Genomic DNA, 72089 nt, shown 5'->3' on the forward strand with positions numbered 1-72089 from the left:
CACCCCTACTGTCTTCGAGGGTGTGGGGAGGAAGGCACTTTCATCCACACTATCTGGGAATGCCCGATTATCGTTGACTACTGGAGGCAGGTGATGCGCACAGAAGTGGGGGGCGGCGGATTCGCCTAATCTACCGCAATGTTGTAGGAACATGGATGCACTAATGGTGACGGAAAGAGCGGTGTACAGGATGGGGGCTAACCCGAGAAAGTGGAATAAAGTATGGCAGCCTTGGAATAGTTACCGAGGAGATTTATGTGAACCATTACTGGAAGATGATAATGAAAGCTCAGGCGATGAGGGGGAGGATGACTGAGTTGCTCTAGCTGATTGACAAGGGAGGTGCTGGCATAGTTTGAGTCGAGACAGGTACACTGCCAGCCTGAGGTGCCCAGAGGTAATCAGGGGGTCTGGGATGGACTACTTTGTGTGTCCACACTACTGATACCAGTGTGGGAACCTTGTCGCCACTGCCGTAATTGATGTGTAAAAACTGACGAAACAATTGAGTCAATAAGTTTAGTTCTGTTTGCTGTAAAATATAAAAGTAAGACGTCATCTGAGTATAAAGGAGCGATGAAAGCACACTTGATCCATATATTTCTTGTTACGCTGCCGGACCTGACGTTGTCGGCTTAAGAGCTGTGTAAACTATCTATCTTTGGTTATTTGAAGTGTCGCAGCCGGCCTCAGGGTTGTAGGCTCATTGCTGTGTACTGATTACAAATGCTAATAAAAGTCTTACAAAAAAAAATGTTAGGTTAGTTTATGTTTTTCTTTCAGAGCAGGTGGCAGCTGTCTTGTCTATTTCCTGTCCGCCACGGATCCTTTCGGATCATAATCCACTGATTGCTGAATGTCCGTGGCCGCAAATTAGGAGATCTCCAAGGGAGTGGACATTCGAGAGGAAATTATTATTAGACGAGGCGTACCATGCACATATTAAAAAATGGGTAGTCGAATTCTTAAATATTAATAGGGGTTCGGAATCAGATCAGATAGTATGGGATACTCTGAAAGCGGGACTGCGGTGTGAGACCAAAAGCTTCTCCTCTTATAGGTGTAATTCAGAGCAAGAGTGGACTAAGACTCGACTGAAAGAGTTAAGGGATGCAGAAATTGAACTTGCCTTAAAAATTAAGCACGGGCACGATATAGAGTCCAGTCAACAGGAAGTAGCAATTTTGAAAGCTCGATTGGTGGAGTCTCTTGGTCAGGATTTGGCCTTGAAGTATATGCAATATCGCACAGAGATGTTCGAGTTCGGGGAGAACTCGGGTAGGGTTCTTGCCAAGAGACTCCATCAGCGAAGTGTACAGAGTCGGGTTACAAAAATTCAAGACCAATTGGGAATAGTACATGACACCCAGGCGGCGGTTAACGAAGTGTTTTTGGACTATTATTCTACTTTATATAGAGAGGATACATCCAGATTGGATATAGAGATGGCTGCGGAGGACTTTTTAGCCGACATTGATACTTCCAATCTCTCTGAGGAGCAGGCCGAATTTCTGGCAGCTCCTATTCAATGGGACGAGGTGGAGCTCGCGGTAAAATCTCTGGCCGATGGTAAGGCTTGTGGCCCAGATGCAATTCCACTTGAGTTTATAAGGTATCTCTAGCGGAGATTTGACAGGTCTTTCTCGAGGTACTTAGAGCAGCCCAGAGGGGCATAGTACCCGAATCATGGCAAGACACAATTATTGTGCTGTTTAAAAAAAAGGGTAAACCCGAGCTGCTTCCGTCTTCTTTTCTGCCGATCTCACTAATAAATAGTGACTCTAAAATGTATTAAAAAATTATGGCGGCCCGGCTAGCCTAAGTGATTACCCCTTTGGTTTCTGTGTACCAGCACGGATTTATTCTGGGTCGCGACACTGCGGACCATGTTAGGCGTTCTATCGAATTATTGGACTGGGCTCATGTCACGAACTCTCCCCTCGGGTTGATCCTGTTGGATGCCGAGAAGGCGTTCGACAGGGTCTCCTGGGGGTTTCTGTGAGCCGTACTCAAGTGGAAGGGATTTCCAGTAGAATTTAGGCAGGCGATATATGCGATGTATTCCTCACCAAGAGCCGTACTTCGTATTTCCGGTCAACAGACTAGCTTCTTCTCCATCACTAGGGGTATGCGGCAAGGTTGTCCCTGCTCACCCCTGCTGTTTGCCCTTTATATCGACCCATTTTTGTCTAAAATAGAGGCTAATCAGAGCATAGCACCGATAAGAGCTGGTAATACCCTGTATAATTTGCTAGCTTATGCAGATGACATAGTTGTCATAACATCGGATGTTCCATCTGCGTTTAGGGCACTTAAGGATTTAGCTGGGCAATTCGGGGCAGTTTCGGGTTACAAGCTAAATGTCTCAAAGACACAGGTGGTTCAGACGCCCGGTATGCCATTGTCAGATGCCCCAGTGGTTACAGAAGCCACGTATTTAGGGGTGCGTATAAGCTCTGTAGTGGATAGTATTCCGGATTTAAAAATTCTGCCGGTGATAGATGCAGTGAATACTAAATTAGAGCGTCTTGACAACTTTCATCTCTCTTTATATGGACGGTGTAGCGTACTTAAGATGTTAGTGCTTCTCAAGTTCTTATATCTATTTAGGACTATCCCTTTATTATTTTCCCAAAGTAGTTTGAACAAGGCAGATAGGGTTTGCCATAGGTTTTTGTGGTGCTACAGGAGTTTGCGTAGGTCAGCTAATTGTATGTGCCTTCCCCGAGACCGAGGGGGCTGGTCTGTCCCCAATTTAGTTATTTATTATTTGGCAGCAATGTTACAATCAATAGGAGTGTTAATACTTGGAGACAAAGCTACTGTACCAATATGCAATCGTCCAACTATCTTCGAGATAGGTTTGGGTGCTGCGGCTAAGGGTATTTTGGTGGAGGTGCTGGAGCCCAGTTATTATAAAAGAACGCGATTTAAAGTTATTATTGCCGCATTTACAATTTGGCAGAAAATAAGGTGGAAATTAGTTATACCAAGTCTTAAGTTGTATACGCCTTTCAAAGCTGCTCGATTATTTTCAGGCATTTTTCAAGATTATACTATGCATAGATGGCAAAGGCAGGGGGTACATGTGTTAGGTGATCTGGTGGGTGACGGACAAGTTTTATCCTACAGTGACATTAAGGATAAACTTCAGTTACCACAACAGGACTTTTTAAAGTATTTACAGATCCAAAGCTTTATTTATAAATATTTGAAAGATACACCATGTATGTTGGATAAAGTACCAATTTTTGAATTGATTAAAAAAAGAAGTAGAATAGGAATGCTGTATCAATATATATTGTCGGTTTTTCCTGATGATTTGACAGCCCAAAGCACTCAGTGGGAAAGGAAACTGGGAAAGACAGGTATTGATTTAACACCAGTGTTAGAACTCGGGAGCCAGGTCATTGTCTCAGGATCACTTAGAACTCAAAGCTATATGGCAATTCTGGACTTATATTATACACCCGCTAAAATCGCAAAATAGGGTAGTAGAAAGGGTGCTTCTTGTGCAGGGTGCGGGCTGCTGGCATCCGATATAATTCATATGTTTTATTCCTGTCCATCCCTTAGTGGGTTTTTAGAAGACATTGAGCGTTTCATTAATACTTTACTTAAGATTAGTTGCACTTTGACTCCAGCATTAATCATATTCCGGTTTGATGTCTGTAACAATGTAGTAGGTAGGAACTCGTGATATGAATCAGCCCTTATATTTATAGCTATGTCACAAGTCCGCCTGTGCATAACGTCTCAATGGCTGTCTCCGGAAGCTCCTACCTTCCTGAACTGGCGAGCTAGACTGTTAGCTATTCACAGGCTCGAATTTTCAGCTTTTTCTTGTAAAGGGGGGAGGAGGCGATAATTGGCATCAAAGATTTGGGCGCCGGTTCTAGAATGGATTAGTTCAAAACTGGTGTATGTATTGTTTTTTCCAATTGTTTTCTCCTTTTTTTCTTCGCTTATTTCTAATATCAGCATTTGTTCAATTTAATGTATGGGGTAATGTATGTATATTGAAATATCTGTTTTGTTTCAAAAACCAATTCTGCAATGTAAGATTTAATTTTCATCGGTAATTATATTCTCAAAAAAAAAAAAATGAAGAGCGTAGTCTACGACGCCACCTCCTGAACATCACACTGCCCTCCCAGCAACCTGGCTAATCCACTTAACTCTTGTAGTGTAGCTCCTATCTTCCCAATAGGCTCTGCGCATTGGAATAATACCTACAGCAGTAAAGGCCTAGGCCAGACGTTAACTAGGTCTACTACTGTCGATACTAGACTTAATTTTTGGGTTTGCCAGCTAAGCTCAGAGTTCGCTAGAAACTTTCTCGAATGTTCAAGGAAGGAATTAACTCCCCTGATTAGACAAGAAGGGATTTGATTTCTGACAACCATAGAACATGACAACTTTGCTCTCCCCTAATCAAGAGTCAATCTCAAGAGTCGTGTGAGCACAAGGCAATTATTTTACTCAGTCAGTACGTGCATTCTTAGTCTCATCAGAATGTAGAGAAAAGGAAGAGACGGGCGTGTTCAATAAAAAGGTGTTATTTATTGATCAGTCTCTTTTCTCATACATGAGAAATGGATCGATATTATTGCAATACTTATAGTTAAGTAAAGTGCATACATTAAAAGCAATAGTATAAAATAATACTGTAAAAACATTGATATGGTTTCTGAGCCATATGATGTTTAAAATGATTAAAATATATTTACATACACATATACATTTGACTAAACGTACTCAACTGGTGTTTCTAAATACGCCTACCCCGTGTACCTGACCTAAGTCTAATGCGTGGGCGGGAATAGAAAGTTACAGTTTAAGTTAAGTTTGTTTTTGCCAAGTGAATAACTAAAGAATTCTCTGTGAGGGGTTATTCAGTTCTGTACCTGGAAGTTAGGATGTATGAGGAATGGTATCTCTTTCTCTGCTCTCGATATTCCAGGCTGCCTGCGAGGGCTGCCCAGAAGCGCCGGTGCTGGGTCTCTTGGCTTGAGATAGCAGCGCGTCTCTCAGCGCGTCAGGAAGGCGGGGCTGCTGCCAGCGGGGTCTGCTTCTGCTCTCGGCTTCGGCAAGTATGGCTGCTCCGTCTTGTCACCACGCGTGTGTTTGCATAGGGCAAGGTCGGCAATATTTATACCTTAAAGGTGCCGAGATTGACGTAAGGATGGACATAGATACGTCAATAAAGATGTCATACGACTTGCTCGTTAGCACATTCTTTACTAAAGTTCTCTGTGAAATCAAAACAATGGCCGCACGGATTTTCCAGGTTGTCATAGGTTTGATTTGTTATGAGAACGTCGTATGCCTTATCAGGGGCTGGAGGAATGTCGCTTGTCTAATTAGATCTCAAGCGTTATGACCTAATCAGATAACACGTTCCTGTGCCGGAGTGTGACTGCGTCAGATAACGGTATCTGCATCATGGGGGTTTTCTTGCCTCATGGGCTGACTGTTAGTTAACTTGATAGTTAGTTTAACCAGAATAGGGTCAGGAATAGGGGGACTGATTCAGAACCTATAGAAATACACGACACCCACTCCACGCTAACTATGGTCATATCTACTAATCTATGCATAGTATAACATAGTACAACATACTATAGAGTATAGTGTATACCTTACCACCCCAAAATACATAAATGCATTTCGAAATTTTCAAATATACTGAAAAATTGCAGTCATATATATTGTATGCACTTAAGCTATGAATTAAATGCAAAAGTAAACACGCATTTTTATGCATTATTGCTTATCGGTATATGAGAAATACACATGAAATGGCTCTTAATATGGCTATACAGAAAGGAAGTCCGAGACCATTTCATCACATAATAAAATATTTGTGAACATACCAGCGGGCAGCTAAAGTCTATAAAGTATCTAAAAATAGAAATTTTAGTTCTCTAGGAATAGTTTCTTACTTTAAGCAGAAGATCAGTGTCCCGGGAAAAAATATGTAGAAAAATATTTTAAGGGGCATGCTGAAAAAATTGCTGTCCGTGAACTGGAGTGAAATTGTTCATGTGACTTTATTTTCAAAGTTGAAGGCCGAATTCAGGGAACGCCGTGTGCGAGTTTACTCAAAAGTCTCTATTTCTGTTCTGGAGAGAACATCATATCATTCAGGCTTTCGAAAAAACTGTCAACAGCTTCATGGGAAAGTTCCACTAAGTCGGAAATAGGTGTAACCATGCATTCATGCGCATGATTGTCTCCATTGACATTCTGATTTGCATCACTGACAGAAGGTCGTACCTGTTCGATGCTGCTTTCATCTTGAACTTCACTACTCTTCAATCGTAGTGGTGAAGATTCCAGGAATGCCGTCATCAGGATTGGCAGCCTTTGAGGGCAGCACAAAGCGTGAACCTTGGTAGGAACCAACAGTGTATCTGCATCCACTGGCGCATCCGATTGTAGCGTCAGACAGGTGTCTAACACGCATTCTTCTCCGCATAGCAGACACCTTAGTACAGGTAAAACACACCTTTGCCACATTGGTCGAAAGGATAGAAACCAAGTCATGTTCAGGTCTCTAAGCCGGGAGAGTCCCAGGATTTTTGATATCCGGTCCCGGTATCCAATGGCTAGGATCGTATCTTCCATTGTCGCGAGAGTTTGATCTGTGACATGGGTTGCCATAACGAAAAATAAGGACTAGGAATAGGATTCCTGCAATTAGTCCCAGGATCAGGGGAAGTCCGCCAAAAATCGAATGGACGAAGTCTGGAAAAATACCCAGTATGGCTTTGAATGGTGTTAATGCCATCGAAAATACTGTCTTAAATACCTTTGAGACCCCAGTGGTATCAGAAATATTTAAGATTTCGCTAAGGATTTCCGCGAAATGTACGGGGGAATTAGTTGATAATAATGTATGTATCTCTGCAGTCGTCCTTGCGACTTGTAGATCATACGTTTCTTTTGATGACGTGAGCCTTGTAGGCGTCTGAAGAAGCACTGTTTTCATTCTGCTTAAAGTGTCTATTCGAATAGAAGTAATTTTCAAACTGGGCCATGCCCTTGCCTCCCTGTCTGGAAAGGAGCTGGGGAATAAAGAGCGTCCACAGCACTTGACCTTCGCCGTCGTAGTGACTAGATAAGGAGTCCCGGGCATAAGACTACAACATCTGCGGTCTACAATAAGAATGTAACTCCCATTATAGAGTCTTTGAAAGAATGGTTCTATTTCAGTTGCAGGTGCGCCTTGCTGGTGACATGAAAGGTTGTATGAATTCCCTTCACAGGCTCCATGCAAACTAATTCCGTTACACAGAAGCGTGCCGCTTAGTGACATAGCACAATTGTTGCCACTAAGAAACACTTTCTGTCCTTTATTACTGACACATGCATGTGAATAGGGCAGGTTCCAAGTTGTTTTAAGGTACCCCTTTCCCAATTTCTCGTACATGCCAGCCTGTATATATTTTTGGCAGTATTGAAACCTGAAGGTTGAGATTGGAATATTTATGATTCCGTGGATTATCCATTCACTGACAGGTCGTTCTGACATTGTCAACGGTAATCTTTCTAGTTTTTCAATGCTCAAGATTGTATAATCAGCACCCTTTTGCGCCATACCGATTTGTCTATCAGTAAGGTTAAAGATTTGGAATAGTGACGTTGTGTTGATTAAACGCCAAGGCACATAGCCTGAACGCAGATTTTGTAACGTCCAGCCAAGCTGTACAATGGAACGCAGTTGTGACTGACCATGTTGTAATAACAGTAAGTCTTGCGATAATATATCGATTGCTGAAGACACAATGCTGTCCAATGAAACAATTCTGGAGGACAGAGTCATTAACCCATTGTCCACTACAGAAAGTGATTTTTCCAAATTAATACGGTCAATTTCCCGTATTCTTTCTGCTGTCTCAATTTGAGTAACCTTCCAGGCCTCATTGTATGCTGCATATACAGAGGCTGCTATGAAACGCTTTTGACGCTGTTTGCGTGGTCCCAGTATGAAATCACGCAAGTCAGCACCATCAGTAAGTAAAGTTAGGTGTTGCTTAATTTCAGGCAGTGTGGAAGTCTGTAGCCATTGAAGGCATAATTTGCCCACACTGTAGGTTGTTATTATCCCTGGGTGATGTCTTTGGGGATATCTAGGGTCTGGCCTGGTCATTTTAAAACCCTGTGTTTTATTCAGGAATCTATCTTGACAGTTATTTGTATCTGTGGGCCAGATCAACCATTGTTTCCAATCAGGATGTGTTCTGTTTTGGTTTAATATATGGTTTACGTCTATCTCTTCATCTGTATCAGAGTTATTGCTAAACATTGTTGGCTTTGGAATAGACGGATTATTTAAATCTTTGATTTTGGCTAAGCCAAGACAGGTGGTTTGTTGAACAGTGTCATTTAAAAATATCATTTGTTCTGGGATCATGCAGGCTCTAAACAAAGCTTCTAAACCCTGTACTTGCCATTCTTTTGTACCCCAAACACTTTTTAAATCAACATTTTTGTCCCAATAATCAAATCCAAAAGTATTCATTTTTTCAAAGAATGAGTCTGAATATATCAATTTTGTGTTGGTTATCATGGTTTTCATCCCTGTCTTGTTTGACAATTTAAAATAAAATGTTTCAGCATTACTTATGTTAAAACCTGAAAAATATGAATATTTGTCATACACGGTTCTAGAGCTCCCTTTTGGAGGTGTAGCACAATGTTCCCATTGATTATAATTTAAAACATTTCTAGGTTGTGCAGATTTATGCAAAAAATGGTTACCATAATGGTTATAGCAATACATACTATCATAATTTGTAGAACCTTGCAAATAATCATGTTTTGTAAATTTAGCAGACATTACTAAGTCAGACATCATGTTGTTAATACTCTCGAAGTCCCAATCATCAGCAAATGAGTTTGGTTTTGCAAAGTCACTCAAAGAGATCTTGATTTGGTGTGGATATTTCAGGATCTCGACCGGACCATAAATTTCATAGTCAGTGTTGTCCCAGGCTACCCCACCAGGTATAGGATTGGCTGTGAAGTTGGCTGAAGAAAGTTCTGAAGAAAGTTCTCTTTTCTCGACGTGTGAAGATGTGTGTGGTTTGAGGACCAAGTTGATGTTCTGACTTGCTGTGTCCATTTTAGCATATTTTCCCTCAATGAAGCGTCCCAAAGTAAATACCATGATGAGCCGAAGTATGAGGATAAATGCACCAAAACCCACCCAAAATTCAATCCATGGAGAAACCAGATATGTTTCTTTCAGATGTTTCAAAAGTCCCTTCGCTTTGTCTTTAAAGGATTTTGATGATGGCTGTGTCTTTGATTCACTGAAGCCGTCAGAGGAATCATCGAAGTTGATGAAGTAACCGGATGCAGTTCTGTCAATTGTTCCAATTGCTTCAGGATTTTTGTTTTTTGCATTGTCACTCGGCACTTCATTGTAGATTGGTGTGTCTCTGCTAAATGTTTTTATTTGGGTTTTCAGAGGTCTGAGTTCTATTGCATTGTTGCATAGTCCTTGTTGTTCTTCTGTAGGCGTTTCGAATGTGATGAGCCTCTTTGTTAGGACCTCTGTACTGGTAGCAAACCTTGGTGTTCTGCTACTTATTGGGAGTCCACTTGGCCTACTGTTTGTTATCGGCCACATGTTGTGGTTTTACCAGGTCGATGGATACAACTCGGTTCTCCTTTTTTCCAGCAAGTGGCGGTAGTACAACTGATCTTGTCCCGTTGACAGACAAGACAGGAACTGCTTTTCTGTAAGAAGGCCCAAATTCCTTCTTTACCGCGATCTTCTCCCTGACTAGATCCCCGACTTTTGGAATCCAGACAGGTCTTGCTGGGACAGGTGGTGATTCTTCAGTGGTTGTTGGCTGTTGTTTCAACTGTATGTTGCTCAGGTCTTTTCTTGTTTTGTTTAAGTCCTGCAAAATAGCCAAACGGTCTTTGACATCAAAGGTTTTTTCTATTACCACTGAAGTCTGACTATCAAGGTCAGAGATCAACATCCTAGTTCCGAATAATAATTCGTACGGACTGAATCCCTTCAGAGAATTTCTTGGCAAGTTATTTAGACTACGTTGGACACTTATTAGATGTTTGACCCACCCAGCTCCCGAACCTAATATCCTTTCCATTATAGATTGCTTTCTGCCTTGGTTTTTTCTTTACACCATCCAGTACCCTCAGGAAGGAAGTGAGAAGATTCCCGCTGGGCTGTGCTCATTTGGCCATGTTTCCCCCCCAGGCTGGATTGCCTGAGTGAAAACAATGGTCGAACGTAACATGCTCTTAGCGTATATGCCATTTAGACTCGCAAATCTTGTATAATAGTCCGGACGTCAGCCGAGTGCTGGTGATCTACATTATAAGTGGAAACTAGCCTGTATATGTTAATCGCAAGCCATTCTTTTTAGTGGTGATGTTATCTGCAGTCAGATTCCACCGTATTTTATTTTTTTCTCTCCCCACTGCGATTTCTGTTGCAGTTTGGGCAGTTTTTTACAAACATGGTATGATGTAGGCTCATGCCTGGCCACCAGTACCGTGATTGTAAATCTTCCAGAGAATCTTTTAGTTTGAGGTGTCCAAGACCCTCACCCATATGTGCGTCTGCGACTAACAAATGTCTCCTGTCCATGTTTTGAATCACTCTATCCCCCACTCCAGGGATTCGAGCAAAAGGGACGGAGTTTGCATCGATTATGTATGTGTAATTGAGTGGATAGTTGATCGGTAACGCTGAGCAGTCGCCTTTTGATGACGTTTTCACCGCCAGCCATGTTTCACCGTCAATGTATTTTAATGTACGCTTTTTTCGATCTACGGGAGCCGATTTAGTGGCTGCCGCTGCGGCTGTTTCAGCCAATGAATTCCCTACAACGTGAACGCCATCACGTTGATGACTCAGTGAGTGAGTCACGTGAGTCTTTGGTAGTTCTTTTTACAAAAGAGCTACTTGTTCCCAGAGCAGTCTCTGCTTTATTGGTGCATCTGTGTCATCTTTGTAACCGTTCTGAATCCATGTCTGCAAATCGCTGTTATATGATTTGACGCAGTAATATGAATCTGACACTATAAGTGTCGGGAATTCGCGATCCGCATTATCTAGCGCCATTTTCAATGCGATTATTTCAGTTTGTTTTTCTGAATTAGTTTCTACTGAGTGTGATTTTGTTAATAGAGGTTTTAATTTACCTCCGCGCCACACTTCTTTTGTAATCTCACATGTGGGATTGTACGCATGTTCTCCCCAAACGGAGGGTTGAGCATGTCCGTCTGTATAGATTACACAGGCGTAATGTCGTAGAGGCAGAATGTCGATTGGCAGAGGATACGTCTTTTCATATTTTAGATTTTTTAATTCTTCTAGTTCTTAAAAAATTGTCAACCAAGCTATACTTGATAATTCATATCCTTCGTATAGAATTTTTAGATGGGCAATTCTGGATTTTTTGAAGTTGAATTTGTAACCCTCTGCAGCGAACCCAAGTATTATGGTGTTCACTCTTTTCAAGTGAGTCTCCAAGTCATCATCTGTTAAGTAAATGTCATCAACATAAGATAATGCTTCATCATCATATAGTTGTAGTAATTCTGTTACTCTCGCTGAGAATACCCCCGGGCTGTTCTTGTACCCCTGGGCTAACCGACAGAATTGTTTTTGAGTGCCATTTACTGAGAATGCAGTTAAATATCTGCTCTCCGGTGCTATGTTTTGACAAAAGAATCCATTGGAAATGTCCAAGGTAGTTTTGTATTTTTTGCGCACTATGTTATTCATTAGTGCAGCACTGTGTGAGTTTTGCACTGCAAAAGTTTTGCAACATGTGTTAAGGTGTCGGTAATCCAAAACTAGACGGTACGAATTGTCTGGTTTGGAGACCGGAAACAAAGGATTGTTCATTTGTGAGGTGCAAGTTTCAATCACCCCCTGGTATTCTAGCTGATCTAGTATTTCATTTACTTGTTTTTTAGCTTCTTGCTTAATTGGGTACTGCCTTTGTGCAGTAGGTTGTGATTTTAACTGGATTTTGTGAGGAGGAGAATCCTCATCCCATCCTACATGATTTTTATATAAAGCAGGTGCTAAGGCCACTGCCCACTTTCTAGCAAGTGTGTATTTTTTATGAATCTGGATTTGATTCGAGAAGGCAGGCATAATTACTTCTTCGCCATGAGGGCACTCCCTGACAAACTCTGGTGGCCAGTCTTTTTCAGCTAGAAGGATGTCATAGCCTTTGGACAGGTTATCCCAAAATAGTCCCCTAATTTTCCTAGTCTTATCTCCCTCTATACGTAATGTTATCTCGTATATCTTGTGGGGCTTGCTAACTCTGGTGTCCGCAGTTTCCACTTGAAGGTATTCATTCGTGTCCACTGTCTCCAGATGATTCATAAGGACTTTGCGAGCTATGCTCACCTCTGCTGCGCTGTCTAGCATTGTCTGAGCCCACTCTCCGTTTTTCAGTTGTGTCCTCAGTATTCTCGGCATTGTTAACTACCTTGATACTGGCTACCTTCTTCTTTGGAAATTGTAATTTCTTTTTTATCTGAGCAGGTTCCTTGTCTTTGGACTTGGCGTGCTCTTCTGATCGTCCTCTTCTTTCCGATTTCTGCGAGGAATTCTGAAAAGATTGAGAGGGACGTGTATCAATGTCTTGATATCTATCAGGTTTTTTAATATTATCCCTATTTCTAAGGTTATATCTATTCCCAGAGGGGTCACTCTGCGGTGACCTCTGTCTTTGGTTTGGAGATTTCTCTCTTCGCCTCGGAGACCTTCCTCTGGACTGGAATTTCTTTTCTTTAGGATTGGATTGTTTATTTCCATCCCAGTTCTTTTTTGGTGAATTATTATTATTAAAAAATTTTTTTTCTGGACTTGTAGTCAGTTGCAGTTTTACTGGTATTCCACCTAGACTATCTCTGCCTAGTTCTTCATAGGATTTTTCTATGATTCTGGCAATTTCAGCTGGTTGGTCTGCTATATCTGTCTCTTTTAACCTCTGGCGGATCGCCACGTTTGCTGCTTCACCTTTTATGTTGGCTAATAATATAGCCGAGACCTGCTTGAAGTCTTTTAGTAATTTCATACCAAGAGTTAAAGCAGGTTCTGGACCGTATTCATCTTGAATTTGTTTTAGCACATCTGGTATTACCGAAATGGATGGAACACCGTGCGTTTTTGTGTAGATGGAAGCAAAGACTGTACCCCAAGTGTCACAGTCCTCAATGTGTGGTGCGATTCCCATTGGGAGACATATAGTCAGAATCCTGTGTTTTTCCAGCGGGGTGGTGTCAGGAAACACCGCCTCTATTTGGGTGATTTTCTGTGCCAACCAGAATGGTATTTGTTCCCGTTTAGCTGGAACTTTACCCAGGCAGGATTGGATGTTCTGTGGTGTAATTTTATTTGTGTTCCCCTGGTGAGGGGTCAGCTGTGGAAGTTTAATCGCTGGCTGAATTGTTGAAGTCCGCATTACATACTGAACTAATTGTCTATGAATTTTTAGTAGTTGTTTTAGCTGTATTAATAGCTCTGCTGCAGGCATTCTTTCGATGTCTGGATGTGGTGTGTATCCGGCTAAGACCGGCCACGTTGCTCCTGGTCTTCCTAAAGGACCGAGCCTTGTAATGTGATTATTATGTTTTAGGGCGCCATCAAATAAGAGCAAATGCTCTTGGAATTTGAGTGGTACTTCCACCTCCTCGAAAGGAGTGTACGTTTCAGGAGGTTCCTCTACTTTGTAATAGTGGAAGTACTTTGTTACAGCATTTGCTGCTGGAAAATGTATCCATGAATAGTATACCTCTGTCTGCCGATATTCGTGTGCCTCCATTACGAATATGACTGTGCCACCTCTAGGTGTCAGTCCATTTTCTATAAGTTTTAGAGTTATAGATCTTCTTTTGATGACCGGAATGAGTATTATATCCGCGTCTGCTGCTTGCATGGTAGCATCAGCATCTGCGAGTTCAGTTGCTAATCTAACTGCCTCTCTTTCATCATCACTCTCTGCCATTTTACAGACAGGATGGTATTATGTCTATTTGCAGATCAGGTTTCTTTATGGAAACAGAGATTAGATGCACAATATTTTGGAACTGTTTATCCTTCAACGTTGACTATACCAAGAACCATACATAGGAGTTCCCTCCTGCGAGGTTTTGGAGGATATAACCTTTCACCCACTCCAGACGTCTTTGGAGTATAATGGGAAAAGGGGTCTGAGTGAGAAAGCACGACTGAGTTACTCTAAATGTCTTACGTTAGTTTTATCGCCCTTTCCAAACGCGTTGGGCGCCATGTAGTGTAGCTCCTATCTTCCCAATAGGCTCTGCGCATTGGAATAATACCTACAGCAGTAAAGGCCTAGGCCAGACGTTAACTAGGTCTACTACTGTCGATACTAGACTTAATTTTTGGGTTTGCCAGCTAAGCTCAGAGTTCGCTAGAAACTTTCTCGAATGTTCAAGGAAGGAATTAACTCCCCTGATTAGACAAGAAGGGATTTAGTTTCTGACAACCATAGAACATGACAACTTTGCTCTCCCCTAATCAAGAGTCAATCTCAAGAGTCGTGTGAGCACAAGGCAATTATTTTACTCAGTCAGTACGTGCATTCTTAGTCTCATCAGAATGTAGAGAAAAGGAAGAGACGGGCGTGTTCAATAAAAAGGTGTTATTTATTGATCAGTCTCTTTTCTCATACATGAGAAATGGATCGATATTATTGCAATACTTATAGTTAAGTAAAGTGCATACATTAAAAGCAATAGTATAAAATAATACTGTAAAAACATTGATATGGTTTCTGAGCCATATGATGTTTAAAATGATTAAAATATATTTACATACACATATACATTTGACTAAACGTACTCAACTGGTGTTTCTAAATACGCCTACCCCGTGTACCTGACCTAAGTCTAATGCGTGGGCGGGAATAGAAAGTTACAGTTTAAGTTAAGTTTGTTTTTGCCAAGTGAATAACTAAAGAATTCTCTGTGAGGGGTTATTCAGTTCTGTACCTGGAAGTTAGGATGTATGAGGAATGGTATCTCTTTCTCTGCTCTCGATATTCCAGGCTGCCTGCGAGGGCTGCCCAGAAGCGCCGGTGCTGGGTCTCTCGGCTTGAGATAGCAGCGCGTCTCTCAGCGCGTCAGGAAGGCGGGGCTGCTGCCAGCGGGGTCTGCTTCTGCTCTCGGCTTCGGCAAGTATGGCTGCTCCGTCTTGTCACCACGAGTGTGTTTGCATAGGGCAAGGTCGGCAATATTTATACCTTAAAGGTGCCGAGATTGACGTAAGGATGGACATAGATACGTCAATAAAGATGTCATACGACTTGCTCGTTAGCACATTCTTTACTAAAGTTCTCTGTGAAATCAAAACAATGGCCGCACGGATTTTCCAGGTTGTCATAGGTTTGATTTGTTATGAGAACGTCGTATGCCTTATCAGGGGCTGGAGGAATGTCGCTTGTCTAATTAGATCTCAAGCGTTATGACCTAATCAGATAACACGTTCCTGTGCCGGAGTGTGACTGCGTCAGATAACGGTATCTGCATCATGGGGGTTTTCTTGCCTCATGGGCTGACTGTTAGTTAACTTGATAGTTAGTTTAACCAGAATAGGGTCAGGAATAGGGGGACTGATTCAGAACCTATAGAAATACACGACACTCTGACCAATCAGGGCAGACCACTGAAAGGCTGAATTTGGACTTATAAACAAGAAAGTCTCATAACTTATTGTATGTACACTTTAGGAGAAATTTAACAATATAATATTGTTGGATTTACTACTACCATTCTGGGAAGTCTTTGAATGGTCCTGCTAGTCCTCTCCTATCAATATTTATTAATCAATCACTTCCTACCATGTTAACCTATGGGCCATGGGGTTTGCAATAGGGAAAATGACCTGGGCCACTTTTCAAGAACCACGGCTTATGAAACCATATTTAATAAGTATTTCCCTAATTTCTACAGAATCCCCAACCCCTGTGCAACTAGGGGAGACTTCAGGGGTTTTGAATCTGAAGAAATATAGCAGATCATCCATACCCAATTCTTCTAGCATCAAAGTCGAATTTGAGCAGCTCTTTATTACAATGTGGGGAGTGAAATATAAAATTTTACTTTACCCAGGCATATAAAACTTCCTTTTATAAGGGCGCTCCTTATAGATAACTAACCCCCCACCCCTGAGATACCTAGGGGTGACCCTTGGGGTCCCTAATATGCAGAAACATGGTAGGTTTATTATTTTTAAGTGCCCCTACCCAGCTCGAGTTTGGGCACAATTTGAGGTTTGAAAGCTGTCCTGGCCACCAGTTCTGCTTTTAAACTGACCTCAGGCTTCAGCAGTGCACACATGTAAGTGCAGAAAATCTGCTGGCCTCTACACTGCCATGCCCCAGGATACAGGAGACTTTTAGGTAGTTTCAATCCCCTGCCCTATTACAAACTAGGGGCTTATGGGGTAGGTCATGCCAATTACAGGGGTACCCCGCCTTACCATAGTGTACCCTAGTGTATGTTGGGTGTCTTAACTGTATTCTAATGTGTTCCTTCTGGCTTGGCACTGGCCCTGGACATGGTTAAACAGAGCCCAGGGTCAGTCAGAGTCAGTTATCACCAGTTCCAGTCAGCAAAAGGTTGGGGGGCAGGGCACAGGATGACATTGCAACAATAGGTAAACATTATGTTTTATTTCCAGAAAAGGTTTATCTTCTGTGAAATTGAGTTTGCTTGCCCAAAATGGAAAGTAGTAGACACATATGTGCATTTTCAGAAACTGATATGCTAATGAAGACAAAAGGTTGCATTTCAAAAATACCTTTAAAATTAAGAGTTGAATGATAATTCGAACTGAGTCAGAGAGACATATTTCTGTGGTTATGTCATTTATGCCAGAGGGCATGTATTGATCGGAATGTTACTTCACTACTCAGGTGGAGACAGTCAATACTGATAAGCTTTTTCCTGGCATTTATTCAGGAAAACCTTGCCTGGAATGCTTGTACGGTCACTACCCACAATCCTGCATATAGGGGTCACCATGTAATGCTAAAACACGTGGTGATATTGCACAACGTTAACATCTGTTAGTCGTTCAGGAGGTCCTTCCTTGAACAGAAGTAGCTCTCACTCTGGAAGAGGTTGGATACCTCTGATATAAGTGATCAGTGACCCTACATAGCCAACTTTTCACTGTGCTAAACACAGTAATGGTCTAGAACTCATTAGTAGGGCGGTCAAGAGGGTAGCCCTAAAGAGTTTTCGGATGTCTATGACTACAAAGATATGTTGAGGGGAATGAATTAGGATAAACAGGGTTAAAAGTCAACACAGAACTACTGCAGTCTTCTAAGAGAGTATCAAAAATACCATTCTATCTCAGTTTGGCTGGGGCATATTATTGGGATTTGTCCACTTCCGCCCTACTTGGTACATTGTCAGGATATGATTTATGTCTGCCTATTATGCCATCTTGCTCCATCTTGACATTCAATCTGTCTCTGTCAGGGTTGGTCGGAAGCAGGCTTGTTAGAAGATAGTACGAAGCCTGGAGGCATCATTTGATGTGGGGCCCTCTGAATGCTTCTTCCGTTTTACCCAGGAGCAATAAGCAGTACCTTTTTCCAAGTATTGAAAAAATATACTTCAGAGAAAGAGAAAATGGTTTCTGGTGCAATCTATGGTCTGGTCACAGAAGCTGGCTCGTTATTAATGAACGGGCAGGCTTGCTTGTAACTAAAAATCTATAAAAGATATTTTGCTGAAGGAGAGAGGAGCCCTGAAAATTGCAAGGACTGATGCATAATGTCCTCATACTGCCCTCCTCGGCCCTGGTTAGAAGCTATTTGGGAACTGAGGCTGTAACATCTACCTTCTACTAGACTTATCTAAGTGTAACTTTGTAACTGCTTACTTAACAAACTACCATTAAAAGAACAGCCTTCTTTCAGTCATCCTTCCACACATTTAGACGGGTGCTCATAACAAAGAGATTGTTTAACCATTGCTCTATTTAGCTCCCATATAGGTGGTAGCTTACCCTCTGCTGATGTCATATGTATCAAATGGTAAAGTGAAGATATTATTTTTACTAAAGATATGAGCAATGGGCCACGCCCACCAATGTTTGTGCAAAAACAAGGATGTCGCTATGACCAAATGCACCATTCCCTTTTATCATATCACATTAGAAGAGTTCCAGCTCTGCGATACTAAGTTTTCAAACGTACCCATCACCTCAAATACTTGGATGCCCTTTTTAGTGGGAATCTGCCATAAAAACGGTGGCGTGCTAGTACCAACATCTATAGTAGTCTTGCTGGTGGCATGTGCCTTATAAAATATGTTTTTATAATTTGAAATGTGTAAAAATAAATGTTGGCATCTTAACATGCTCTCGACATCAGTGCTCCTCAATGGATGTGAGTGACAGATTGGAATCACACGGTAAACTCTGCCCTCTATGTACTTTTTACATCTCGGATTCAGAAAACCAACAGGGAAGTGCACAAATATGCTGTACCCCTGAACTACTACTACATTTTATTTTTATTTTTTTATTTTGAAGATTTTATATAGCGCTAGTTTCACCCAAGGGTATCAGAGCGCTTTACATCATCAATGGTTGGACATAATATAAACAGTCATTGGCAGTTGAACAAAAAAAAACGGGCTGTAGGCGGAGAAACAGAAATAGATATAAATGGAGTAATTAAGGAAACAAAAGTAAGTACATATAGGAAAGCAAGTTGCAGAAGCCAGAAGGATTATAGTAAAATAGTATATTTAACAGTATGCCTGGGGGAACTCAAAGGACATAATAGGAAGCAGGTGGTAGAGTGATGGGGAGGAGGAGAGGGAGGCGACAGGAGAAAGAGGGGGGATGGGGAGTCGGGAGGGTGAGTGAGTGAGTGGGGTGGGGGGAGGCATAAGGATGGTAGAGGGGAAATAGACAGAAAGGAGATCCGGGTATTAGTTTCCCCAAAATTTGGTGAGAAGGTGAGTTTTAAGGTCTTTTTTGAAATTGGAATAGGAGGGGTTGCACTGAAGTTCTTTGGGGAGGGCGTTCCAAATGGTTGGGGCTTTGCCAGAGAAGTAGCGAGACTTTGAGGCTGTTTTTTTAAGTAGGGGGTATGAGAAGAAGAGTGTTGGGGCTTCTCAGTGTTCGAGTACAGCCAGCTTTTTTTGAGTTTAGCTGTGAGGTAGGATGGGGTCTTCTGGTAAAGGGCTTTGTGTGTAATACAGGCAATTTTATAGGAGGATCTGCCTTCAATGGGGAGCCACTTAAGGGACTTGAGGGCGGGGGAGATGTGGTCAAAACGTTTACAGTTTGTTATTAGTCTGGCGGCGAGGTTGAGAACGGATTTGATGGGGGCCCGGTGGATACTGGGGGTGCCAGAGAGAAGGGCGTTTCCATAGTCGAGTTTGGTTAGAACAAGAGACTGAATAATTAATTTGACGTCTTCAGCTGGGATAAAAGGTTTGATTTTTTTGAGGCGCTGGAGAGTGAAGAGTGCACTTTTTGCTGATTTTTTAACATGGGAATTTAGTGTGAGATTATTGTTGATGGTGATGCCGAGTGATTTAACCGAATTGGCTAGGGAGAGAGAGCAGTTTAGTGCATTAAGGTCAGCGATCCAAGATTGAATGGGGAGAGGGTTATTTTTGGGGGAGAAGAGGATGATCTCTGTTTTGCTGGGGTTGAGTTTCAGATGGAACCAGGTTTGAATTTTTGTTAAGGCCGAGTTCAGGTGCATTATATCAGTCTGGGATTTAATTTTGTAGTACAGTTGGGTGTCGTCAGCGTAAAGTTGGTAATTGATTTTTTTTAATTTTTTTTTATAAAAACTTTATTTTCAAGAAGGCAAAGAAGTTATTAACATTATCATTATCGATCAGTAGGTGCACAGTATTACAAACATTTGTCAAAGAGACGGATACATCCCATTACATTCTGACGTCGGAGTCTATCCTCTTATTATGGATATGAAAGAAATAATCGCAATCGTGTCGTATATAGTCTCACGTATCAACATACCATACCCTGATCCAGGTCCTAAGTTGCCCATTTATGATATAGCAATCGGTTCTCAGCATTTTCAACCAATAAAAAGAAACTTACTTCTACAAAAACCCAACTAATGTCATCATTACAATAGAAAGTTGTACCCTTTCACAGGCAGTTTGTCATTTACTGCACATAATCCGGACGTAGTCCAAAGGTAATATCGTGTTCTCGCTCCATCCCACCACAAATCAGAGTTACATTCACTAGTCCGCCCCCATTAATCATCCTCTTCCTCTGACTCTAAGTCTTCGTCCTCCGGTAAGGGTGTACACGGTTCTCCCCTGTATTTATTCCACGGTAACCATACCTTGTTCCATTTACGGGGACAGGCCCGCAATACGTACACCGCCCTCTCTTTCACCATGATGAGGTCCATATTTCTAATCCAGCCAGTCACTGTAGGCAATTCTGGAGCACCCCATTTTTGTGCAATGTCTCTTTTGGCCACTGTCACAGCCAACGTGACCCACAATTGTCCATATCTGTTTAGGTCAGTAGGGTCCCAAATGTTCAATAGGCACCTACGGGGTTCAGGCAGGAGCGACACCTCAAGGGCTTGGGAGATTGTGCGCATAATTTGCCTCCAGACTTCTTGGATCAATGGGCAATCCCATAGCGTGTGGAGCAGAGTTCCCTCCTCCCCGCAGCCTCTCAGACAGAAGGGGTGTGGTGCCCTCTGTATCTTGTGTAGAAGTGTTCTGGTGTAGTAGGTGCGGTGTAGGATCTTGAGCTGGACCAACCTGAATCTAGCCGAGATGCCCACTTCTCTTGGTGACGCAAGCGCCTCATTCCATTCTTCGTCATCCATGTCGCCTAGTTCCCCAACCCACCTCTCTCTAAGTTTCTGCGTGGGGTCTGTCAGGTTGTTAACCAGTTTTTTGTACGTAAGAGAGGTTGCCTTCTGCTCCATAAACTCCGTCAGTAACCTGTCCTCTAGTGGTGACGAGTCCGGGAGTATGGTGTCAGGCGGAATTGCGTGTAGTAGGGCGTGTCGGATTTGCACATACCGGAATGTTTCATTGGGGCCCATACCATATTGCCGCTGTAGCTGTGAGAATGTCACCACCGAGCCCTTATCCCAAAGGTCTCCTACCACCGAAATCCCAATTTGATCCCAGCGTGTGAAGCCCCCACTGGACCTTAAGTTTCCTAACGATTTCGCGTCCCATAACGGCGTCATTCTAGTGATTTTCCCCTTCCACCCCAGTCGAGATTGTGCTGTATGCCATAGGGTTGCCGTATGTAACGTCGGGCCAATTAAGTTCCGAACCTGGGAGTGATTGTACAATACTGAGAGCATGCCATCCGTCCCCAGCTGCGACCAGTCCGCCCTGTATGCGGGGTCATCCCGCGGGACGTGGATCCAGTGATTAATTACCTTGAGTTGGGATGCCCAATAGTATAATTGAAGATTAGGTAGTGCAATCACGCCTTCATACCATCTTTTAACTAATTTGTCATGTGCTATACGGGCTGGACCATTGCCCCACAACAGAGCAGACACCAGTGCAGCGACTTGTTGAAAGTAGCGCGGAGCCACCACATGAGGGGTATTTTCTAACACATAGAGAAATCTAGGGAGAGCCATCATTTTATATAACGCTGCCCGCCCAAGGAGGGTTAGCGGCAGGGTAGCCCAGTATTTAACGTCTGCACGGAGACGTGTCAGAGGCGGCACCAAGTTCGCGGTGTAGAAGTCCGCTGCATTAGTGGTGACGAAAATGCCCAGATATTTAAATGAGCAGGTCGCTAACTGCAGGGGGCAGTCATCCCGCAATAACGGCTCCTGGCCCCTAAGTACGAATAGGATAGATTTGGACCAATTCAGGGTGTAGCCTGATGCTTTCCCGTGCTCATCGCACAGAGCCAACAGGGCAGGAACACCCTCATTGGGATTGGTCATGTAAATCAGCATATCGTCGGCATACAGGGATACTTTATCTGCCCACCCGCCCTCCCATGCGATGCCCCGAAACAGTGGTGTCGCTCTGAGCAGAATAGCTAGTGGCTCCAATACCAGCGCAAAGAGTAGGGGGGATAGGGGGCACCCCTGTCTGGTTCCGCGTCCTAGGGGGAAGGTCTGTGAGACGTGACCATTCGCCACCACTTGTGCCATAGGCGACTTGTACAGTAGCCGTATCCACGCTATATACTTCGGGCCGAAGCCCATACGGGCAAGGACCGCAAATAGATACTCCCATTCCACCAGATCAAAAGCCATTTTGGCGTCCAGGGATAAGATGACTGCCTGTTCCGAGAGGAGATGTGCTCGCGCCAAGACTCCATGCACCCTCCGCAGATTCAGTGCCGTGCTTCTGTGCGGCATGAAACCTGATTGGTCGGGGTGGATTAGGGTGTGAAGATGCGTGATCAGGCGACTAGCCAGGAGTTTCGCTAGGATTTTTGCTTCTACGTTGAGCAAGGAGATAGGACGGTACGAGGTGCATAGCGTCTGTGGCTTGTCAGGCTTAGGAATGGCGACTATCGTGGCTGTGCGCTGGTCTAGAGGGAGTTCAGCCTTGTCTACACTCTCTTCATACATATGTAGCAGGGGTTTGCTCAACAGGGGAGCCGACGCTTTGTACCATTCCACGGGTATCCCGTTAGGTCCTAGCGCCTTGCCGGATCGCAACGACTGTATTGCCAATTGAATTTCACTTTCCGTCAAGTCAGTGTCTAATTCCTGTTGCGCTTCTTGTGAAAGTGTGGGGATAGTAATGTGGTCGAGTGACGCTAACGCCTCCCGTTCTGTGACAGCCCGAACCGGTGTGTATATATCCTGATAATGGCGTGCTAGGGTGTGGACTATTCTTTCAGGGTGTGTCAGCAGCTGGCCATCCTGTGTGTATAGTCTCTGAATACCTCTGTTGCACCCACCCCTCTTGTCTAACCAGGCCAACATCTTCCCGGCTTTATCGCCCACGTCGTATACTCTGTGTGCGGTGTTCGCCAAGTGTCCCTTGGTAACCGTTGTAAGATGGGCCAAGTGTTGTTGTTGGCTGAGGTGTAGCGCATGTGCAGTAGCAGGGGTGGGGTCGGACATGTGGGCGGCGTTCGCAGCGTGCAGTGCCAATTCTAATTGAGCGAGTTCACTCCTGGAGTCTCGTTTGTGCCCTGTGATAGCCGCTATTGCTGCGCCGCGCAGGACTGTTTTGTATGCCTCCCAGAGTACCGAGGGCGAGGAAACTGTGCCTACATTTTCTGTAAAGTAGTGTGATGTGGCCAATTTAAGTTTCTTTCTAATACCAGGGATTTGTAAGTAACTGGGGTATATTGGATAGAGCCTGGCGCGTTTCCTTTCTTTAGTCGTAATGTGGAGGGACACTGGGGAGTGATCAGATACTCCTCTGGGTAGGATCTCCAATTTGTCCACCGATCCCAGTCCCACCCCCATAAAGAAAAGGTAGTCAATACGTGAGAGACTATTGTGTGTAGCGGAGTAGTGCGTGTATTGAGTCGCTGTGGGGTTCAATTGACGCCAAACATCAGTGAGGCCTAGCGCGGTCAGAAAACCAGGAAGCGTGGCAGTTCCCCTCTGGCGTTCCCTTACGGGAAAGGTGTCCAACTGCGGGTCTGTTATGGCATTGAAGTCTCCCCCAATGATCATGTCACCCTCTGGGAGGTCAATTAGAAATTGACCCAATGCCGGCAGTGCCGTAGAGTGCAACGCCGGGGGGATGTACACGGACACCACGTTGAGGGGCCGCCCTTCCCACTGTCCATACAGCGCCGCAAACCGACCCTGATCGTCTATCTTGCGGCTTTCAACCATAAATGGGGAGTTCTTCTTAAGGAGTATCCCAGTGCCCCTGGACCCCGTAGTGAACTCTGCATGTACCGCCATGGCATACCCACGTCTATCAAGTGCTTTGCAGGTAGACCCAGCCAGGTGTGTTTCCTGCAACATCACCAAGTCAGGCCCGTGACGTTTAACGGTTTGGATGACCAAACCCCGTTTAATCTTGTCCCCTAGGCCTCTAACATTCCATGTGAGTAATTTTAAGGGGGATACCACTGTCATCGGTGGGCCGCCGTCAGCGGGCGTGTCTCGAGCTTGTTGGGCCATGCGGGTGCATGATTAGTGTTGTTGGCGCGTGGAATCGGAGTGTAACACATATGCAATGACTTGTGTTAGGGTACCAGAAGTGTACGGCCTGCAGTGGGGCCATGTCCCATACTGAAGAGGTGATGACTAAGAACAATAACCATAACATTATAACTACCCCCCCCCCCCACCCCCTCCCTGCTCCCCTGCACCACGGACGAAAACCCGCCCGCTTCCCCAACTTGGCAGAGTGCTTAATCCCATCCCCGTCCACCTTACTTGCTCGTGGGGTTGGTGAGACCCCTACAGGCACCGGCCGATGCCCGCCCTACTCAGCTCCATTAGCATCAAGGTCCCAAGGGCTACAACATGTTGTCCCTCATGCAGCCCAGTCAAATCAGCCCCTAACAGGTTGTCCAGAGTCAAGTGGGTCTCTTTCAAGATCTGAATCCAGTGCCGCTGCGCCTTCCTCGTTCGCGGGGCTTCTTGACGGGTGGTCCTCCGGTCCTCCGCTGCGTTGGCGCTGTCGGTCCCTGTGTGGGCGTTGAGGCTTGCCCACCTGTCTCCATCCATCAAGCCATTCTCTAGCCACCTCCGGCGAGTCAAAGAACCACGATTTTCCCTCGGCCACAATGCGCAATTTGGCGGGGAAAAGCATAGAGTACGCCAGGCCTCTGTCTCGCAGCGCTTTTTTCACATCCGTGAAAGATTTCCTGCGCCTAGCCACCTCTGCTGTGTAATCCGGAAAGAATGCCAAAGTCGAGTTCTGAATTTTTACAGGTGGGGAGACTCTCGCCGCTTGTAGAATTGCGTCCCTGTCTCTAAAATTGAATAACCTGGCCAGTACAGGCCTTGGAGTGGCGCCTGGCTTGGCCGCTCCACCAGGAACTCGGTGCGCTCTTTCGATAGAAAAGAAGTGAGACAGACCTTTAGGTTTCAGCTGGGTTTTGATTAGGTCCTCGACGTATAAGTCCATTGCAGCTTTACCCTCTGATTCCGGCAGGCCTAGGATGCGGACGTTGTTTCTTCGGGAGCGCCCTTCCTGATCGTCGAGCTTTTCCTGTAACTGTTTCGTGACCCTTTCCATGCGCTCCATGGCTACTTGCAGGTCCGAGGTGTCATCAATGAGCGATTTTGTTACTACCTCCACTTGTGACACCCTCTCCGCCATTTTCTTGAAGTCCGCCCGAAGCAGAGTGACCTCGTTAGAGATGGAGCCCACTGTCGTTTTGACCTCGGTAAGGGTTTTCATAACGTCTTTCAAGGTCACCTTGGGAGCACCACCCGCTTCTGGAGTTGCTCCAACAGAGTGGCGGCCGCCATTCTGGGATTGTCCATGTTGGTTGTACGCAAATTTGTCGAGCTTCGCCTGCGTCGACGTACTCCTCGTGCCCTTGCCGGCCATGTTCCGGTGGCGATGATGGAGGTATGCGTATCCGGCTGCTGGGTTAGTTCCTGGCCTACGAGCCGCGCAGTTCCCCCGGGCCTCGGGCGGTCCAATCGTGCGTTTCACCGGTTCCAAGGGGGCGCTGTGTATCCCCCACAGGGCCCAGACGCGCCGCAGCCGGCGGTCGTGACGGCCAGCACGCCGCCAACTGAGGATTTTTAGAGCGGTCCACTGCTCGGCTGTCCCTGCTCTCTGTGTGCACTGTAGCGCCACCAAACTCGGTGCTTCGGCGTTGCTTCTGCGTTGCTTCAGTGGGTTCCCGTTGGGGGGCCCCCTGCGGAGTGCGCCTGACTCCCTCCGCGCTCCACTACAGCCTCGCCAACATGGGACTTTCTACTCAAACAAAGCGCCACTCGATGTCTCCTCTACGCCAGGAGAATGGGGCTCCGACGTGGCCCTCCGCCAATGCGGGGCGAGTCTCGGATCTGCAGCAGCGCTGGAAGACGGCAGGTCCCCCAATGCAGGTTGTCCCACCCTGTTGCGAAAACGGCGCGTCTGGCCGCCCGTTTCGGCCAATATGGCGCCGTCCGGGACCTAGGGAGGCCCCCGCCCCTGTTGATAGTTGCGCTTCTCCTATATGGTGCCTCCGGCCAGTTCTAGTCCAGATAGCTCCCTCGGGCCACACAGGGGGTATGCGCTGGATAGATGGTGCGTTCGCGCACCCCCCGCGACAGAGTGCAGCAGCGGCCGGCCGGTGTCACAGCGCCCGGGCCGAGGAGGATGGACTTCCGCCCGGGTCCGCCAGCCACTTTAGGTCGGTGCGGCTAGGCAGGTGCAGGCCCCAGTTTGCCGCCAGAGATTGGAGCAGTTCCCGGTGTCCGTTCACCACCGGGGTCGGAGCAATTGGCGCCGCTCGGGTCCCTGAGCCGCTGTCGCTCCTTCGAGCGGGCGAAAAGACGGATTAAAGTTCGGATAGTTGATGCGGGCCGGTTTGCCTGGAGGAGCTCCCGCTTCAAGCTGCCACCATGTTCGGCAGTTGGCCACGCCCCCTCTTGGTAGTTGATTTTTTCCTGTTTGAGTATCAGGGTAAGTGGTTCCATAGATAAGTTGAAGAGCGCGGGAGAGAGGATAGAGCCTTGAGGGACACCAAGGGAGACAGAGGTTGGGCTAGAGAGGCAGTTTTGAATTTTAATTTGTTGGGTTCTGTATTGGAAATAGGGGGTGAACCAGTTAAGGACAGTCCCACTGAGGCCGAAGCGATTTTTGAGTGTGTAGAGGGTTGGGTGGTAGACTGTGTCAAAAGCCGCGGAAAGGTCAAGAAGGATGAGTAGGTAGGTCTCGCCCTTGTCCAGGGCTAGGTGAATATCATCGACTATGTTTAGAAGTGCAGTTTCTGTGCTGCAACCTTTGCGGAAGCCAGATTGAAGGGGGTCAAGCAGGTTGAATGAGTCAATGTGTTTGTCGAGTTGGAGAAGGGCGCATTTTTCCAAGGCCTTGGAGAGTAGGGGGAGGTAGGAGAAGGTGCGGAGATTATTCGGGTCGTTGGGATCAGCTTTGAGATTTCTGGGGATGGGAGTGATTTGCCCGAGTTGAAGGCAGATGGGCACACTCCCTGTTGATGTTGGTCCAAAAGGGGACAATGACATGTTTGAGATCTTTGATGATTGTGGAGGGGAGCGGGTCTTTGGTGTGGGAGGAAGGCTTGATTTTGGCTAAAATGTTGAAGACATCCTGTTCAGAGACAGGGTGGAAGTTATGCCATGATGCGTTATTTTTAAGCGGGAGGGAAATGGATTCCGGAGGGGTAGGAGAGGGGAGGTGGCCTGGGGGAGGCAGGGATATGGTCCAGGGGAAAGGTGTAAGAGGAGGGGTAGTCAGGGAGGTAGAGGGGAGGGTGAGGGAAGAGTATCGAGGAAAGTGCGGTCTATTTTCGCGATTGTTTTACAGAAGAAGTTGGCAATTTCTTCGCATTTGTTAATGGAAGCCACCGGGTTAGGGAATGCAGGGGCGGTTTGATTTCTAATAATATTGAACAGTTCTCTGGGTCTGTTTTTTGCGTGAGAGAGTTGTAGACGGAAGAAAGAAGCTTTCCCTGAAAAGATGTGTTTCTTGTAGGAGGATCTTGCAGTTCTAAGGAGGGCAAGATGAGATGGGAGGGATGTTGTCTCCACGTTCTTTCCGCTAGTCTCAGCGAGCGTCTCTCTTTGTTAAGGTCTAGGGAAAACCATGATTTAGAGGGGGCTTTTTAAAATATTTTATTTTTCAGAGGGGCCAGTTGGTTTAGTACCTCCATAACAGTATTGTGGAAATGTTCTGTGAGTTCATTTGCATTAGAAGAGGAGGGGTGAGACTAAGTTGGGATAAGAGGTTAAGTTCCAGTGCACCAGGAGGGATTTGTTTAACATTTCTGGTAACAATTGTGGTTTTGTTGGTTTTTGAGGGGGCAGAAGGGGCTGGGGGGATATTGTGAACAGAATAAGATGGTGGTCAGCCCAGTCGATGGGGATGATGTTGGATAGGGATGTAAGATCAGCGTTAGAGATGAATGTGTCTAGGATAGATCCTTTGATGTGGGTGGGGGCGGGGCAAAGTTGTTTGAGGTCGCTAATCTCAAGGAGATTATTGATGAGGTTGGTTGACGGGTCATCAGGTTCGTTCCAGTGGAGGTTAAGATCTCCTAGGAAGAGGTTTTTGGAGCTGGAGAATAACGAATTAGTAAGGAGGTCAGGTAATTCTTCTGTAAAGGGAAGGGGTTCACCAGAGGGATGATAGATGTTGTGCAGTCGTATTGGGGGGGAGCCCTTCATTTTTAGTTTGGCACCTAAGTATTAGAAGGTAGTGTAGTCAGTGTTATTACTGGGGGAGAGTTGTAGTTCTTCTTTAAAAATGATTGCTAGGCCACCCCCTATTTTTCCAGGTCTGTCTCTTCTGATGATAGAGTTGCCCGGGGGGGGTCAGAAGGTCGATGATGGGTGACTAATGGCCATTGAGGCAGGTTTCCGTGAGGAAGGCGATGCCTGAGCCTTCATTAAGAATGGTTTCGGAGATTTCAGTCGCATGTCGGACTGCTGAACGGCAGTTCACGAACATGCAGGTAAGGGGTTTGGGTTTGGCGATATGGTGGGGGAGTAATTGAATACGAGTGAGTTGTGAGGGGAGTCTGGGGGAGCAAGGAGGCTTAGGAGATCTGCTGGTACCCAAAATAACAGGGATTTTAGAGTGAGGGGTTGGATATTCTTTCAGTTGGGGGTCATTGAGAGAGGTCAAGGGCGAAGTAGGTGTTAGAGGTACGAAGGGGTCTATGAGAGCGGGTAAGGAGTGGTGTTGTTGACTCAAGTTTGGGATCTAAGTGTTTTCGAGGCTTAGCACATTGGGCGGGGTGGCCAGGAGGGGCGGGAAATGGGTTTGAAGGATTTAAATCAATTAAAATCTTTTCTGAGAAGGGTAAATTCAGTAGCTAGGGTGACAAGATTATCGTCCAGATTACGAAGAGACTGGCTGAGGTTAAAAAGGAGGGAAGAGGAGGAGATAAGAGTGGAGGGGGTGTTAAGGGTAGAGTGACTAGGTTGACAACTTGAGGTTCGTGGTTCATCAAGGGGGGTTAAAGTGAGTGGGTTTGTGTTTGAAAGAGGGATGTGGGAGGCCTGGGGAGGAGAGAGTAGTGTGGTTCGGGAGTGGGAGGGAGGGATGTGAATGACGTGCGAAAGTTTGGGGTAGGGGGAAAGGGGGGGATGTGAGGGGAGTATGTGAGGTGTGAAGGGGGATGTGTTATCAGAATAGAGGGTGGGTGAAGGGATAGAGGAGGTGTGGGTAAGGACATAACGGGTAACCGTTGTGAGGGGAAGGCTTATAAGGGGAGGAGGGGTGTAAGGTTGGTGATAGGGTGTAAGAAATGGCTGGTCAGTAGGGGAAATGGAAGTTTGAAGGGGTGGGATGGCGGGCAAGGGTGGGGATGATTCCGGAGAAGTGGGTGAAGCCAGAGTTATGGAGGGGGATCTGTTTTCACGGGGGAAGTGTCGTGGGGGGTGGTGTCAGTCTCTGGGAGGTGGAAGTAGGTTGGGAGTGGTTGGGAAGGGGAGCTGAGGTGAGGAGAGGGCACCAGATTGCGACAGGGGAGGGATTGGATGAGGGAGACATAGAAGTTCCATTTGAGGAGGCAGGAGCCAGGCCAAGGACAAGAGGAGTTTTTGTAGTAATGGGACGGTTTAAAAGGGAAGGAGGGGTGCTGGGGAGGTGGTTCGGTGTGAGGGGTGGAAGGGCATTGGAGGGTATGGAAATAGGGAGGGGTGTATTTGAGGGGTAGTGGTGAGCAGATGAAAGAGTGGAGGTTGGGCTAGGAGTACGTGAGAGGGGAGAGTCATAGCGGGAAGGAGTGTCATGGGGTAGCAGAGTGATTCCCTTGGATGAGGACGGGATCAGGGAGTGGATGGGGGGGTAGCTAGAAACCGTGGAGGGGATAGGATTGCGGTAGGAGAGTGTTCAAGTGAGGGTGCAAGGGAATTAGTTGTTGGGGGACTGACGTTAGGGAGAGGGTTAGGAGTTGTGGCGGTTGGGTGGTGTTCTGAAGGATTGAGGGGCTGCGGGGCTGTCGACGGAGGAGAGGGTAGTGACAGCTGGTTAAACAGAGTGCCAAAGATGAGTTCAAAAATTGTGAGGTGCTGTTCAGAGGCTTGGATCAGTATGTTTCCAGTTTTGTATTTGGAGATGGTTATTTCACCCGGGAAAGACGAGGAAGGATAGGTGGCAAGTTTAAAACCATGGGGGATTTTGATTGCGCTAGCTATTGGGAGTTGGTGTAAAAAGGTGCTCTTTCATTTGGTGTAGAAGATATAGTTCGTTTTAATGGGGGATGTGGGCCTGAAAAAGTTGTCTTCAATGAGGGTTTCTGGATGTTGGATTAGAAATATATGTTTAAGATTCTTTTTGGCATTTTTCAAAAGGCTAGGAGGATATGGAAGGGTCCAGGAGTTGGGTCGGTGTTTGGTGAGGGTGGACTCATTGGCTGATGAAGCTGGAAAAGGGACTGTACGTACGGCTTCCGTAGCTGCGATCACTCGTTCAAAAATGAGAATAGATGGAGACATTATGATTGCTGTCCTTGCTACACGCAATAACTCGGCTGTACCAAAAACATTTCCACTCAAGTACTCCTACAAGTTAGATGCAAACAACGTTCCATTTGCTCAGATTCCCGGAGTGGGGGACAGAGTAATTCCAAACATGGATCGTAGATTAGGTTTAAGATTAGCTGCACACAAGGGTTTGGGGGCTGCACATGCAGGAGTTATGGCAACTGTTTCATTGCTGAAACAACGCTATTGGTGGCCAGGGTTAACAAAGCAGACAACAGATTATGTCTTAAAGTGCAACATCTGCCAGCAGATGGAGGGCTCCACCATAATACGTCCAGCACAGACACTGTTGCTAATATTAGAGAGACCACTCAAGTGTGTCTATTTGGACCACTGCGGCCCCTTACAATCTGATGGGGCTTACAAATATATCATGGTTGCAGTGGATTCGTGCTCGAGATCCTATGGGTATGGCCTTAGCGCTCGGCTGACGCTCAAACTGTTATCAAAGATTTGCGAGTCTTTATAGGGACATACACAGTTGGCACATTACATTCTGACTGTGGCCCCGCGTTTAGCTCTCAGGCTTACAAGGAACCCATTGGATGTTTGGGTGTAGCACTGCAGTACTCCTCTACGTACCATCCCGAGGCAAATTCAGTTGTGGAGAGGAAAAACCGAGACTTAAAGCAATCTTTACCAGCTAGAGTATTAGGTTTGGGTGGTAGTTGTGTCAATCACTTATATGGGGTACAGCGGGCCTTGAGCAATATGCCAAGAAGTTCTCTAGGGGGTGTCACTCCTTATGAGGTCCTATTTGGGACGAGAATGTGTCTACCTGGTCTCGAATTTGAAGGCACAGTGGCGGATGACAATCCTTTTGACATCAATACATGTTTGCCTGTTTTACAGGATGTGAATGAATCCAGGGCACTACATAGCAATGTGTAAGTAAAGCGGACCACCACTGTGGAAGTCAAATCAGTAATGGCAAGGCTTGTCTGGGTCCCTAAAGTCAGGGGTCTGGTCAGAGAAAAGATAGTGGACAAAAAAATAATTTGGGGCATCATACAGAAAGACTGTACCTGTCCTGGCAGTCGAAGGAACAAGAACTGTACTTCTGCCAACTCTTGCAGGAAAGAAGGAGAAAAGATTTGTCTCCATTGACCTAATTAAACCACACTATGTGGTCGATGATGAATAGAATGCCTAATGGGCTCCTGGGTAGCCCACTCTCTCCTATCGCTACCATACAGGAAGTTCAAACAGAAAGGTTTATCACGTTTGAAGAGTCTCCCATACGTAATGAAGGACTATGTAACAATGCCATGGAACTTGTTCCTCTTGAAACTGACATTCAAGATCAAAATAAAAGACAAATTTCAATTCGACCTAACACTGATGTCTATATAAATATGCCTCAACAAGAGCCATCTACAAGTTCAACAAAACCTATTGAGCTACCTAAAGTATATTGAACTGCATCTGGCTATTTCATTGACTTTGATACCTTTTCTTTGGATCCAAGCGAACCTGAAATGACGCCAGCCTCAATATCTCATCAAAAACAAATCAAAGACTTCTTAATTTTTATTAAAAAGACTTACCTGGTGTCACCTTTGCTAGAACTTTTCTTTCTTTTCTGGATACGCTTAGTAACTGTTTTCTGCTTACTTCCTGAAGTATTCATTCTGGGCAGGACACGGATAACGCCGGTCCTCCCCCGCCACTCCAATCCTGCGACCCACAAATAACTCTGCGGTCATCACCGTCCCAATCCCAACTCAGCCTCCTCGCCACCGCCTGGGGGCTCTCCAAAACAGCCTAAAATTCACACCAAAAAGTAACTTCCCTGACTGGAACCATTGAACACCGATTAACATCTGCCTCTTCAACTTACGGGATCGTAAATGCTCACAGGCTCTTGTCCTGAAGATGATCTCGCGAACCTGAGATCGAAACGCCGTCGACCGTCCCAAAATAAACTCAATCACCTATTTCATTCATTTGTGGAGTTTTGACAAATCATATTGTTGTACAATGCGATGTTACTTTTAATATGCCAGCTACACACCTTCACTTCACGCACTCTTTACCACTTCTGTGAGCACAATATGTCACTAAGCCAATATATGACATAGCAAATTTATGGAAATAATAAATTTGTTGTTATACTTATTTGTATCCTGTGTCCGTGCATGATAAGTAACTGCGTCCTCCTTGGACCCCTATGTAAAATATGTGTAAACTGATTTAACTCCTTTCCTAATTCTCTTCAGCCAAGGCTATCAGAGGACCAGATAGGCCTCCTAGACCACTGTTTCCAGAAACATTATACTGTACCCCAGGTCATACTACGGGGTGAACCTTGTTTTGCTAAACTCCAAAGTAACATTTGGATCCTGCCCATCACCAACACACTAATCTCCTCTCTCGAGAATTATGGACAAAGCATTAACCTCTGGTTTCCTAGAAAAGGACAGCCATCTAGAGACTGAATTGCCTAGCATGAAACTGGAAAATCTGAGCCAATCTCTGCTTCCCTGCTTGACCAAATTGTTTGATCCAAGGCAAATACTTTGTCACTGAGCCTCCTTTTTGTTCATTATCGCATTTCAGAACATTTTCACATACTTTAGTTCAGGATGCACATTGTACAAAAACCTCTCTTGTGGTTGATTTAATACACTATAATGTTGATCTGTGCATAATAAGAATCTGGGCCGATAGGGTAGACTTGACAATTGACTTGCCTCTTAATTCAATTATGGCATTGTCATCACGGCGTGGGCAGGAATGTTTCTCTGTTTCTGTTTAACAACTATCACTTTTATTAAAAACTTCTCAATGCAGGGAGACAGTCTGATGCACAAGGGTGAAACACTGTCATGTTTTAAAGAAATATGCTTTTTTGAATTTTGAAGACGCCTTGTCATATTATAAAATGATGTTTGTTGCATGATTTACATGCCAAATATTCTCAGCACTCAGCTTTTGCACAGGCTCTTAGAACCCGGAGCTGACCCTTGGCTTAGCATTGGCTTAGTTCTCTGTTAATTTGTTGGCTCGCCCACCTGTAGTGTTTCATAGTGAGTTCACCCCTCCTTTCTTTCAGTTTGGTAATGTTCAGTAGAGTCACAGGAATAGTATCTCTCTGAATCACTTGCATCCATCTTCTCAGGCTTTATGTCATCTCTTTCAGTACCAGCAATTTCTAAATTGTCCATCTCAAGTTGCCAACTTCTTTCATATAGAAGATATTGCATCTGGCACCTATCATGGCATACTAAGACAAACAATTGACAGATTTGTCCATATCTCTAATGTCTGCTTTAATTATAAGCCCCACAAAACCCACATTTATTCCCAATTTGCCCTGATGCACATAATAATTGTGGCTAGGAAACTATGAGGTACACTATCACCGTCTGGGAAACAATCCAACATACATTTTAAGTGACAGAGTGCAACCTTATATAAGCATTCTTTCTCCAAATAGGAAACAAACGTACAGAAAGGTAGAAATAGATCAAGGTGGCCTGGATTGATGTATGTGAATTATTAGAAAAAAACGGAGAAACCATATTGGGGTAAACCAATTCATGGAAAAACAATTTTAAGGAAAGACAATTTTAAGGAAATACAATTAAATACAAAATTAAAGGAAACATTTTAAAGGAAAGATAAATTGAAAGAAAAATCCAAAATTACATTAAACTCGGGTGGAGTTTAGGACTAGTGAGGGGTTTTCGGTTCAGGTATGGCTAAGGTTTAGGAGTGGTTAAGGGTTTTACAGGTGTCACGAATGGGTTGAATTCAGGCACAGAAATTGTTTTTTACAGTTCAGCAATGGGTGTAGTTTAGAGGTGGTTCACGATGATTAGAGTTTAGGGATGTAAGGTGTCTTTAGGGCTCAGGGATGGGTGGCGTGTGAGGGTGTTGAGATGTTTTAAGGTTCATGGATGGGTGGAGTTTAGAGCTGAGAGTCTTTTTAAGGTTCAGTACTGAGTAGAGGTTAGGGCTGGTGAAGAGCTTTTAGGTGTGGATTGGGTGGAGTTGAGTGTGGTGAGACGTTTTAAGTATTCAGGGACTGATGGAGTTTAGATGTTGAAAGGGGTTTTTAGGGTTCCGGGATGGGTAGAGTTTAGGGGTGATAAGGGGTTTAGGAGCCATGGATGGGTGGTGTTTAAAGGCGGTGAGGGTTTTTTTAAGGGTTCAGGGATTGGTGGAGCTTGGGTGAAGTAAGGGGTTGAGGATTAGGTATAAAAAAGGGGGTTTTAGGGTTCACGAAAGGCTGGAGTTTAGAGGTAGTGAGGGGTTTTACTGTTCAGGGATGGGTAGAGTTTAGGGGTGATGAGGGGTTTAGGAGCCATGGATGGATGATGTTTAAAGGCGGTGAGGGTTGTTTAAGGGTTCAGGGATTGGTGGTGTTTGGGTGTAGTAAGGAGTTGAGGATTAGGTGTAAAAAAAGGGGGTTTAGGGTTCACGAAATGCTGGTGTTTAGAGGTAGTGAGGGGTTTTACTGTTCAGGGATGGGTGTAGTGTAGGGGTAGAAAGGGCTTTAGGGTCAGGGATGGGTACAGCTATTGTATTTACAAAATAAGCATGCAAAAGCCAATTTCAAATAAAAAAACATTCTATGAATTGGTATCTATGAAATGGTGGATGCCATTCATTCTGAAATTTTTCATTAAATAGTTTAGGTGAAAGTTTCTCAGTATGTGAAAATTCCATTACATTTTTTTATGAAATCACATACCACGAGCCTGAATATGTATACATCTTGATACTTAAATGTTTAGAAACAAGTTTCTGCTTGTTATCATTACCTCTGGCCATTCCATTGAATTCTGATGCTAAACTATCAAGCATCAGAGGAAAGAGAGAAAAGTTGTTTTCAAGAATTACAGGGCAGGTCTATTGTCTGTCATACCTTTTAAAACTCACTGCCCACAAACTGAAATGTACCTGCATCAGTTTAGGTAGACATTAACAATAGAGAATGGTAGACTACACCAAATACTCACTGTTGGCTTTGAGTCTGCCCATTACTTATCTTTGGTTGGCTTCCTTGTCAATCATACATGCTTGCTTCTAATTCAATGTTTTTCTTTCATTGACTTTGTTTGTCCATCATTGGAATACTGCTTTTCTGCCATCCGTTTGATTGGATGACCAGTATCCATCAATTGATTGCTTTCAAAGAACTACTTTTTTCTTTTGCCTTGGAGTGCTTGTGTTTTCTTGGTGTCTTCTCCTGTCCCCTGTAATCTGCTTCTCCCTTGACACCCACTCCTCTCCAGGACCTTCTGCGTTTCTTCGCCACATCTGCTCCTCTCTTGATTCTTGTCCCTGTCCATCTCATTTTTTAAATTACATTTTTCGAAACTTTTTAGGAGGCTCAGCAGCTGCAATTTACTACTGTTCAGCTCCTCTCTGAAAATGTGGTTTCACACACTTTTATTTATTCATTTGTGTTATCACTCCAAGATGGATGTAAAAAAAAGCAAAAAAGGCCAACGCATCTTGACGTATGCACACTCATGGTTAGTGATGCATGCAGTCATGTATGCTGTCATGCTGGGGTCACCATAGCGTCATGTTGCATAGCATTCATGATGACACATTAGCACACATACATCATTGAACTGAGGTATTTTTTTGCTTGCCAATGATGTTGGAGGTAATAACCATTTTTTTCTTTTTGCCAATGTGGAACAGGAATTCTAAATTGCTCAATAATATAGTAAGTAATGCAGGTGCTGAAATGCAACCCTAACATACACTAGACTTAATAATGATGCTAGGACTTCTAAGGAGGAATCTAGGTATCAATATTACAGTCCAGGTTTCTTAGTGGAAATGATTTAAAATAGTAACTAGTGGAAGATGAACATTTTATGTTACTAACTTTCTTCACAAGGCAAGCAGTCAATACTGTTCGATACTTTATAGAATGTATATACAGTGCAGAGGCACAACACCCTTGGCTAGCTGGCCAGGAATGTTTTTTTTTTTTAAACTTTATTTGTCATTTTCTGAAAGAAGATGCAGTACAATAATACATGACAAGATATGAGCTCCATAACAAGACACCGCGCAGGGTGGCAGATCACTTCCAAAGATAGCCATGTTCAAAACAATGGGTGGCGAAAAAGGCAGCAGACAGTTCTCACAAACATTAATGTGGCAGCGCTGTGCTCCCGGGTGATGTAGTCCACTGGGCTGGACAGCATGCCTGGCGTAAACTCCAGAACCAAAGATGCAGCGGTGGCCGGACATGGGACAGGTGGAAGTCAAGCAGAAACCAGCACCAGCGGCTGCCGCGGGCCAAGGGCCGGCGGGGAGTGCGGGGGAGATAGCAGTGGGGGGAGGCACAGGCAGCGCATGTAGAGGGCGGGAGCAGAAGGGGAAATCAGGTATCGGCCACATCTGCGGCCGCGGCGGACCCAGGGCTGGCGGGGAGCGCAGGAGAGACAGCACCACTCGAGGAGGAACGGGAAAGAAGATAGCCGACCAGGGGGCCCCAAATGTCAACAGGCCGTGATCTAGCAGGCATCAGGTCCCAGAATTCAGGGAGGAGCGTTTGACAACGGGAGGCATCTGCAAGCCAGTTTGCAACTACGGGGGCGGGACGGGGGCCCCAGCACATCGCAATCCTGTGTCTCGCCAGCACCAGGAGCATAGCGATTAACCGACGAGAAGCGTCTGGACACGGTTTGACAAATCCGAGAAGACAAAGGATGGGGTCCGGGTGCACGGTGGCGCCGGTGATTTCAGATACAGTAGAGCAGACCTCCATCCAAAACCCCCGCACCCTCGGGCAAAGCCAGGACAGATGAGAGAAATTCGCTGCTGGTGCCGAGCATCGCCTGCAGGAGTCCTCCGGACTCAGTCCCAAGCGATGAAGATACAACGGAGTGCGATAAAACCTGTGCAAAAACTTGAAATGAATCAGGCGGAGCCGATAGTTCGGGGAGAGTTTGGTAGTTTGGTTGCAGCAGTAAAACCAATCCGCATCTGAAATGTCCACTCCGAGATCTGCACTCCACGCATCACGCACCCGAGTCGAGGAGAGGGGGGAGGCCACCGACGCAAAGGCATACAATCTGGTGACAAGCTTGTGTGGGGACTCCGAAGTATATACAAAATCCAGTGCCGGGAAAGTAGGCGGCGGATGCGGAAAGGTCGAGTGCAATTTCCTACAGGTGGCATGTAGCTGATAAAAGAGGAGACTGTCCATCAAGGAGGGAGATTCAGGGCGGGAGTAGAAGGAGTCATCCGGGTACAGATCCGCAACAGTCTCAAGGCCTCGAGACGCCGCGTGGTGAGACATGCAGGAGGACTGCAGGGGTGGAAAATCCGGGTGGTCGACGATGGGTACGGCATTAGCGGATAAATGAGAAAGACCTGAGAGACAGCAAAGATATAACCATGCCCAGCGCAGCATCTCTATAGTGTTTACTTCCACCCGGGGACGCACCGCAGGAGCAAAGAGTGCTGTGGACAGGGGCCAGGGAGAGGCAACATCCCGCTCCACCGCGATGTGGGGTTGGTAAGGGGTGGGTGCAGCCAAAAATGAAGGAAACAAGCTTGCGCACAGAGAGCGTACAGTTTAAAATCCGGGGCGCCCAGCTCACCGGCCAACATAGGCAAGGTTAGGATGTCGTAAGCAATCCTGGGTTGCGCCCGGCCCGGATCAGCGATACTACCAGCGACCGAAGTCGGTGGAAAAAATAGGAGGTAAGACGGATAGGTATGTTAGAAAAGAGGTAAAGGAATTTGGGGATTACCACCATCTTAGCTATGGCAACACGCCCTGCCAGGAATAGTGGCAACCGGCTCCACTGGGGAACTTTAGACTCGAGCCAATCTACCACGTGGCCAAAGTTGGAGCGCCAGAGCTTGTCTGGGTCTCTGCTCAGCCAAATCCCCAGGTAGCGCGTGGGGCCAGATGACCACTCAAAAGGAAAATCTGGCGCAAATGAATGAGTAGCGTCAATCAGGGGAAATAGCACCAACTTATTCCAATTGATCTGGACGCCCGAGAGCCCGCCGAACCGGAACACCTCCCATACCAGGGGGCTTAGGTTTTCTTGGGGATGTCGAACATAAAGAGTGACATCGTCAGCATACATGGAAACCAGGAGGGAGCGAGACGAAAAACCGATAGCCCTGTGGGTATGATGCTGCCACAGCCGAGCAGTCAGGGGTACCATAGCGATGGCGAAAAGCATGGGCAATAACACCTCTGCCTGGTTCCACGCGAGATGGCGTTGGGATTTGACACCAGTCCGTTTATGCGAAGTCGAGCCGTGGGATCAGTATAGAGTAGACGAATGTTCTGCAAACAATGAGCACTAAAACCCTTTCGGGACAGGACATAAAATAGAAAGGGCCATTCCAGGGTGTCAAACGCTTTCGTGGCGTCAATCAATGCCGCCACGGCTGGAAGCTCAGGGTTAATTTGGTGTAGTACAGAAAAGACAGTACGGAGATTGTGTGAGGTGGCCCTGCCCGGGATGAAGCCAGATTGATCAGGAAGAGCAATGGTGGGCATTAATAATAAAAGGCGAGAGGCAATCAGCTTAGCGAAAATCTTATTATCTATGTTAATAAGGGAGAGGGGGCGGTAGGAGTCGCAACGATCAGCAGGTTTGTCAGGCTTAAGAAGGAGGGTCAGCGAGGCCTCGCGGAGAGATGGCGGAAGTGTGCCCGTATCGAAGGATTCGTTGAGCATGGTGGCAAGATGCGGGACCAGGAGAGGGGCAAACGCTTTATAAAAGGCGGTGGGCAGGCCATCTAGGCCCGGTGTCTTGTCACTCGGGAGGCTGCTAATTGCCGCCAGGATCTCTTCCTTCAAGAAGGGCTCAGCGATGAATTTACAATGATAATCCGCCAGCCAGACTATGGCGATGGACTCGAAATATTGTTCAAACTCCGCTAAGGGAGGAGGAGAACCAGCGGAATAGAGATTGGAGTAGAATGCAACGAACCAGGCCCTGATCTCCTCCGACGACGTGGTGCGATCCGGGCCCCCATCACTAAGGGCGGTGATGTAAGAGGCAGCCCGCGGGGGTCGCAATAGGTTGGCGAGGGTGCGCCCCGGACGATCCCCTTCCCCGAAACGACGGGCACGGCCTTCCCTGCCCAGAAAGGACAGCTCACAACCTGCTTCGTCCGAAAATTCGGTGTGTTTTCGGCGCAGAAGCGCCAACGCGTCAGAGCTGGGATTGAGCAACAGAGCGGCGTCCAGGTCACGAATCTCTCCCTCCAACCGAGCAAGCACAGAATGAATAGACCGGAGAATGCCCGATTGCTTAGAGATGCACTCACCCCGAATAAATACCTTAAAGGTCTACCAAAGGGTAGAGGCAGAGTCAACAGATCCCACATTAAGCTCAATATAATTAGTAATGGCGGATTGAATTTCGTCACAAAATACCGAATCCCTGAGGGCATTAGGGGAAAGACGCCAGGACAAAACCCGTCCCTGAGAGCCAGGGGGTCGAAGGATGAGCTGGACCGGCGGATGATCGGAAAGGGCGCGGGCCATATGAGTGGCATCCCGGTCGCGAAAATTGAAGACTTTGCCCAGGATGGGGTGTGGAGGCATACCAGGATGAGGACGCGATCCTAGGGAGCGATGCGCCCGCTCCACCACAAAGAAGGACGAAAGGACGTCTCCAAACAGCTCTCTGAGGAGGTTCTCCATGTAGTCTTCCATCTTAGAGATATTCGTGGATTCAGGAAGTCCCTTAAGGTGGAGGTTGCTCCGACGAGAGTGCGCCTCCAAGTCCTCGTTCTTCTCGTGGATGACAGCTAGGATTTTGTCCATCTGGAGCAATTTCTGTCTATCCTGGGTGGTAACGTCCTCTGCATCCAAAACCCTAGTTTCGACGTGTAGGAGACGGTTTTCGTGAGAGTCCACCCGGGCCTTAACCGAGTCGAGGCGAGCTGAGACCTGCTCCAGTTGAGAGGCAATGCCAGTAACGGCTGACTTCACCTCCAGCATAATCGCCTTGAGATCGTCATCACGACCGGGGAGAGCATCAGGAGCCCCGGCAGAGTCCGCCACCTCGGTGCCCACGCCATCTTGGTGGGATGACCTGTGAAGGTCAAAGGCGATCTTGGGCTGCTTGGGATCCGTATTCCCCATACGGGAGCAAATCGTCGTGGGACCAGCAGACACAGAAGGGGCGCCCAGGCCCAGGGTGGGAGATGAGGCGCAGGAGGAGCAAACCAGTGGCAGGAGGATCTGGGAGACGAGCAAAGCCACAAAGCACCAGCCCCGGCCACGCGCCGTGTCCGCGCAGATAGGTAAGAGATGAGCCAGTCTAATGAGGCCGATCAACCAAGGCCAGCCATCTCAGGAGGGCACACCACAGCGCAGGGGATGTAGGGTGAGGGCACCAATGGCCGTCCAAGTGGGAGCCAATATATACTCCTAGACAACGTCCCGCTGATCACAGGAGGCCCAGCACCCAGGATGTCAGTCTCGGGACCCGGTCAGCCCACAGCAGATAGGCAGCAACAGTCACTGCCACCAACAAAGGTCTCAGGGGTGAACTGTCAGGGGTAGCGTCACCCCCAACTCCACGATGGGCGCACCAGTGGTGGATTCGAGGCCTCAGCAGAGAAAGCAAGCCCCAATGAAGAGGCCTCCAGGCACGGATGGTGGGCAGCAAGAGCGGGTGCAGCTCCGAAGCAGGGGGACCAGGCAGTTGGGGCCCAGGCAAGACAGTCACCTGCGTCGGGCGTCGTCAGGAGAGGGCTGTCAGCAGGAATCGGGCTGCAGGCAGCGGCGAGAAGGAAGGAGAAGCAGGCAGGTGCTGCCCAGCGCCCCACATCGCTGTTGGTATGGTGCCACTTCACCTCACAGGAGCATTACAGGAAGGGGCCAAGGAACTCCTCCAGGTGAGTTCCGCAATTGCGGGGGTCGCCACGCCACCACAGCCGGTATCGCACCGGAGGCCCCTACCGCCAGACCAGCACGGCGGCGGGCCCTCCAGCCTGATCCAACCGCCGCCCACCAGGTGCGAGAGCTTGCGCCCTGCGAAGGAAGGTACAGATGGACAGGGCCAGGGAGAGCCACCACGCCGCCGCCCCAACCCCAACGGGCCCGCGCACCAGTCGGGACCCGGATACAAACCAGGGCCGAGGCCGAGGCAAGCGCTAGGCCCCAACCAGGCCGCAGCCCCCCAAGAGCAAGACAGGTGACAAGGAGCCCACAGCCCACCCCCAGCCGACCCCCCCCCCCGTAGGACACCACTCACCGCAGGGAAGCAGACGCTCCGCCACGGGTGCCTCCCCAGCGCCGCGGCCCGCGACTGGGCGCTGTGGAAGGAATGCGGGAGGACACGAGGCGTGGGCCCAGCACCAGCCCAGAGGCCCAGATCACGACCCCAGCAGCTCCGGAATATGTAGGAGAAGCGACAACATGATCCTCTCTCCCCAACGATCAGGTAGGCGATGGCATAGGGTAGCTAGAATTGCGTAGGCTGCAGTATCGTGATGGATTAGGAGCTTGGCCAGCAGAGCCCACTCAGAGTGCGGCCATCTTGCAGCCGGCCAATCCACGCACCCTAGCTGGCCAGGAATGTGAGTGCTGTTGCACTGTGTACAACATACTTCCCTTTACAGATCTAGTTTGAGCTGGATGGAAACTACCCTGGAAATCATACCAATCATTCAGCTAATCAAGAATAGCTTTAGCAAACATTTAAGTTGGCTGGTGAGCATGACTCATTTCTGAAAATCTCCACATTAGTACAATTTCTCTTCATACAGAGGGGGACTAGTAATGAACCACAGTCATCTCTCTCCTCGGTCATGGTTTGTCCTTCATCCCTAGATAAAGAACTGATTTTTTCCACATCCAACTAGAGATCTTGTAGTTCTTCCGGACACTTCACCTAAAAACCTTTTTTCTGGGCAATACATATATGGAATGTTTTAATCCGATCAAATTAAGACTGTCATACACCTTCAATCCCCCAAGTTCAAAATTGCTTACTGAGCTTTTACCTTTGGAAAAATGTTCCTTAAAGAAATAGATGCATTGAGTATACTATATGAATGTGCCCCCTACAATATTTCCTTTGAGGAAAGGCAGGCCATTAACAGTTTAGGGACAATGGCCCTATAGTCATCAAGCCAGTAGACAAAAGGTGGAGGCATTGTAGTACAGGATAGAACAGCCTACATTGATGATGTCAATGGACAACTAACTAAGCATGATCATTACATACCACTTAGATGTAAACCTCTGAAACAAATAAAGACAACCATTAGAGAGCTAACTCAAAGCACAAACAAATCCGGCTTTTTCAAACTGAAGACATCCCCCTTGACATTGACAATGAAATTTTGGTCTGTCTAGAAATCGAATCATCTATATCCCCCAATAATACAGTATGAGGGTCATAACTGACATTTTGAACAAATGACCAGCACCCATGATAGTAGCCACTGACTTCTTGTACATTTCTCAAAATTTGCCTTACAATTAAGTTATTTTCAATCTGATAGCACTTAATACCTTTAGATAAAGGGTACATCAATGGGATCTTGCTTTGCTCCCAACTTTGCAATCCTTTTACTTCCATGACTTTGAGTGTAAATCCATCCATGATTAAGCCATTTTTTGCCAAAATAGGTCTCTAGAAAAGATACATATATAATATTTTCTTTATCTGGAAAGGCAAAGTTGATACTCTTAACCAGTTCCTAACATGGCTCAGTTGTTTATCGATGGACCTACACTTCACTTTCCACTATACCAATGCTTCTGTTGACCTCTGGATTTGATAATTTCAGTTAATAAGGGCCTACTTTGTACCAGTTTCTATCAGAAACCATCAGATCGCAATACCTTATTGCAATATTCCAGCAACCATATGAAAGCCCTTAAGGATGGTCTACTGTTTGGACAGTTTTTTGCCTATTCGCAGAAACTGCAAATGGAAGGATGATTGCTATAGAGAAGCTGAGATATTAACACAACACCTCCTGGATAGGTGTTACCCATGCAAGCTCATTAAATGGTCTCTCAAAAGGGCTTAGTACTGTTCACATGAACATCTGCTCACATCTGGAAACAAGAAACAATGTGACCATGTACTTTGGCTGTGGCAACTGCATCATGTTCAGCTCTACCAAAAATACAAAAGAAGTGAAATAGGGGCTATCGGTTTTTCAAATACAAGCTTAAACGCTACACCAATTGCAAATCTCGCAATGTAGTTTATACGCTTTGGTGTTGATGTAACTTCATGTATGTTGGACAGACCACCCAAAAGATTAAAACAGTGCTGAGTAAATATGGTGCAATGGTTAGTTCAGAGCATGTGAATAAAGCAAACACTTAATATGGAAAAACTATTTCAAGAATTATTGGAAATACAGAAGATATGGAAAAATGATTATAATAATTAGCTGCGCATTCATAAGCCCAATAAGTAATTAACAAAATACTACACTCAAAACAAGATGTGCAATTGTAACAATTTACCAGCACCACAACATCAAGAATGTAGCACTTAATAACCAGAATGGAGAAAGCCCACTCCTAAGCTCATGCTGCCTGATGACGAAGGGAGGTTTTGCGCAGCATGCGGACTAAGTATGAGTAAACATCACAGCAGGGTTAAATGTGGAGTTCCAACAGCCCCATTGGTGTCCCATCTTATTGAACACAAAACACAATGAAAATGATATACTTTGGTAAGTCATTGAACCTATACATATACCGCAGCGGGGCAGGGACTTGCAAGCAATTTTAAACAAGGATGAATGGCATTGGATTTTTAAGTGTGATGCTTTGCATTGTTGTTGAAGGTCTATGTTTTTAACAATCCTTTGTTCATCTTACTATGAATAATTTATCTGAGTACTTAAATGGAGAAACAGACAGCGGACTTGGTCACTCCACTATCCTCCTATTGTATTTTGTGTGGAACTATGGTCGTCCAATTATATAATGTATGTAATTGCTCTTGAAGAATTACACCCCATTAGTGTTTTCAGTACCTTTGGATACCTTATGGTGTTATTTTCTGATTGCAATTTGATAATATGCTTTTGGTGGGCAACTGTTGCCTAAGATGACCAGGGTCTCAATGTATTTTTTCAACACTGTGCTTTATTTCCTCTGATTATTAAATTTTCATGAGACACAATTTTTCAATAATAACGTCCAATTTTTTTTCCCCCATTTTTATTCCTACCACTAGCATTACTGGAACCACTACTTTGATTCAGTATTTCCTTTCCCCTTTTTTTGCAGCCACTACTAGCAGCGAAGTTACTATTTCTTTCATTTTTCCTCTCACCTGCAGTGCGGGCCGTTCAGTCTGACAGCCAGTCACCCCTTGCATGCATCCAGATGATCTCTGCCTAATGCGCAGATACTGACTAATGCAGCTGTCCTTCTGCTTCATGAGCCGAGGCACTTCCAGTCCAGTGAGTAATTAGCAGCTCTTCTACTTATCCTCTCACATAGCTACCGTAATTTTGTGCCACCTAGCTTTAGTGGTTTCCCTCTTTTGTAAGTGTTCCTGATTTGCTCTTGACATTTCTAATTTGATATTTTGCATTCGTTGTGGAGCCCGCAACATTAAGTAGAGTAAGTTATGGCGTGGAACCTCGTGCTGTGTGAGGTCAGCCCTAGAACCAAGTCAGAGAACACTGGGGGTTTGAAGAACACAGGCTTGATGAAAGTTGAGAAGGACTTGACGGTGGATGAGGTGTATAGGAATAACCATGTCATCCTTACCTCTTTATCTTGTTGTCCTGTCATGTTTCTACACTACAATTCTGGCGACGATTGATGGGATATGGCATGGAACACCTCAACAAGACAAGTGGTCGTAGTCTGGTGGTAACGCACGGAAGGTTCCTGTGTCCGGTTGCGTGGCGGGATCTTTATGTCACCGGAGGTGTGCATCTTTAGCAACGCTTCGAGGGAATCTTTGAATTATCAAGAAGGTCATGTGAGGAGTTGCGTCGGCTGGGTCCGATGAGTGAAATCAATGATCTCCGTTGGGTTCAAGTATGTGGAGCTTTTAAAACTGCAGTCAGACTGTTGTTGAGAGCGTGTGCCCATCGGTTTTAGGTACGTGTCATCTTCTTCTTTTTTTTGGTGCTCAGAGGAACGTCACTTTCGCCCTCTAGCACCGATTCCCTGCACAGCGTTGTTAAGAGAATTAGGGAGAGTGGGGGAATGTCCATTCGCCCTCCGGCTCGGTTTTCACTTCTTATTTCAGTGCGCATGTGCAGAGCCGCACAGTGGGGATAGGTCTTTCCATATTAGCAACATTGTGAATTTTTTATTGGGATGTTAAACTGCTGAACTACGTTAGTGCTTTTACCTTCAATGGGCTTCAGAGGCATTCAGGTTGGAGTGTAAGAATCGCACATGAACTTCAGTTTGGCACTCCCGTTTCTAAGAGCCATTGTTTCCTTGTTTTTTTATGGGACATGTTCAGTAGTTGAACGGTGATTATTAACAGCAAGTCAAATGGATATTACCTAATAATTAATTGAAGGTGCTCTCTTGTACCTTTTTGTGCATAAATGTTACAGTGAAAGAGTTTTGTATTCGGAACTGATCATTTGAGGTGACTTTATGTGGCCATCAGTTCTACTTTAGTGCAAGTTTACAAGGTTGTTGCTGGGACAATTTTTTGTCTTTCATTAAAAAAAAAATATATATATTATTTTTTACAGGCTCAGCGAGCTTTAAAATTAATTTGTGAGAAGGGGGTTGGCTTCAAGGGATTCCACTTATCGTTATAATGCAAAATGTTACTGTGTTACTGTGACACCGTTATTTTTATCTTCTCCTCGTGAGCCTGTAAATAAGTGGGCCAAATTGAAGAAATGGAAGAAAGTGTTCTTCAGTTACGCACGTGTGTGGGACAAATCTGAGTGCTGAAAGAAAACACGCTTTGTTCTTACATTGTTTAGGGGGTTTAAGGACAAAATGTCTTGGAAGATCTCCCTGAATTGCCGCTAACAGAGGCCCGGGAGTTGAATGAATTTGCGATTTTTATTGCTTGATTAGATTGTCTGTATCTCCCTACAGTTAATACCATATTGGAAAGATATCACTTTGGTTTATGTTCTCAGGGCCAAAACGAGTCAGTTGAGGAATTTTTCACTAGTTTAAGGAAGCTCGTTTCAAATTACAAATTTGGCACAACAATTGAAGATAGAATTAGAGATCAATTTCTATTACGTTGTAGCAGTGACAAGATTAGTGAGGAGCTGTGGATGAAAGAACCACCTTCTTATTGTCGCAAAGCGTGTTGAGCACAGTATGAAGTGCGTAGGAGAAATTAAAAATAACAAGACTTCAAAGGTCACAGAAAAGGAAGAGACTACTGATGTATGTGAAGTCAGAATTCAAAAATATAGTAATAAGAAAGTAGAAAGTTATGTGAAAAGCCCCAAAAAATCAGTTTCTGGTTTTTATGGTACTTGTTTCAGGTGTGGGATGGTAGGTCACATGGCTAATGATTAATTGTGTCCTGCTTGGTCTCAAACCTGCCATTTTTGTGACATCAAGAGTCATTTTAACAAATCCTGTCGCAACTGGAATAGGAGAGGATTTAAAATCAAGACTCAGGAAATTTGTCAGGAAATTTTACTGCAAGTAGGAGATGGATTGTTTCCCTCAGAGGTAGTTGTTTGTAGGTGGTAAGGAGTTGCTACCGATGGATATACAGCCTGGAGGTTATGGAGGTACAAAGAAAGAGATTCTGGGGTATTTTGAAGCTGACATAAGCTTAGGTGATGAGGTGAGGTCAGGGAAGATTTATGTATCTTCTCAAGGTGATAACCTGTTGGGGTTGGTTCATCAGAGTGAACTTGGAGTAAGGTTACATGCCAGAATAGTTCGCCAGGTCCAAATTGATGAGGTGTGTCTCACTAATGATAAATTTGTAAAGCATTTTTGAAGTCTTTTTCAAAGCAAATTGGGGAGGTTAATAGAGTATAAGCATAAGATCAACATAAAGCTAACACTTGTCCAACAGTAGCCAATGTTTGCAGAGTTCCTCTTCGCATGCAAGCAGCGGTGTAGAATGAGTTTGTTGCAGGGATTCTGCTCAGTCACAGAACTGTGCACAGAGACTCAGGACCTCAGTGAATTAGGGTGTACCAAAACTCACCTTAGTACCCAACATCCCCTACCAGACTAGCATCAGTGTCACATTAGCTCTTCGTCCTTTAGCAAAGTCACCAATGATTAGACAACCCAGAATATGCAACTTAGGATTCCTCAGGTAAGGTGGGAAACATGAACACTCTTTCGTTATACTCTCAAACCAGTCCAGAACAGGGAGTAAAGGGAGACACGAGCAAGGTTAAAATGTTTATTTCAACGCCGTGATCTCAGGTGCAACATCTTAGCTAATACAAGCAGACATATGATAAGAAATAAGATTGTCAGCATAGTTACTATTCCATAAAATACAAAGAGAGAAAGCATGTTATAATGCTAAATGAAAAAAGGTTAAATATATACCTATATTACACCCTCCCTTGCTAGTAGGTTATTTTATAACTAAAGGTCTCTTAGGCTTGCATAGGCGACCCCATACCTCAGAGTTTAGCAGGAGTGAATCACATCGAGTTCACCACAAGCGCTCAGCATACGAATGTTCTCCATTTGTGTTCAATCATGCCTACACAGTGTATTATTAAAGGCGCCAGTATCTGAGCTGTCCGCAGGTGCATATATGTTATGTCTAGAACGTGCGCTGATCAGATCGAACAAAATCAACAGTGTTGATATAACCTTGAAGGCCACGGCACTCACTGTTCAGACTACGCTTACAAAGCAGGTCTAGCAATGTGGAAAAACAAGTTATTCTCATGAGAAGCATAACTTGCAGCCTAACGTGAAACAATAACTAACGTGTGTGCCGTGTGCAAAAGAAAGCAAAAGGTAAAATGGCATTTAAACTTCTAATAAGCTAATGCTATTTTAACACTGTATACATGCAAGGCTCAGCCCCACTACAAGTTGAGGAGATTGTGGGATTGTGGAGTGATTGAACCAGTGGAGGCGACAGAGTGGTTGGCTCCCATTGTTGTGGCGCGCGAAGGCAATGGTGACATTCGCCTATGTGTGGATTTGCGTGCTCTCAACTAGTAGTAATTATATACACGTTTCCTCTGCCAAATATTGAGGAAATGGTAACAACATTCTCTCGGGCACAGATTTTCTCAACTCTAGATTTGCTGTCGGCCTACCACCAGATTGAACATCATGATGATTCACAAGATGTCACTGCGTTTGTTACCCCATCTGGAACTTATTGATTCAAAAGGATGCCTTTTGGTCTGACTTCAGCCGCATCAGTGTTTCAGAGGATCATGGGTAAGATTCTGAAGGGGTTCTCTGGAGTAAAATGTTATCAAGATGACATTCTCATTTTTGGAGCCTCTGTTAGTGAACATGATCAAAGAGTGAGGAGTGTTTTGAGGAAGTTGTAGGAAGCAGATTTAACCCTCAAACTGGAAAAATGCTAATTTGGTGTCTCAGAAGTCAGTTATCTGGGATACAATATCTCTGAGTCTGGAATCAAGGCACATCCAGGACTTGTGGAGACCATCAAATTATTGGAAGTTCTCAAGTCAAGGGAGGACATGTCTTCTTTCCTTGGCATGGTAGAATATTACAGCAAGTTCATTTGCCAGTGAGACATTTTGCATGAGGAAACTGTTAAAAAAAATCTGGAGTTTACATGGGACACACAATGCACCAATGAGTTCACAGCTGTGACATGAGAGTAGAATAATGCTCCTTGTTTACAAGCCTATGATCCCCTGGGTGACACACTAGGGGTATGTGATGCTAGTTCTAAAGGTTTGGGAGCTCTATTAATTCAGATCAAAAATGGAAAAGAGAATTTGATAGCCTGCATGTCACGGACTTTGAGGGATGCAGAATATCACTATTCTGTCATATAGAGAGAGAATTGCTTGCTGTGCATTGGGCAATTAACAGATACAGGCAGTTTTTATGGGGCATCAGACTTACTGTTCATACTGATCACAAGCCTTTAGTAGAGATATTTTCAAAGACAGGTCTTGACTCAATCTCCGCATGCATCAGGAGATGGGTAGTTACCTTGCAGGAATTCTGTTTTGATGTGCAGTATGTTCCTGGAGCAGGCAATCACTCTGCTGATTGTTTGTCCAGGATAGTGAATGTCACCATTTCTAATTTAAGCTAGAGTAATGACACGGATGAGGAAGAGGTAGTGAATGTGTGTGAAGTTTCTGAGGGAACTATCTCTGAAAAAGAGTGGTTGGATGAATTGCATCTAGATGAAGAGATGTGGCAAATTATTCAAGTTGTGAGTTTGGGTAAACCAAACATTTCCGAGTTGGGATGTCACAATGCGAAGTGGGGTAAGATTCTGGAAGAATTGGCTGTTGACAGAGGATTTTTGTTGAGAGGGACAAGATTGATTCACCCTATGAATCTGAGACAGAGAGTATTACAACTTGCCCATGAGGGTCACATGGGTATTGTGAAAACCAAGGGGAGACTTCGGAGAGATTTTAGGTTGCCCTCCCTTGATCATGATGCTGAGTGTATGGTAAGGGATTGTATGGAGTTTGTAAGTTGTGACAAAGTTCTCAAAACCAATCAGTTACCCACGGTTTGTTGTGTGCTTCCCAAATATCCTTGGGAGGAGGTTGACATGGACATTTTGGGCCCTATAAATAGGGTACATGCCACACCCAACATTATTGTCTTAATGGACTTATATTCCAGGTGGGTCGAAGTGTTGTGTGTGCAAGACATTTCATCCTCATCTGTCATCAGATTTCTCGAGGGTGTGTTCGAGAGTTTTCACAGATATTTGTACATGGATAATGGAGTACAATTTTGTTCGCATGAGACTGAATCTTATTTGAAGAAGTATGGTATTGAACACAAAAAATCTGTCTTGTACCATCCTGAAACCACTGATGCAATAGAACGAGTGATTAAGACCTTGAATTAAGGCCTACAACTGGCGAGTGTCAATAATCTAAGTTGGAAGAACGAGATGTCTAATAGGTTGGCTGGCTATCAATTCTCTCCTCATGGTTCCACTGGTAAATCTCCTTTTGAATTATTCAAAGGACGAACTCCTTCAACAAGTATGTGTCCTGGTTGGATGTTCTGGAACAAAGGCTGTATTGATAACACTCCAGGGGAATGGAGAGAGAAGGAGATTATTGCCCAACAGAAGAGAAAGGAAACATTTGACTCCAGCAAGTGTGTGAAAAATGTGTTGGTTAATGTGGGTGATTTTGTAAAAGTAAGAGCTTCCAAGGGATGTTCAAATTGATCCAAGTTTACTAAGAAGTTGCAGGTGATCAAATGTTTAAAAAATGCTATCAAGACACATGATGGTTACAAGTGGAACAAGTCTCGAATTGCAGTTCTCAGGCATCCACGTGTGTTTTCATCTCCTATGTCATTGTAACAGGGTGTCCCCGACTTTGATCCCCGTTATGGGAAAAGGACCTGATCAATCACCATTGACTCTGAGACGTTCTTCAAATACCCCCTCTTGTATCCCTCAGCAGATGGACTATCGAGGGGCTGGATCCGAGACTGCCTCCGGCCGAGAAGGTGACGGGGACTGGCCCTTTAACTATCAGGCTGCGGATGAGTGGGCGGAGTTTCAGGATGACGGAACGCCGTCAAAGGCGGAAGCACCAGGAGACGAGTCGTGCTTGTACACCTGGAGAGGAGACGAGGAGAGAGGTCGGAGGAAGACGGAAGCAAGCTGGAAGGAGGAGTCGCGTACTGGACGAGAGTTCCTGTCTGAGGAGGAGACGCCTGGAGGCCACCGGTTCCACGAGCCGCCCAGCCACTCACCCGGGGGAGGTGTGTGGCTTGCCCAGGTGCGTAATCGGATCAAAGGCTGGGTGGGACGGAAGGGAGGTCCCGTTGTAAAATAGCGGAGTCCCTGGTTCCCGGTTTTCCCTACCCTGAGCACCACCACCCCGCGTCCCCCTCACTTGTACATACGTTTGGAGCACGTGTGGGTTTACTTCCTCACTCCCTTTCCCGGTGTTTACCGTCCGAGTAGGACTCCAGCCTCACTCGCTGCATTTTCTTTTGTTTCCATTCGGTCCTGGGGAGAGGAGTAGTCAAGACGGACCCGGAGGATACCAACCCCCGAAGGAGCCAGACCGGCTATCGGAGGACTCTGTATGTAGAGCACCGACGAAGGAGAAGATCCCGAAGTCGATCTCCCCGACGTACCACCCTGATAAGAAAGACTTGTTCTGACCATTTGTTGGACTCATTAAAGCCCGTTGTAACCAGAACCCGACTTCTGCCCTTTTCTTCTGTCCCCGCGAGTCCCGCACCGGTTACAGTCATCTAATTCACAACATGATGGTTGTGGGTTGGGTGGTTCAGGTTTGCAGGTTGCTCATAGTAGTGTTCCAACAACACGCAGTAGGAGTGTTAGAGAAATCAGGAAACCGCCATATCTTAAAGATTTTGTAGTGTAATGTTGTTGGTTGGAAACTTTCCCAACTGTTTGCTAAATTGGACTGCATGTTATTTTCATGTGCTTTAACATTATTGTTTTGTAATGTTTTGAGAGTGGGTGTTGGGATTTCGTTCTTGTTTACTTCATCATTCTTTGTTCAATGTGGGAGGGAGAAGTGTGGCTTGGAACCTTGTGCTGTGTGAGATCAGCCCTAGGTGACAGTTGAGAAGGACTTGTCGTTGGATGAGGTGTAAAGGAATAAACACGTCTTCCTTCACTCTTCATCTTATTGTCCTGTTTCTACAGTAAATAAGTCCTTTAACTCAGGCTTTCAGAAACTGAGGGAAGATTTACTAAGATTTTGCGGCGTGTTTGCATCACATAAGTGACGCAAATCGGCAATTTACTTTCCAGCGGTAAACTTTTTAGCGCTGGAAATACCAGAAAAGTAATGCCATGGGGTTGTACCAAGGGTGGAGCATGGGCGTTCTGTTGCAACCACCCAATGTTTCTCATGCAAACCCAATATACTAAATAAAGTAGATTGGGTTTAGTGTGAGAATATGCCACCCTTTTCAAGTAGGCGCAAGGAAGGAGAAATGCTTTCATTTCTCCTTCCTTTTCCGACTTTATATGTGTGCTACACTTTAAAGCACACATACAAAGAAGGGAACTTGTTAAGGTAAGTCTGTGCATTGTATTTTGTACTATAAGGATACCTGCCCAGTGCAAAACCTATGCTAGACTCACAGAGACATCTTTGCATCTTGGTGCAAAGGTATCTCCGTGGCACACAGCAGCTGATTTCAGCGCCTGCACTAGTGAGAGGGGAGGAGAATGCCTTATTTTAGTAAATAGGGTGCTCTCCTACTCTCTCCTTTTCACATAGTGCAGCATTTGTGGCTGCTGCAGTGCACTATGTGAAAGAATAGTAAATCTACCCCTGCATCCACATATCTGGGCTACATGTTTCTTATTTCTCACTCACAATTTGTTGGCTCATTGTCACTCGTCCTCCATTTATATTTTAGATTCCTCTCACTGGACTGGTTTGATTGAGTGAGTAACACGTTTCTAGTCATGATCTCAATTTATTTCTCTCTTACACTCAATTTTTATTCCTGGAAATCTCATTTTTACAGATTTCAGCTCTTGCTGCTTCCTAATTCTTCTGTGTGCTGAGGATGATCCCCCAGCCACAACGGGTCGAATCTTCATCAACCCTTTAGGCTATGAGGACAATACTTACGAGCTGTAGTGCTGTCCGCCTGTTAAAGACGAATTTTCTGTACTAACAGAACATGGAAAGCCTGTCAGAATGAAAGCGACTTAGGGGCCCCTAGCATGGCCCCCATCCCTCAGTGGCCTCCGGTTGAGAGCCTGGGGGCTCCCAACCGGAGGCTGCTGTGGCATGGGGGCCCTGCTAGGTGCTGCCATGTGGTGCCTGCCATGCTGTGCAGGGATTTACAGGGGGGCCCCAGTCTCCCAACGAGAGGCTGCTGAGGGATAGGGCCCTGCTAGGGACCCTAAGTTGCTCTCATTCTGACAGGCTTTCCATGTCAGAAAGCTCAACATGGAAAGCCTGTCTCAAGCTGACATCATTATTCGTACAGCATAAAGCCATCCTAAAAGGATTATGAGCAGCTTTCGACTAGCAGACAGGCTCCTTGAGCTCGTTGGAAGCCAGCCAGATTGAAGTGCCGGTTTGAATTCCGACGGCCGCAATCCTAATAAGGCAGTCAGAATTCAAGCCAAGTGTGTCGGTCGGTAAGCCTCCAACAAACTGTCGGTGGCTTACTGACCGGCATCCTAATTAGGGCAATAATGTTTTAAACTAAAAAAATCTGAGAAATTCATCAGTTATAGTTATCTTAAGTAACTATAACTAATGCCGTAAGGTAACTATAACTCAGGCCCCCTCCATGCACAGTTTTCTCATCATTAATTTCATAGCAAATGTTGCAGTGATATTATTGGTAATGTCATAGAAGATATCATGAGTGATGTAATAACTGGGGTAAATAGCAGTGCAGGGTGAGGGCATGAGTTATACTTACCTTAGGGCAATAGTTATAGTTACTAGAGATAACTATAACTGGTTAATTTCTGTGATTTCTAGAGTTTAAAATGTTACATAGTACTGGAACAGTTCACCTAATTATAACATTTCCTTAACCTTTGGTCTTTTCAGTGAATTTCTAGTTTTTATTTGAATGTAAAGTAATATTTTATTATTATACTTAAAGCCAAGCCCCCCCAAAGGCAGCCAAACCCCAACCTGCGCAGGGCGTTCAGCCGTGTGCAGTGATGGGTTGGCTACAGGGCCTGGCCTGCTGCCAGCCCTGCGGCCAACCCCCGCAAGCAGCCAACCCCACACCCCATATGGCTTTCGGCTGGGTGCAGTGGGGGGGGGGGGGTAGCCAAAAGACCTGGCCACAACCTCCCCAAAGGCAGCCAGCCTACCTGCAGGCTGACAACCTCATGCCTCACACAGCCTTTGGCTAAGCGGCATAGGGTTGGCCTTTGGGCCCCAGGGACCCAACCCCCAAGTGCCATAACATATATTAGGGGAGGGGAGCATGCAGCCCCCATCTCCAAATCTTAATAACCCATGGAGACTGCATCCCCCAACGCCAAATGCCACACAGCCGTCTCCTCGCTGCCTCAATAGGTCCCATGGACCGTATTCCCCTGGGCTGAATTTTATGGGGAGGCTCCCGTCCCTGAACCTTATGAGGCCCCAGGGACCCCATCACAGGGCCAAAGACAATTAAAAAGGGGCCACCTCTCAGAAACTTATCTCGGGGTTGAGTAATTAATAAAGGGAGGGGTGTGGGAGGCATGCAGCCCATTCCCTGGGCCTAATTATGCCCCTGGCACCGCATCCCCAGGGATCAAAATGTAAATTAAAGGAGAGGGGCATGCTGCCCCCTCCCGAGCCTTTATAGGCCTCAGGGACCCCATTTCCTGGGGTCTTATCTTTTTGAAAAAAGGGTAGGGACCACTCAGGGCCCCCTGCCTAAGGCTATTTTGGCCCCAGGACCCCAACCCCCAGGGCTCGTATCAAATATAGGTGGATGTCCCGTGACCAACCCTGGACACCCACTGACCAACACGTTGGGGGCTGTAAGGGGAGCCCCAGGGCCCTTCAGGCCCAGCTGGCTCCCAACATGTTGCAGGAGCCGGCATTGCTCCTGCCTGGAGAGAGCAGCTGCTTTTTGCATGCTCGCTCCTGGCAGGAGCAATAAGTGTTTTGTTTCGGGCAGGGAAGCAAAGCACAAGCCTGCTCCCAACTGGGGGGAGCTTTTTTAATCATCTATTGGCAGCTTGGAGCAGACTTATGGCCTGATTTAAATCTTGACAGACATGTTGCTCCGTCACAATAGAGACGGATATCCCGTCCGCCAAAATATAAAACTGATAGGATAAAATGAGATTTATATTTCGGTGGATGGGATATTCGTAACCGTTGTGACGGAGTAACCAGTCTGCCAAGATCAAAATCAGGCCCTTAGTGGTTGCTCCCATTTGGTGGGAGTTTAAAAAAATACAATCCTAACTATAACTATACATATAATACATAACAGGTAACTGAACAATATGAGCCCATAAGTGTTTCTGGTGACATTTACAAAACACAAGGCCGAAGGCTGAGTGGTTCATAAATGTCACCTGTACACTGAGATGGCACCACTTTACACGTTACTGATTATGAATTATTTATATTATATAATATGCAAATTAATTGTGGTATTCCTTAGAAACATTTAGAGCATTTGAGCATAATCTGTTTGCATGTATTGTTTGCCTCTGAGTGCAGATATGTCTGGTAGTGTGTTTAGTAATTATGTTTTTGTTGGGGATAATATGCTAATATTTAAAATGTGCTTTAAATAACAATGTGTGTTAATACAAATCAATTTTAAAGGCAAAGCAAAGTGTAAAGAATCTAGAGACATACATTAAAAAACCTTTACAAGGTTATGAACTACAACTTAAACAATTTTCTAAATGACCAGAGAACAAATTGTTACTACGGTATTGGTGGGCAAGTGATTTTTTGTTGTCATAGTTTAATACTAGTGTACATTCCGTAAATTATAGCTAATGAACTTGGCACATCAAGAATCATTCAGGGCACAGAACACTTTTACATATCATTAAAGGTAATTATTGACATAAAAATGAGAATAATAGCTTCATGTTTATAACAAAGAATTCATGTATGTTTCAACTTAGACATCTCAGAGCTTTAAACACTCATAGAGTCAGACATAGGGTATATTAGCTGTCATAATAGAAGTAGTGAATTTGAACTTAAAACAAAAAATAACTCTTTATGTATTTCACCTTCTATCTATCAACATTTCTGCACATCAGGTTGATCCGCGCTGTAGGAACACACAGACTGGAGATTTCCTAGTCACTCCTCGCTTTGCAAAGGCCAGGCTAGGAAGACGTTCCTTCCCCGTCAGAACAGCGACCTTGTGGAACTCCATGCCCGAACATATTAGAAAGGCCAACTCGGAATCCACCTACCGGAAAGTCTTGAAGACTTGGCTCTTCAGCCTTCCTTAGTACCCTACTTCACCTGACAACTTGCCCTCACCCTCTCTGTCTCCTCTAGCGCCGGGACACCTCCTTTGGGGGTAGCTGCGCGCTCTACAACTTATATAATAGTAATAATAATAATATTCAGCATATTTTTCTCTATTTTATCACACAACCTTATTCCAGGATGTATGACTGGCCAGCAAAGTACTCCTTTCATGGTTATCAGTTGATTTAGGGAAGTGAGGCGATTATCTATGCTTCTGTTGGACTTGGTTTGCCAGCTTAGTGCAAAACTGTCGCACACTCCCCAGACAAGGTTTATGATTCATTCAAAAGATCCCCAGAGAAAGTCAATAGGCAGTTGCTTATTGTTAATGAACACCTTTTGTCTATGACAACAGACAATTGCTTTTTGCTTTCGAAACGCTTTATCAAAGGTAGTAGAGACTGTATTATTGTTTATGAAAACACCACATCACAGCCAACAGGCAGGAACTGTTTATTACGAAAACCCTGTTTTATCTTAATTGAGGTTATTCCATGTTTATTTCTATGTTTATGTTTAGTGTTTATGTTTAGTATTTAACTGTTTCTAGAATAAAGCATGTTTTCCTTTTAAAGAACATCACTGGCTGAATCTGTATTATAATAGGTATTTTTGTCTCTGCTAGTTCAGAGTTTCTGGTCCACACCACCTTCCTGAGTAGAACTTGGACTGTTTTGCCTCACTATCTCAGTATCAAAATGTAAAGGGGATTACATGATGCTCAGTTTTGGGTGCAACTGGACGTCTGAGAGAGAATACTTCAACTGACAAAATGAAAGTTACGTAACCCCTCAATGTCCTGGGACCCTTAACCCAGCTTATGTACTACAGATCATACCCTTACCCACACAAAATATGCAATAATTCCTGTGGTATTCTTAGCTAGGGAATTTAACATTAAACAATCATTGATACAAGAAGAATCTCAATGCTTAATTAAATAGATAGGTTTCTCAAGAATTAAAAATATACTCATTAAGCAAATTCCATCGAAAACATTATTCACCAATGATAAACGTACAGGAACGCCATTTTAGTGACACTATGTTTTTTTACCCTAGAGTAAAACACATTTTGTAAAACTTAACAATGTTGCAATCAGCAGAACACAACATCCCAAGTACACCCTTCTTTTGTTTTTTACTATTCCTCATGTATTCTTAGTTACTCTTACAGAACAGAAAATCTGTGGGTCCTCCCACCACTCTTAACATTATAGTATAAAAAATGTGAATAGAAAGTACCCATGTCTTGTAAAAAAGTGTGTCTTTTAATATACACAACCTATCTATGTTTCGAACAATGTTTTTCAAGTTATGTGTTTTTTCTTTGCTCAGTATATGGAATCAGATCTCTTTAAAATCTAGACATAGACTTGCGTAACATTGTTGTTCATAGTTAACATGGAACTGTCTTATTAGTAGGCACTTTAGGATACAATACATAAAAGCTTAAAAGGAAATACAGAGACCTAAGAGTGCGATCTTGCAGTAATTGCTACTTTGAGGACAAGGTGATGAATATATGAATTTGGAGGAATAGTGAAATTCAACATTTTTATAACAAGAAGGAATCATTCTTCCTCTCTAAGTACGTCTTAAATTGTAGGGATTTGTTGTCAATTGCAGGCAAACGCCCTTCCAAAGTCCATTCACTGGGGGTGGTAACACCTTATGGTCAAATCTTTTCCTCTTCATTACAGAACACAGCATTAACAGGTGATAGGTGACCAGCTGAATTCTGAAAAGCATCACAAGCTGAGTTGCACTACATGTGCAACACTTTAGTATCTTTTGATACACTTGACCTAGAACCATTTTTTCTTGAAATATGCTAATTCAAATTAAGCAGGAGATGGTGTGTTATGCAGCAGATTCAGAAAACTCACAATTATATAAAAAACTCAACAACCTCCGGAGTGCAGATACCGAGTGGGCCTGAACATACCTTATGTTGGTGTTTGAATGCAAAAAATGTTTTTAATAGCAGATTATGTCCTCCTCATCTTCATCAAGTTCTGAAATATCACTCCAGTTGATAATGTTGTATAAGTCTCCTAAATGCTAGCTCTTTGCTTAGGTTCCTTCTCTCTATTCTTGGTACTAAAACACCACTAAAATCTAGGCCATGGCATATTTCCTGATGCTAGTTAACCCTGGGGTTTAAAAGGTGAGAGGGGCAGTGTACTAAAACAATTATACTGAATACAACATAGATTATCTTTTGAATCTCTAGAGCTGCATACAACACAGCAAATCATTTGTATATTTTACAGTGAACAGAACATTTTAGAAGGTGCATGCTATGTTAGAATGACAATACTTGCAAAAGACCTTGTGAACTAAATGTGGTTTTCACAACAATAAAAAAAGAGGCTGAAGGAGGGCCGTATTTTCATGTACATAGGATCTGATATAGCGGATATTGGCTGCTTCCTACCACACTTGGATGGACGCTTCAGGAATATACTATGGCCAGATCTACAATTGTCCATTCCTACGAGTTGATCCCTGCCATTTGTAGGTGTACTGCTCAGAGCATTTAACATGGCTTTTTGCATAACGCTCATTGGTGTGCGCTGCTCATCATTCACACCTGTTGGACCCCAAGGCCACATGTATCATTATTTCAAATGGCGATTACCTAATTGCGATTCTCTGCAAATCACAATTAGGTAATCGCTATTTGAATGTGTGAAACCCTATGAGTTTCATTTAGCATTTCCTAATGGATCGCAAATCGACCTACCTCATTAATATTAATGAGGCTGGTCTCAATTTGGACCCATCAATAATTGCTAAAAGTACAATGATAGTTGCCGGCTGCGGTCAGCAGACACCATGTCTGTGATTGCCTTAAAATAAAGCAATCCTTTTTTTTAAATGCAGCCCATTTTCCTTAGTGAAAAAAGAAAAATGAAATTTTCTTTTCATTTTTCGAGACCAGGCAGTGGTCTGTAGAAACACTGCCTGCTCTTAAAAAACATTGAACATTCACAAAGGGGAAGGGGTTCCATGGGGACTCCTTCCAATGTGTGAATGGGTTACCATCTATTTGAAGTAGGTGGTAAAATATGAATGTTTTGCGACCAAAATGTGATTCGGTATTAGGAAGAGATGCCCTACACAGGCCCCTTCCTAATACAGAATTGGTAGGTATTCGCAATTCCACATTCCGATTCGGTTACATGTTACCGAATCACACATTGGAATACATACACACCAAAATGCATTTTACGGGTTACAATTGGCCGGATTCTAGGAATCGGCCATTGCAATCGTTAAAATTCATGATACATCTGGGCTCAAAACACATACTGTGGTTGGTGTTAGATTGCACCTCCCTTGCACCCCCCAAGGGCAACAACTTTCACCTCTAGGTACTTTCCTGACCCACATTTTGAAAGTAATAAGTATTCACATTTGTGAATCTCTCTATTCTCACACTTTTCTCCTATCCCCTTAAGCTTGCTACAGCATGGTGGGAAGCGTTTCTGTACCACACATATAACAACACAACATTTCTCACCTATTCCTCACTGCATTCACACACTTTCTATTCATTTGGACAATGACATCTATTGCTTAAGCATTCTATTTCCCAGCCCTTTTCACTTCTCATTTATGCACAAGCACAGAGACAAAATTGAATAAGATCACAGCTCTGGTCCTCAAGCACATTATCAAAGAACTTACCATACATGCCTCATGACAGACACACACTTTTCCATCTAGGATATCTCATGGAGCACCATGCTACCATCCGCAAATGGATTTGGGAGCCTCTTCACAACTACAATATAATAAATGAAAAAGTAGTTTGGGCATAAGCTGTTATTTCTGGACAAACTGAAAGTCTACAGTTTTTGTGGCAAATGTGACTTTTTATATTCCTTTAGAAAAGGCAGTGTTGAAGAAGTATTTCATTCTCCAGATATAGTTTTTCTGTGTAGTCTAGCCAGCAGGAAACCTGTGTCTTGTTATCTTGTGAGGTACGTGTGCTTCTTTACCGGAATGTTGTCACAGCAAAATCTTTGTGAATTGGGCCCCAAGTACTTTTCTTGAATGTTTTCATGACTGCGTACATATTAATGGACTCCTATATTAAACCTTTTTTCTGCCACTGTAACTATAATTTCCGTTTGGTCAATGTTTTTTATTTATCCAGGAAGAGTTATAGATATATTTTCTTCTACAAATGCATTATTTTAGTGTCATGGTATTTTGTTGTTTCCCTCATTACCCATCACCTCTTGCAGGTTTATGCCTTGAGCTTTAAAATATTGCCTGAGAGAGCCAAGAGTAGCTTAGAAATGTGTTGACACACTTCATCTAGTCTGTCATTAGCTAAGTTTCAGTGATGTGGAAACTCAAGTGTGTTGCATAGATGCATTTATGTTCACTTCCACTTTCATCTTGTCAGGGCCTTTCTCACAAAGGATGTACATATTCCCACCATGGGCTTAGATATTGACAAAGGAAGAAAATCAGAGTGTGCAACTTGTCTTGTGCTCTCAGGTAAGGTGGTATCACAGAAGAGTCAACCAACATTCCTGAAACTCCTTGTCCAACACCCAGTGCAAAGATGCACAGTTGATGCACAGTTAACACCCTTAAAATGTACAGTGGGTGTTGGGATGGAACTGTCCACTCCATGGTAAGGGCTACTGCCTTTACCCAGAGTTAAGTAGCAGGAGCACGGTGATGGCAGCATATCATTGTTGAAGTTATTTGTGATTCAAATCATATTTGCTTAGTAACATGAAAATGTTGCTTTTAAAACAACAACGCTGCAATGTACAGAACTAGATTTTCTTGGCATAGGCTGGGCTTGACCTCAATTTGGCCTCATCTCTATATTGGATTTTAAAATAGAAATGTTTCATCATGTTTTCATTTCTCATTGACACCATATGCAGCAAAGGTGCACTTAACCTTGGTGATGACATGCTGTTCTTGGAGAGCCTCGGGGCGAGTTATTTTGTTAATATGTTTATCTCCAAGGTCTCTTCCTGCCTATTTTACTTCGAATCCATATATTTATGAGGCTTTCATTGTTAATGTAACTAGATTCGTACTGCCGCTTCTGATGGCATTAGGCCAGAGTGGAGTTATTAATATTAATTTAAGGGTATAGTGCTAGGATGGTGTATAGCATAGTTATAATTTTGTACTTGAGTTGTCAACATGTTGTATATTTGCTCACCTTATGCTGTCAGTGTGATTTCCATTGGTTTCTATTATGAATTTGGCTGGAATAACCCCTGAGTTTGAGGTTTGGGGTCCCTTTCTCTGACCTTTCAGGGATACTGCCAGATTTATTATTGATTTGCTGCATATTCTTGACTTAGACTATTTTCAACAGATTTTTCTCATGCTGCATCTATTTAAATGCTGTCAGCTTTTATGGGAATTCATTTTGGAGTCTTCTGCTAATTCCTTATGACTGTTTTATTATGTATTATGAGTGATTTTGAGACTAATTATATACTTTAGCCTTCTGATTACACTTTAATATTTGTAATAAACCTTCATGGTTCATAATTTACTGAGCTAGAGTCTATTTGAGTCCCAGTGATTATTAATTGATGGCTATATGAAATGCTGCTTCAAATCCTATCTTTAGGGCCCCATTTCGTCTCTTTTTCTTGAGGACAGCATACCCCCAACCCTGCTTAGGCACTTTATCTTATCAGATTACCAGAGGTATCATTAAAACAGTTTTTTGTGACAGTGATCAATAAAGTGAACACGCCTTTTTATCTGTGTACCTAAAGTGAGGCCTACTGGCTCACTCATATAAAGTTCTGCTGCTGTGCACCTAACTTATCCTTGGCTTACATCATGTTAGTATGTAGCGCTGTGCAGTATGGGTGAGTTTACATGTGTGTGCTGTGATGTCTGTGTGCCTCTGTATGGTACAGTACAGGGAGGTAATTGAGCAAGGTGGAAACAAAAAATGTTGTATACCCCTTGTAAAATTAACTATACGTAACAATAATATGTACTAAACATGTGGTTTTGAAATTAACCAACATAGAATAGAATGCACACACACAAATACACGTGGGATACTAATTTGCATGAAATTGCCAAGCATAATTTACTAATTTGTCGTATATTGTGTCATAAAAGGTACGCATTTGTCGTAATCAAATTGAAAATTGCATGAATGTGCTTTTAGTCTGTTTATATTGTAAAAAGTTCATTCGGGTCGGGGACAATCGATATTTGCCCGGCAGTATTGCCTCTGTGACCCTCTAGTTATTTAAATCAATGAAGAGGCAGGCGCTGGAGACTGGAAAGCAGGAAACAAGGTTTTTTTATTCTCTCCGGAGGAGAACACAACGAAACGGACAGAAGGTATCGTTCTGAGGTGCTCTAACTGTATTTCTGAGGCCCGGCCTCTTATACCAACATTTATGACTTTATTGCAGATTACACATACATGTTTAAAGCTTTGATGTATGGAAAAGACATTCTCGGAACTCCCCTTTGGGCCCGTTCCCACACACATTTACAGTTGAAGTCCCCACCCTAGTCACAACAGGTGATGAGCATCGCGCAGCTGGATAATCCGCCGATTCACGGAATGTGGGGAGTTTGATCGGATCTCATGGGGTGGGGGCTTTGATCAACCCGGGGATTCTTTGATGGGGGAAGCTTTCTATTGTACGGGGAGGGGCAAGGATGGTATCGGCAGAGCTGGGTGTCGGCTTGGGAACGGGGAGGACAAAACGGGCACACGGGGAAAAAGGGGTTTACATCTAAGGGCCGGAGATCATGAAAGGAAAACAGGGAGGTGTCGCGCTGGGGACAGGATGAGGGCCAGGGGCAGAGCAGCGCCGGAGAGGGGTTTATGGCTCAAGGCAGGTGCAAGCAGGGGGTGGTCAGCGTGCGGGCTTAGCGAAGGCAAAGGGCTATGTCAGGGGCCAGCGGCATGCAAAAGGGTTTGTTCTGATCGGGGCATTTTAAAATGGCGGGCGCGCACGACAAAAGTGTGGCATCAGGGAGGAGGCAAGATGGCGCAGATAATGTTCACCAAAACGCACTAATTTTCCACAGTCCTCCCTTTAACATATTCAAGACATCTTGCTGGTTCATTTTCTATTCGGTTCTACTGTGGTGAGCATGAGAAAGAAAACGGTAGGAACCCTAGATAAAAAAGAGTTGTAAACAATACATTTTGAGGTTTCTAGTTTTTAGGAGGTGCACCTATTTGAAATTTGTTCAGCAGGAAAGTCATAGGAATGAAATACAAAAACGGCGAGCAGCAAGTACATATCATAACGTGAACTGGCAGGTTAATACATATTTCAGATTCGGATTGGAGCAGGATCAATACAATGGCGGCTGGGAGAGAAATGAGGCATAAAAAACGGTGATTGAGGATGTCAAATGTTCGAAGTTTTATGAGTTCTCATTGTTCTTTGTGGTCTTTCGTTGGCGCTGTTGAGCACCGGCGGTGGAGCTACAAGTCCAGCTCTGTTCTAAGTTCTGCGTTGCAGGGCACGACCCTTTCCTCGCGTTTCTGGTCGGAAAGGTCCTTTTCGCCCTGTGTCCTTTGAGGTGATTGTCAGAAAGTTCCGATGGAAGAAGAGCGTTCAAAACAGTCCATAGGGTAGGTCAGAGGAAAAAGGGGGATGGAGCAAGGCCAAATTGGGAACAAACTAGTGGAACGAGAGACTTCAAATGGGCGGGCGTGCGACGGAATTCAGAGAGCGGGGACTTGTCGAAAGGCACTGGACGTCGAGCAGGGGCATCAGGTCGGCCCTTTCTTTTCATGCTGTCGGAAACAGTGCCTCGTCCTGCAGCTCCTTTCAGTCGTGGTCTCGCCTTGGCTAATGTCGCAGGTGTCCCTTAGTCTGCAGTCGGGCCTCGTGCTCCCACATCCGGTCCTTCTCTCCTCCAACAGCAGTACCCTTAAACAAGTTTGAAAAGACAGTCTTTAGAAAATTTGCAGATGAAGATAATCAAAAAAAGTCTATTTCTCTCCCAGCTCCAGGCAAAGAATGAAAATGTCCGTTAAATTTAATGATCACAACTGGCATATGAATGACCGGTGGCGGACCTGTTGGATTTACTATGACTTTCCTTCATAATCATTTATTACAGGCATGACAGTTCATCTGATGGTAACCCACCTTCGGGAGACAAATCAGGCAAAGATATGCCGTTCTCTAGAGTTTCACATTTACAAAAGGGTACAGTGAGTCGTCAACATGGTACTACACAGGTATTTTGCTGAGAGACGAACATGGCTAAACATTTCCTTTCTATCGGTGCATCCTGTTTTTCAACTACTGCGGGGTTCATTTTGATGATTTCTTTACCTTGGTCTAGTCTGTTAACCTTGTAAAACATCATTCTGGGTCCTACGTAACCTTTTACAGCCCGGTTACTTCTAGGAAGGACAGGGGTTTTATGGGAAACAACCAGGGACATAGACAGGGGAGGTAACGGGGGTGATCGTTTTTCTGGTTTGGGTATTGCGACGATTCGGGGAGGGGAGGGTCGCGTATTCTGAGGTTCTTGTTTTATACTATAGGAGCCGTTGACATGTAGTTCCCTCATTTCGGGCCAGATTAGGGAACCTCTGTCGTCTTACCTGTCCTTTCCCTTACGGCCCAACCTGGGTTCATTGACTTCTATCGGAAAAAGGAGAGGTAATGACGCGGCTTCAGGGTGATTGTATTAAAGACAAGCGTTTGTGCAAATACTGACGGTATTTGAAGCCAATTAGGTGGTGTGCTAGGGGTGGCAATCTGCCAATTTCGGGGCTAACCACTCGGAAGAGTGGTAGTGCAAAAATAGAGAGAGAGAGAGAGAGAGAGAGAGAGAGAGAGAGAGAGAGAGAGAGAGAGAGAGAGAGAGAGAGAGAGAGAGAGAGAGAGAGAGAGAGAGAGAGAGAGAGAGAGAGAGAGAGAGAGAGAGAGAGAGAGAGAGAGAGAGTGCAACGGCAGGCTAAATAGTACACGTGCAACAGAGAGGGCGGCAGTGCATTCAAGAAAGGCTATTTAGTGCATTACACAGTAAAGGGTATTCACGAGTCCGCGTTAGAATCTTGTAATCATGCAGTTTGAGCATTAGACAGGGTAGGGGGGACGTGCTTTGAGAAAAGGAAAGAAGAAAAAAGGAGGTACCATTTTGTCGCACTTTCTCGCATTCTCGGTCCTTTGACCAGTTGGGTCAACGCCTCAGTCACACACACACATTCCCTCACAGTTTCGCATCATACGTGACATGGGTTCATTCGTCCGGTCTGGTTTAAGGGTGATCACTTTTTATCAGGTTGTGCTAATTTTTCGGGTTTGTTCGATACGTGAGTAGTTTGCAGGCGTGCTTAGACACCACCCTGCGGCGCTAGTCCGTTTCGTGTATTTAGACGTGGCAAGGTCTCAGATCTTCGCCACACCTTGGCTGTAATCTCTGATGTAACCTGCAGAGGGAGGAAAAGAGGGGGTGGGGGTGGGGGAGACAGCATTCGCGCGCATTCAAATACATGGATTCATAAGTCCTTTACTTACCTCTTACTCGTCTTTCCTCCTTGGGGCAGGGTCCCCGGGGATATGGTTTTCGGAGTCGAGGGGGGGTAGTGTGTTCATGTAGGGCGTGTGCGGGGAAACGTAAAAAGGAAACCAGAGGTGCCTAGTGCGAGGTATCTAGTCAAAGGATATATCTCACCATCGGGATCCTTAAACCTCTTTCAACGCCGTGGCGTTCTAAAGTTCTTCGGTTCTCGGGTCCCTGCTACTTTGGAACGTTGTACTTTACAATATTTACATTATTTCATTTCACCCTCCTTTTACATTCCCTCATTTACACCATTCGTTTTACCCATCCTTGGAAGTCACGGTCTTCCTCTACGCGAGAGTTCATGAGTCAGTCGCGTACTTTTAAGGCGGAGTGTCGTGTTGTCGATCCGATCCGTCCTCCAGGGCTGGGCAACCATCTTCCTTTAACCTTAAAGAGAGAGCAGAGTAGGGTGCACAGAAAAAGAACTTTCCTACCCATCCCATATTGTTTTAAAATAAAGCATGCAATACCCGTCCATAGTTTCAAAGACTTTATTTTGCAAATTCATTTCAGCATATGGATTAGGAGGGTGTGGTCGTATTTGGTCGGTCGTGGCAATGGCTAAAGTGCGTACAGTGGGGGGTGTCGTTTGCAACAATAAAAACATCGGAAAGTTTTACTCATTCATTTGTAAGAGACTAAAACGTCTATTAATTGGCTGGGGGTTCGGGGGCATATATTTTCATAATTTAGAAGCATAATCATAACAGTTGTAATCAGATTTCCTATATGCATACCGTACGTGTGCGTCGTAAATGAGGTTTACATCAGTTATAAAAATATAATACATTGTACATTCGTAATCAACATTTGTAACGGGGATCTTTTCACACTATTCGTCGAGTGAGTTCTCTTCATCTTTTCTAGCCAAGTGTACAAAGGATCATATAAAATCTCAGAACATCAAGTTTATATTAGTGCGAAGGAACACCACGAGGCGTTCGTAAGTTCCGATTGATACCAGCGCCATTTTGGGCGGGGCCGGCACAGTCCGGAAGCAGCATCAGGGGGAAATGTTTCCATTACTGGCAGTTTGGACCAGAGTCCTTTTCGGCAGTTCTAGAATTCACGCTAACAGAAGGTGTGGCAATGTCATGTTTGTTTCGTTGGCGATCAAGGCAGCCGTCCCTTACCGGAAACCTGCAAAGGCCGAAGGTTCCGCCGGGGACCTTTGTATGATCTTCAAGGCTGCGAAGATGCTGTCGGAGATGGGGGCTCGTGCTCCATGGGACAAATGTTCGAGTTGTATGGCTGGCCAAAGTTACTCTAGTGGCCGGGGCCCGCCTTCCAGCGGATCCAGACGCCATTTTGAGGCCCTACAGGGGCCACTCTCGTCGAGTTTGCAAGAATGGAAGAGACCCTTCGGAGTGAAAGGAAGAGGTCCCTGTTTTGTGAGAGCGGGACGTTCAGCTGGGGTGCAGCAGTGATGTCCCTACCTGGGGGGGCGAGGGAGACTCGTTCACATCGTCTCCTTCTCCCGGTGCACTCCATGCCGCTCCTTTTCATCGCCCCGCATGAAGGCCTCTCCACATCCGGTGTTCCCCAAGTGCCACCATTGTACGTTCGGTGCTGCGCAAATACTGGGGTGCCACCATTGTACGTTCGGTGCTGCGCAAGTACTGGGGTGCCACCATGGTGTGTCCGGTGCTGTGGAAGTATGGGCACCATCGCCTGACTGGGGGTGTTCGGCGTCGGGCTGGGGGCTGGGAAACCTCCTACCGGTGGAGGTGGGAGAGGCTCGTCCGCGTCGCCTCTCCCTCCCAGCCCAACTTGGACAGATTGTTGTGGAGGTACGTGCAGGACATCCCGCCGTCCAGGACTGCTGCGGCTGTGACGGAAGAGAAAAGGAAGAGGTGCCTCGCTCTCCTCTTGGACATGTGGCGGGACTACCTTAGTCTTTCCAGGCCCGTTGCGGCCGGCCAAGGAGACATGTGGCGGGACTACCTGCAAATGCCCAGGCTGCGGGCTCCTGCCTCTCCTCCGGCTCCCCCATACGTTAAGATTTCCTGACCAAGAGTCGGCGGCGGGGCTCGCCTTATATGGGTTGCCGTTGGTTGGGCGTAGCCGTAACCCTGCCCTACTTTGGAAGGTTCCAGAATGGGGGGGGGGGCGAATGTTCTGTTTGACTTTCACTTTCTACAGTTTATCGTTATTATTCCTTGTTTGTTGTGCTAAATTAAAAGTTCAAGTTCATTAATGGTCTACGGATTTTGCTTTACCATTTCTTTCTTTTCAGGTTGTTTTTATGCTAAGTTTCTGCTAACAGAGGTTGGGTAACACGGAAACACGTGTAGAGGGATGACGCAGATTTGTACATTACATACACACAAACTCAGACGGGGGACAGTACAAGTACGACATACAAAGACCCAAGACAAATATAAAAACAGTTATTGGTCATAATTATCTCTTTCCGTCTGTGAATTTTAAACGAGGCTGGGTTCCCGTCTTGACATTGCCCGACCTAGGAGAACTTGATCATGCCGCTGAGATTTTCCTGGCGAAATCTGTGCCATCGGGCATAATCAAACGTGGTGGTTCTGTCTGGTCTGTCTATGTAAGTCGGGTTCTTCTCTGTCTCGCGCCTTTTCTCGTACTGTCGGTCTGTCGTTCTTGTCGGCCCTTTGCCTTTACTCACGCTCAGTAGAGTCGGGCATTGGGCTTTCCAGTGTCCGACATACCTACAAAAAGCGCATTGGTCTGACCCTAAGTCTGGTCGTCCTTTGCGTAGTGTCGGGGGATAAGTTGTGGGGAGCGGTGTCCTGGGGTTGTCCTGTCGGTATATTTCCCTACTTGGTTTATCCTCGTCTTTTCTCTGTCGTTTCGTAGCCTCTCTGCGCCACATACCGAGACTGTCGAGCATAATTGGCGTCGTCTTATTATTTCGAAGGGCTATTTCTAACGTTTCTATTTTATCAAGGTCAAAGGATCCTGCCAGTGGCCACTGTTTGTCTTGGCTATCTTCGGTATACCTGTGCCATAATTTATTATAAGCTATGGTGACTAACCCATAGTTTATGAACATGTCCTTATTAGGGGTGCCTTCTAGTGGAGCTATATGGTCCACCTCTAACACCCGGTCCGGGCTAAACAGGCTATTTATCAATGGGGAGAAGACAGACATGACGGCTCGTAACGAGGGACTAAAAAGTCAGCACTGCCTATCTTATCACTAGGTGCAAAGACTAGACAGAATATTTCTATTCTACGTTGTTTGCAGGTAGTGAATACCTCATGGATCAAAAAAAATATAAAACCAAACGACCAATAAATAACAATGGGGAGAATGAGTAGGTCCGCAAAGATCTGCGTCACCTACCCTTTTCACTATCTGCAAAAAGGGTGGTCTCTTCCCTACTTGCAGACAGGGAATCTCCAGGAAACAATAGTTTGCGAACAACAGTTCAGTTTCAAGCAATTATTGAGTGGGGGAGAAAAAGAACAAGCACGGCTGCTACCCTACTTATCCTCCACTGCTTGCAAAGGGAGAGGGAGCCTGTTGTTTCTCCGTTTGCAGACAGTGAATCTCTAAATAAAAATAAACAAAGCAATACTAGTATTTTGAACAATCAAGCAATCAAAACAAATTTTCGCAACTTGTCGTGGCAACACGACCTTACCCGGACCATGTGGACAGTTTCTTGTCTTCCGAATCCAGCGCCCGATCGTCCTCTTTTTCTCGTATTTCTCACGGCACTCCTGATGGTTCCCAGTCAGGACCGTAGATCACTCGAGAGAGGTCTGTTCGGAACTAGTGAAGTTCGGATGATCGGCTGCCAGACGAGGGTCTATTGGGCAAGAGCTCTCCCGATCGTTGCAGTCGTTCACTCTGTCGTCGGGACCTCTCCCACTGGATCCACGAGTCGCTGATGGGCCCCACGCTTGGGACGCCAATTGTAAAAAGTTCATTCGGGTCGGGGACAATCGATATTTGCCCGGCAGTATTGCCTCTGTGACCCTCTAGTTATTTAAATCAATGAAGAGGCAGGCGCTGGAGACTGGAAAGCAGGAAACAAGGTTTTTTTATTCTCTCCGGAGGAGAACACAACGAAACGGACAGAAGGTATCGTTCTGAGGTGCTCTAACTGTATTTCTGAGGCCCGGCCTCTTATACCAACATTTATGACTTTATTGCAGATTACACATACATGTTTAAAGCTTTGATGTATGGAAAAGACATTCTCGGAACTCCCCTTTGGGCCCGTTCCCACACACATTTACAGTTGAAGTCCCCACCCTAGTCACAACAGGTGATGAGCATCGCGCAGCTGGATAATCCGCCGATTCACGGAATGTGGGGAGTTTGATCGGATCTCATGGGGTGGGGGCTTTGATCAACCCGGGGATTCTTTGATGGGGGAAGCTTTCTATTGTACGGGGAGGGGCAAGGATGGTATCGGCAGAGCTGGGTGTCGGCTTGGGAACGGGGAGGACAAAACGGGCACACGGGGAAAAAGGGGTTTACATCTAAGGGCCGGAGATCATGAAAGGAAAACAGGGAGGTGTCGCGCTGGGGACAGGATGAGGGCCAGGGGCAGAGCAGCGCCGGAGAGGGGTTTATGGCTCAAGGCAGGTGCAAGCAGGGGGTGGTCAGCGTGCGGGCTTAGCGAAGGCAAAGGGCTATGTCAGGGGCCAGCGGCATGCAAAAGGGTTTGTTCTGATCGGGGCATCTTAAAATGGCGGGCGCGCACGACAAAAGTGTGGCATCAGGGAGGAGGCAAGATGGCGCAGATAATGTTCACCAAAACGCACTAATTTTCCACAATTTGTGGCATAAATCATGAACATTGGTAAGTAAAAACACACATATGTGTTGCTTAAAGCTAGGTAAATACTAACTGGGATATTATTAGAAGTGGGAGGTAAACAGAAAGGCTTTATTTCATACATTTACGTTTTATTTGTGTTTGTTTCTGTAATAGTTCCTAAATTGAGGCCTGTGTGAGCAAACAAAATGGAAGCTGACTCTAATTTCAAGGTGGTGGTCGAAGCACGCATGCGCCAACTGGAGATGCGAGCTGCCTGTGCCTGAGCAGTATGGGTCAAAGACAGCGTGCCCTGCCTCATGGGGCACATGCCAAGTTTGTTGAAGTCAGCAAGTTAACTCGTGGGAATGGGACATTGAATAACAATTTAAAGGACACTTTGAAGGAAGTAAAATCTGAACAATAGCACCACTATTTTTTGTGTCATAATGATGACTCCGTACAAATTGAACAGTACAGCGATGAGGTGATGCTCATCCAACCCTAAATTGACCAATCACTGACATTTTAGGACATAAGAGTTACGAATTTAGACAGATAAGTTAGTGAAAAAGGGTATAAAAGAGGACATTTGAGACTTTGAAGGGAGCTTGCTTTTTGACCTGATCTCTGCACCCAGAGATGCTGTCGGTCTGCGCAATTTTCCTTATGGCGCAGGGACTTTGAAATTTTTCTGAACTTTACCTTTTGAATGGGTGCGAAGATATGAGAAGAGAACATCGAGAAAGATAATTAGTTGTTTCTTTGGGAACTATTTGTTTTTGTGCTGATGTCTGCGTTTCTACATTTGGGTAATAAATGTAAAACGTATAGATCATGCTAGGAGATTTAATCTCTAAATAAACATTAAATAAATGGAGAATTAAGCAGGTCTTGTTGTCCTTTAGTTAACTTTTACTAGCTGATCCATCAAAGAAATGAATAGTGGGGTGTTATAAATCTTGCTTTTAGAAAAAACCATGGTGTTAAATAACACTGCAGCTGTAAATAATGTATACATTTTAAGTTTAGACACTCCGCTATAGCACCTGGGCTCTCCT

Source organism: Lissotriton helveticus, chromosome 2_2 (assembly GCF_964261635.1).
Source record: "Lissotriton helveticus chromosome 2_2, aLisHel1.1, whole genome shotgun sequence".
Taxonomy (NCBI): Eukaryota; Metazoa; Chordata; class Amphibia; order Caudata; family Salamandridae; genus Lissotriton; species Lissotriton helveticus.